At 44.0% G+C, this 66,463-nt stretch overlaps 1 long non-coding RNA gene, 9 other non-coding genes and 1 pseudogene across 11 annotated transcripts; 1 reads left to right on the forward strand and 10 right to left on the reverse strand.

Annotated features, from left to right (window-relative positions):
• Positions 1–6,294: 6,294 nt before the first annotated feature.
• Positions 6,295–6,413, reverse strand: LOC130378114 (5S ribosomal RNA). The gene has a single exon (XR_008894507.1). It is a non-coding gene; the product is annotated as a 5S ribosomal RNA (ribosomal RNA).
• A 1,625-nt stretch (positions 6,414–8,038) lies between these two features.
• On the reverse strand, positions 8,039–8,229 carry LOC130378101 (U2 spliceosomal RNA). The gene has a single exon (XR_008894495.1). It is a non-coding gene; the product is annotated as a U2 spliceosomal RNA (small nuclear RNA).
• A 5,412-nt stretch (positions 8,230–13,641) lies between these two features.
• On the reverse strand, positions 13,642–13,806 carry LOC130378085 (U1 spliceosomal RNA). The gene has a single exon (XR_008894482.1). It is a non-coding gene; the product is annotated as a U1 spliceosomal RNA (small nuclear RNA).
• A 143-nt stretch (positions 13,807–13,949) lies between these two features.
• Positions 13,950–16,865, forward strand: LOC130378074 (uncharacterized). 2 transcript variants are annotated; one of them, XR_008894471.1, is made up of 2 exons: positions 13,950–15,023; positions 15,511–16,865. It is a non-coding gene; the product is annotated as an uncharacterized LOC130378074 (long non-coding RNA). The 2 variants fall into 2 exon arrangements; XR_008894470.1 differs by having other exon boundaries at positions 13,950–14,836.
• Positions 14,151–14,341, reverse strand: LOC130378106 (U2 spliceosomal RNA). Its single transcript, XR_008894500.1, has one exon. It is a non-coding gene; the product is annotated as a U2 spliceosomal RNA (small nuclear RNA).
• A 1,898-nt stretch (positions 16,866–18,763) lies between the features above and the next one.
• Positions 18,764–18,905, reverse strand: LOC130378098 (U1 spliceosomal RNA; annotated as a pseudogene).
• Positions 18,906–23,939: 5,034 nt separating this feature from the next.
• On the reverse strand, positions 23,940–24,130 carry LOC130378112 (U2 spliceosomal RNA). Its single transcript, XR_008894505.1, has one exon. It is a non-coding gene; the product is annotated as a U2 spliceosomal RNA (small nuclear RNA).
• A 14,265-nt stretch (positions 24,131–38,395) lies between these two features.
• Positions 38,396–38,560, reverse strand: LOC130378086 (U1 spliceosomal RNA). Its single transcript, XR_008894483.1, has one exon. It is a non-coding gene; the product is annotated as a U1 spliceosomal RNA (small nuclear RNA).
• A 937-nt stretch (positions 38,561–39,497) lies between these two features.
• Positions 39,498–39,688, reverse strand: LOC130378115 (U2 spliceosomal RNA). Its single transcript, XR_008894508.1, has one exon. It is a non-coding gene; the product is annotated as a U2 spliceosomal RNA (small nuclear RNA).
• A 3,923-nt stretch (positions 39,689–43,611) lies between these two features.
• Positions 43,612–43,776, reverse strand: LOC130378087 (U1 spliceosomal RNA). The gene has a single exon (XR_008894484.1). It is a non-coding gene; the product is annotated as a U1 spliceosomal RNA (small nuclear RNA).
• Positions 43,777–48,062: 4,286 nt separating this feature from the next.
• LOC130378090 (U1 spliceosomal RNA) lies at positions 48,063–48,227 on the reverse strand. Its single transcript, XR_008894487.1, has one exon. It is a non-coding gene; the product is annotated as a U1 spliceosomal RNA (small nuclear RNA).
• Between the last annotated feature and the right edge of the window lie 18,236 nt (positions 48,228–66,463).

Genomic DNA, 66,463 nt, shown 5'->3' on the forward strand with positions numbered 1-66,463 from the left:
AAAATTGAATGCGCATCCCCTGACTCACCTGTTCTCATCCTCGGGGATTTTAATGCCTGTAGACTAAATAAAATACTTCCTACTTACCAACAATATGTTACATGCACTACCAGAGGCGATAAAACAATTGACCTCTGTTATGGTAATGTAAAGAACGCATACAAGGCATTTAGAAAACTTCCTCTTAGTCCTGCGGACCATAACGTTGTCCATCTTATCCCCGCTTATCGCACAAAGCTTCAAAGGGAGGGTGTTATAAAGAAGCAGGTGAAAAAGTGGGATTCTGCTGCAATTGACACTCTTCAGGCCTGCTTCGAGTGCACTGAGTGGGAGGTGCTAACGCAGGGTAACAGCCTAGAGGAGGCTACTGATGTGGTAACTGACTACATAACTTTCTGTGAGGCAATGGTTGTCCCTACTAAGACTGTTAAGGTTTTTTCTAACAACAAGCCTTGGATTACAAAAGCCCTGAAATCAACACTGAATGAAAAGAAAATTGCATTCTTCTCTGGAAATAAAATTGAGTCTAAACTCATTAAAAAAAACTGAATAAACAATTAAAAGCAGCAAAGATGGAATACAGGAAGAGAGTTGAGAAACTCTTTCTGGAGGGTAATCCAAGAGATGCATGGCAAGGTGTCAAAACCCTAGCTGGCCTCCCCATTAACAACTCAGCTCTTCCCACCACCGGGGCAATAGACTGCATTGACATGGCAGAGAACCTTAACCAGTTGTACTGCAGGTTTGAGAAATTGGACCAAACACAGGAGAGGGAGAAGCTAATGGAGGAGCTCACTGCTAGGATACCGGGCTATGTAAATCGGGAGCTGCAGCAGGCGGAGGTTGAGCTGGTGTTGAGAAGGATGAAGCCAAATAAAGCACCAGGGCCAGACCAGATCTGTGGCCGCTTGCTGAAGGCCTGCAGCAACCAGCTTGCTGGTGTCTACTGCCACCTTTTTGACCGCTCACTGGCGGAACGCTCTATCCCCTCAGTCTGGAAGACTTCCATCATATGCCCTGTGCCCAAAAAGAGTAAACCAACCTGTGATAATGACTATCGACCTGTGGCCTTACCATCCCTGGTCATGAAAGGCTTTGAGAGGCTAATTCTCACACAATTACAGGCAGAGGTCAGTAAGTATGCTGACCCGCTTCAGTTTGCGTAAAAACGTCACAGAGGGGTAGACGACGCCACACTAACGCTGCTGCGCAGAGCTTACACCCACCTTGAGAAGCCCAAGTCATTTCTGCGGCTGGTGTTCAGACTTCTCAAGTGCCTTTAACACTGTGCAACCCCATCTAATGGGAAAAAAACTAAGCCAGATGGATGTCAATCCCCACCTCATACTCTGGGTCCTCTCATTCCTGACAGACAGACACCAGAGAGTGAGAGTTAACGGCCACCTTAGCTCATCCAGAAGGATCTCTACAGGTGCTCCACAGGGCTCTGTCATCTCACCAGTTCTTTATACACTCTACACCAGGGGTGCCCAACCTTTTTTGACCCAAGATCTACTTTTCAAGTAGCCAACCTCCCGAGAAAAGGAGTTTAGCAACCTCCCGAGAAAAGGGTTGTATCGTGAACCTACGTACTTCAGTGGGGGTTTCATTCCGTCTGCGCACGGCACCTTCTCAACAATATTCAATAATCTTCCTCCCACTCAGGGTGAAAATGGTAGGTCTTAGCTCGTTTCCCCTCAGCCATGCCAACGTTTAGGAGTGCGTAACTACTGTTGACGGCTTTCAAATGCTGTTGACAGCGCATGCGCTACCGCGCGTATATGTCCCGCACAAATTATTATTAATTTTATCTTATTTTATTAAAAAATATATATATATATATTTTACAAATACTGATATCATCCACTCCAAGTGCCAGCAACGTCTCTTTTTCCTTCGTAAACTCCGCAAACTCCAGGTCCACCAATCCGTTCTGACAGCATTCTACAGATATTTCATTGAATCCATAATCACCTTTAACATCACCTCCTGGTTCGGAGCACTGTCCAACATCCATAGGAACCCACTAAACAGAATCATCAAACTGAGCAGCAAAATAATTGGACAACAGCAGGAATCCCTCATCAATATATACAACAAAAGGACTAAGCAGAAATCAACACAAATCACCCTTGACATCCCACACACTCTACACAGCCAGTATTCCCTCTTACCCTCAGGCCGCAGATACAGAGCCCCTACAGTAAGGACAAACAGAGCCCTGTCAAGTTTTGTCCAGGCATCCATAAGACTCTTGAATGGTTTAACCCCTCCTTGAACTGTATCCTCTTGTTTTAATACCTGGAATCTTTTTAAATGATTTATTTATTCATCCTCCACTATGGAGGTAATAATACTATTTATTTATTAGGCTTAGGCAAGGATTTTTATTTTTATTTTCTGCAGGGCTGACGGTGTATGTTTGCGAGTGTGTGCGTGTTTTTCTTTTGTTTATTGTATGTACTGTTGGGTATGGACACACCCTGCTGCTCCTCCACATCTGAAGTTCCTAACGGAAAAATAAAGTAATTTGAATTGAATTGGAACAATTCCTGTTGAAAACGAGAGATTCATAAGCCAGAGGATTGCAGGCCCCACCGTGGGAAGAAGTTCCTTGAGAACCCTGGAAGGGAGAGGATCCAACATACAGGTTGTTGGCTTTGATGCCTTTATCACCCTTTCAAGTTCCACCAAAGGAATTGCCTTGAACTCCAGGAGAGTTGCGTCAGAGTTCCCCATCCTGCCCCACAGAATGTGTAGGACAAGCCGCGCGGCAAGCATCAATTTCCTCTCTAATTGATTGAATCTTACTCTCAAAGAAATCCATGAATTCACCTGCCACGATCGAGGAGCCCACTGTCTGAGTCTGTTTCTGAGTGAGACTCCTCACCGTGTCAAAAAATAAACTTGGGATTGTTTCTATTCAAGTTGATGATACTGGAAAAGTAGGCGTTCCTGGCATTAGTCAGCGCACCCATAACAGTCTGCTCACCCCAGGTGAGCAGACTGTTATGCCATGCAAGATGAAAGACCTCAAGTTTAGTCGAGCGCCATTGGCGTTCAAGGAGTGCGCGTTTCTGCATTAAACCAGGGGGCTGGTTTTTTCAATGTTCGTTTTTTAGTTACGTTCGGAGCAACTGAATCAATGGCAACAGACAAGGCAATGTTGAGGTCATCAGTAAGGCACTCCACAGAACCACTATAGTTACAAAGAGGTGCAAGTGAACCAGATAACTTATCTGCCATAGCTGTAATGGTTGCAGGTGTGATGCGGCGACAGCTGAAAGTAGCTTGCTGATCGTCGCAGGGGCAGGATACCACCACCTGGAAAGTGAGCAAAAAGTGGTCTGATAAAGCTGAGGTGTAGGAAGAGACCACTAGCTGTGAAATGTCTACACCGTGGGTCAGAACGAGATCCAGCGTGTTTCCACCGATGTGGGTTGGGTGCTGGACGAGCTGTTTGAAGCCAAGTGTATCTGTAATGGACAGAAAAGCCCTTGCGAGGGCATCAGATGGGTTATTCACATGAATGTTGAAATCCCCAATAAGCAAAATATTGTCTGAGTATGTAGCCAGATCAGTTGCAAAGTCAGAAAACTCATCAACAAAAACTGAATACGGTCCTGGGGGACGGTATACTACAGCTAAAACGAAAGAGTCTGGAACTCGTTTCGCTTCTCGGGGAGCTGAAGTGCAGAGCGCTAGCACCTCAAAGGATCTGAAAATATATCTATTCTTTGGCTTTAAATTAAGCTTAGAATTAGATATCAGGGCTACTCCACCACCTTTCTTAACTTCTCTAGATACTTGGGTGCTAACGTAATGGGGTGGAGTAGCTTCGTTTAGGGCTAGAAACTCATCTGGCTTTAAACAGGTTTCACAAAGGCACAGTATGTCGATCTTTTTATCAATAATTAGATCATGGACCAAGAGCGGTTTAGATGAAAGCGACCTTATGTTCATGAACCCTATTCTGAGTGCTTCCATTTTATTATTTTCAGAGGGAGTCTGGTTAACACTCAGCTCTGAGGCGATCAGTGGGATCGCCAGAGTTCGACATACTGGTCGCGGCCCTCGCCTGCGGGTTTTACACCTTGAGACAGTGTGAGGCCGCCCCACCGTACATATAGGTACAGCGTTAATTTCAGAGGGAGTCTGGTTAACACTCAGCTCTGAAACAATTGGTGCAATAGATACTGGTTCAGCTAACCCATCTGCTGTTCCAGACTCTGCAACGTAAACTATCATGTGGCTAGCAGGTTTGCTAAACTCCTGCAGCCCAGCGTGCTGTGAGTGGATGAGTCACGCCTGACTAAGACATCTGTCTATGTTTTTTGACATAATTGAGGAGCCTAACCCAGTAGGGTGTAGGCCGTCTCTCATGAGCACACCAGGGCGACCCCACAGGGAGGGCCAGTTATCTATGAAACCAAAGCCCTGCTCTGAACTATATCGCGACAGCCAGCGATTTAGAGACAATAATCTACTATAACGCTCATCATTACCCTTATCGGGTAGAGGGCCAGAGAGAATTAATCGATGCCGACACATCTTTCTGGCGAAGTCACAAAGCCTAGCATTGTTGCTTTTTGTGACCTCAGTTTGTCTTGTCCTAGCATTGTTGGTGCCGACATGAACTACAATGTTGTCGAAACTAGTGTCGGTGTTTGGTGCATCTAATCTAACTCTGTATGTGGTCTGACCGCATGTCAGCACCCTAAGATTAGCTTCAAGCCCCACAGAGAGGTACAGCCACAGGGGGGAGCAGTAAACCAACGAGAGCCCCAGTCTGGAGGGGGCTCAACAGGACCTCTGAGTCCACTTCAACGCTACTGCTGCCACAGCTGCTGCTGCTGTCCTGAGTGCTGTGGACACTCGTCCCAGGACGAGGCCTCCCGGGATGAGGTGTAGAAGGTCTGCCATGAACAGAAAGGATGTTTCCATGTGCTTGTTGTGCTTTACCTAACAGTGCCTTTGTTTGGCTTTCGTTGTATACAGATTGTTGTATTGATGCGTTACATATCTTAAGTATTTATTTAAAGATTGTGTACTAATATAACAGAGACAGTTCATTCAATCTGACTTGTTGATTGATTGTTGTACCTATCACCAAAAAGGAAGCGAAGGGTGGTGTTTTAGGGACTTTTTTGATCACATTCATATATTAGTATTAACCTAGTAATGTTCAAAATGTTAATAGTTATTTTACATTCAAATTTTCATTATTATTGTTTGCTTCACATAAACAAAACATACAACTCAATTTATTTTGTTTGTCACAATTCTACTGGACAATCTTGAGTAAAATGGCATGTCATTAAAATATAGTTGTATCAATTGAAAATAATTATGTGCGATTGCTAAATTAAAAAATGTGGTAGTATGTCTGTATATATGGTAGTAGCCAAGAGTAAAGCCAGTAAATGCCTACTATTGTTGTAGAGATTCCATTAATGAAAAAAAGAGAAAAAAAAAAAATAGATTATAATTTCAATGGAGTTTTTATTTATCTGCTTTTGTGTGCAAATGTAAGCAGTTTACCAAAACTACGCCTCAAAACTAGGAATAAAACCACATGATATTGGGAGCAGAGTTATTTTTTAATTGAAGGTCAGACAGGGAACATCTTTAACATCTTTAACATCTTTAACATCAGGATCCAACTGCCGAAAATCTGTTGTATGTTCACCGGGATGGGACGGAAGTAGTGGACACCTTACAGGACTCGGGACCAAAGCAAAATATGCTTTCATTTGCATATCTCTGAACACGCTTTCAAAATCGTTAAACACATTCATCACAAGACGTGTCCACAGAAACTGTTTTATTGAGGGAAAGACAATCCCCAGCGCCCTTGTCTTGTGGAAACATACGGAGAACTGGGAGAGATAATGTAAACCCAATAAAACTGCAAACGTAGACTATGACCTTAATCCAAAATCAATGTTCTAAAAGCTAATGTCACCTTGTGTTTTACAGACCGTGTGCTTACACAGACGATATTGTACACTTACAGGTATCGAAAAACCCCAAATCCCCTCATGACTTTTCATGATCTTTTGAAGAAACGTAGCGTTGAAAAACCTGGGATGGACAACAGTGGACCGCCGTCATTGCAGCTCTCTGCTGCTCACTGCTAGCAGCGTCACTACACTCTCCACATGTTTCACAAATAGAGTTTGGAGAGACGTTGTCAGTGTCTGTATGTTGCTTAAATTCTCCAAAACAGTGGGCGCTAAAGATCAAAGCATGGCAGACCATTGCATGCAATGAGCTCGAGTTGAAAAATAATAATGCTTACAGCACCTGGTATTCCCAGGCGGTCACCCAACCAAGTACTAACCAGGCCCGACCCTGCTTTGCTTCCGAGATCAGACGAGATCGGGCGTACTCAGGATGGTATGGCCGTAAGCAATTATTAGCATACCATATTACCATATTAGCATTTATACAGGAGGAGCACGTAAGGAGTGAGAGCGCTGCCGTGGCCTGAGACGGGACTTGTACAGAAACAATGATTAGATCCATAATGAATGAATGAATACGTTATTCCAGACTCAGAGTTACATATTTGAACGCAATGCATTACACTGCTTGGGCGTCATCGTTTGCGTGATCTTTTGAAGAAACGTAGCGTTGCAAAACCTGGGATGGACTGCAGTGGACCGCCGTCATTGCAGCTCTCTGCTGCTCCCTGCTAGTGTGGTAGAAATTAACCTTACATTTTATGTTAAACTATGATTATTATTAGGCCTACATATCATATAGATACTTTAATAGTGGAAAATAGCTGATCATCTCTGCCCTAGATGTTATGTGCCATGTGGCGCCAGTGAGTGGGTCCAGTCCATTCCCACCTGATGTGCCATGTGGCACCAATGAGTGGGTCAAGTCTATTCCCATCTGATGTACTCTCTGAAGACAATGCTTACATTCACACGTGTGCATCATCTCTGTTTGTATAAGGATAATATATGTTCTAAGGTCACATTGGGATCCAGAAGACATGAGAATATGCTGACATCCACACAGTATGACCCAGAAAAACATGCTATCCACATCAATATTTGATGAAAGTCCAACTTTGTATTGTGTAAGGATTGGGGATATAAGGAGCTTCACTACACTGTCCACATGTTTCACAAATAGAGTTTTGAGAGACGTTGTCAGTGTCTGTATGTTGCTTAAATTCTCCAAAACAGTGGGCGCTAAAGATCAACGCACGGCAGGCCATTGCAGCCAATGAGGTTGAGTTGAAAAAGAAAAAAGCTGTTACGTATTTTAAGAATCTAAGCTACCCACACATAGACCCAATGAAGCAGGACCAAACATATAAGCCGTAAATACTATACATAGCCACAAGGGGAGCAAGACCTTATTGAAGGCTGCTCCACCACAGAAGGCATCACCTTTAGTTAGGCACCTTTAGTTATCATTGAAATGACTTCAATTCTCAAATGATTTAATGTATCGGCACACGAGGCAAAAATCACATTTTGGGTTGGGTTGTCATAATTTCATTCACCACTAGATGTCCCTAGCGTACTCATTTGAAGCTTCGAGCACGAACCACTTTGGTGGTTCATCTGGCTTTGAGGCTTTGAGGCTTTGACGTTTCATGAGGCATCATCTCGGCACCACTACTGCCATGTGATGTGCTCATCAGGCTAGGGTAGGAGTTAGCTATATTTGTAATGTACATGTGATGTACTCAGCAGGTTATTTTTCCCAACAGTTCCCGTGGAGAACGGTTGCAAAGCATTCGGAGATGTCTAGACTTTAATAAACACTGTAGACCACCGGTCACACGATGACAGGCGAATCTGAAATCAGCGAGATGGAAGCATAACGAAAGGAAACCTGGAGATCCGAGTTATCGACACGCCACAGAAAGAATCCTTTTTTCTTTCTTAAACAACAGAATATCGTTGGAATAATTGTAAACAGTGCGTTTATGAATTGTAAATGACACTTTATTGTCTACAGGCGGACGGGTGTACTCTCAGGAGGAGTTTAGTTTTGTTTTTCACAGTGAGAGAGGGGGTGCACCGGTCCTGGAGGTACTGCAATACCAGGTCGATGCGTGGAGTGGACGGGGCAAGCCCCTTTTCCATCTCCCAGTTCCAAAAATCAATTTAATATATGGTCCCCGGGTAGGGGACGTATCAGATATTAAACTGATAAGAACAGATACTACACTTGATCTTAGCCAAAAGGCCGAGAAGCGATGCCCACACAAGCTCAGACCAAGAGGCGAGGTTCCCAGACACGTCGCTCCACGTGGCGGTTTAACAGACAACGACGAAACAAAAAAGAATGACCAAGCACCCTGTGTGCGTGTTTGTGTGTATGTGAAAGCTGAAGAAATAAACCGAGGTCGCTACATCTCTTTGCTGCTGCCTGCTGGCAGTCTCACTAGGCCGTCTGCATGTTTCACAAATAGAGTTTGGAGCAGTGGAGGCTTCTATAAGACTAAAGGTGAAGCAGTGCTTCACCAAAAAAATGTTAAAAAATAAATAAACCAACAATACTATCGAATACTGCCAAAATGGTGGTGCCCACGATTTCCCCGCCCCAACAACGTCAACACCCGGAACTCTATTGCAGCCATTGCAGCCAATGAGCTCGAGTTGAAAAAGAAAATAGCTTACAGCACGTGGTTTCACTCAGGTAAATTGTATCCCCTTCACCGTTTGCTAGTTGATAATTAGACCTTTTTTTAAGGTTTGTATTAAGCTGTTTCGATTTTGTAGAAAGAGAAAAGATTTCGACCGTGTCATAACACGGTCGTTGTGTATAAAGGGAAGACGTAGAGGTTACGTTTTTAGCTGCTGGGTAGACTTCAGTCAACCTATCGCCGTTTTGTCTGCGAGCAACCATATTACTCGTGGGATGTCTCCTTTTAATCGTGGTAATCTAAGCTTTCCAACGGTGTATGGCATGACTATATGTACCCAGGGGTCGTTGAAATAATAAGCTGATTAATGTGTGTTTTGTAACGATAGCTAGGCGCGGCTAACGACACTGTTTACAATGAGTAAGGGCATACGTCGCATACCTGCAAACTTGTTGCTTTTCGGCGACAATCAACGTTTTCTTGGACAATTTGATGTGGATATGTGTTGATTTGGGTAAATGTGACTGTTTAGACAACAGCTGATGCGAGAGTAAGTGTAACATAAAGCAATTTGGCGACCGTGTTAATCTCTTGTTGCATGGGATGCGCTGCATACCTGGTAAACAGTAGCTAATTTCTAACAACATAGATAACAATCTGGCGAGCGTGTTGTCCTAGGCTAATACACCAACAGCACATTTCTGTATAATAAAGGGCTACATATTGTCAATCTAAATGATCTGCTTGTTGTACTCATTTATTCATGTTTTACTGTACCAGATGGAACATGGAGGAGCCTACACATCGGTGCACCGTGTGCGACAAGACATTCAGTGAAAGGTCCAACCTGGTGAGTCATCTGAAGATCCATGCCATCGCCAGGGAGACCTTTACCTGTGATGTCTGCGGAAAGAGCTTGGCCACTAAACCATCGCTGGTCAGCCATCAACAGCTACACCTGTACCCCAACATCATTTTGTACCGGCAAGGAGAGGCCAGGCTGTACTGTACAGAGGCAGCAAGGTCTGTGGCAGAGGCCCGCAGCAGCACTGTTGTTGACCCTAAATGGCTGGATCTCAAGACAGCAGAGGCGGCTGCCAAGAGGTCGGGGGCTGAGCTGTGGAAAGGTCAGCTGGTCCTCACGTTCGGGTAGTACGCCGGTCAGACCTTCAGGTGGCTTGTGGAGAATGATGTCGGCTGGCTGGTGTGGCTGCTGTTCCAGTACTGCCAGCAGGGAGAGCAGAACGAGCTGCTGAAGTGGCAGAAGGAGCGACTGCTCCTTCGGCCACAAGGTGACTCCTCACCTGAAAGTGCTGTCGGACGCACCGTTCCCGGAGGCTCCTGCGCTGCCAACATCAACCCTCCACCAGACCGGCCTCAGGTCCAGTACCGGCTCATCCAACACGAGGCTGGAAAGAGACGTGGTGAGAAGCGGAGGTAAGTTGTCATAAGCACTTTGTTTCACCTGTTGGCTGTGGAAAGCAAATAGCACACACGTCATATCAATACTGATCACATGTGTATTTTATGTTTCCAGATTATTTGTTGATGAGCCACAGCCTGTGACTCCCGCGAACCGACCCGTTCAGCCCACTGGGTTGTCGTCCTCCACCCGGCCGAAGCCTGCTGCCGAAGCCTGCTCACCTCCAGCCGAGGCCACCCGCTGCGTTGACCTACGGCCCACCCCCTGTGTCGGCAGCACCCATACTGCAGGTCTTCCCCGCACAGCCACAGGCCCCCTCCGTCCTGTTTCGTGGGACATCCTGCAGCCAGAGCTTTGTCCCTCCTGCACCAACAGTGAAGGCATTCATGCCTAACAAGTCCTCAAGGCCATGTGGGGCTTGCCACATGCCAAACTGTGGTGGACAGTGGAAGAGGTACAACCATTTCAAGGACAAAGTGGCTGGAAGCATGCAGAAAATGTTTTCCTACTGTCCATCCACTAGGAAGTCCACTACCCCTGGCTTCGACAATGTGGTGTATGACAACTTTGAACTCTTTAAGAGTGTCGTGGATGCAGAGTTGGAAAGGAGGACTGTGTGTGTGTGTGTGTGTGTGTGTGTGTGTGTGTGTGTGTGTGTGTGTGTGTGTGTGTGTGTGTGTGTGTGTGTGTGTGTGTGTGTGTGTGTGTGTGTGTGTGTGTGAGGGCTGGGCGATATATCGATATTTAAAATATATCGATATTTTTTCAAACGCGATATGAAACGAGACCATATCGTCAATATCGATATAATTTAATTTGCGTTGAAATTACAGCACATTTGTTCCAAATAACACCAGTTTCGAACCGCGCCTGCCGCCTGCTATTTCGTTACTCTGCTTATGTCTCTCCCGCTCTGCCTCCGGCTCACACACACAGCCTCTGCCTGCCCCCCCCGTCACTTTTTGAAACATGAGCCGTGTTCGAAATCGTTCACTATTTATTGGGTATTTTAAGTGCACTATATTGTGCATGAAATTAACCACTGAGAATTCGAACACCACTACAAAATGGCGAGCACCCTATATAGTGCACTATATCCGTGATAGGGAAAGATTTCGAACACAGCTATGGAGTCCGCCTGCGCATGCAGCTTGCAGCTCCGAGGAGCTTGTTTGCAAGCGAAAGACCAACAGCTCCATAGTATGAAAATGGTTTGGATATAAGTTGTCTGACGAATTACAAAATCACGTAATTTGTGGAGAGTGCTTAAAAACTGTCGCAACCAAAGGGGTGCAATTCTGTCCATTATATTCCGGAGGTGCACACAGCTTTTGGCCGTGATATTATATATTATAATGTTCTCAAATACGAGGTGGAGGCAGTGTCTAGTCCACGGTTTATTCAACCAAGCTCCTCCCCTTACTCTGCCTGGCCCGCCCAGAGACGTTGGCCCGCCAATGAGACACGACCGTGCGAGCGCCACATGTGTGTGTGTGTGTGTGTGTGTGTGTGTGTGTGAACACACACACTGTAACGCGAGTGTTTCTTGTCGGTTCTTTGACGTCTCTTGTATTTCCACAACGAGACTGTATTGGGGGTTATCTGAGCCATGGTTGAGAAGGAATTGGGGGAAAGGAACTTTGGCTTTGACTCGCTGAAGTACATGAACTGCGACATGCCTCCCGTGTGTTCTAGAATATTTACAGAACACGGCTAAAGGCTATGCGCCTCGCCATTGCGATACATCCACTGTAAACAGCGCATGGTACCGTGGCTGCACGGCAGAATTTCTGGAACGTCTTTGAATACTGTGTTAGTTGCCCACTAATACCTATATTAAAGAATACATAAAATAGCATGTCATGTCCGCCCCCCCCCACGCAGTCGTTACGGTTCATAATATTTCGGAGGCGCACAAAGCTTTTGGCCGTGATGTTATATATTATAATGTTCTCTAATACGAGGCGGAGGCAGTGTCTAGTCCACGGTTTATTCAACCATCAAACTGTATTCAATTCCGAACGGTAGAAATAGTAATATCAAATCTGCGCACGGAGCGCGCCGCACCCCCCCGCCTTCGACAAATATCGATATATATCTTATATCGATATTCTGCTTGAAGATATCGAGATATGACTTTTGGTCCATATCGCCCAGCCCTAGTGTGTGTGTGTGTGTGTGTGTGTGAATAACTTACCTCTGTGATGCCACTGTTCCTGTGCCATCTGTAAGAGAGAGAAAGAGGCTTGTTTGTGTGTGTTTGTCTCTGTCTTTGTGTGGGTTATGAAAGTGCTTCAGCAAGCACTATCTATTTATTTATATCGTTAAAAAAAATGCAAAAAAACTTTGTAGTATCCATTCTGGTCTATTTTCAATATCAAGGCCAATCTTTTTAACCTTAATCAGTTCCAATCTAACACAATCAGTTTACATACCCTTTAGTGGTTGTTCATGTTCAGATAATCTGTGTTTTTGTCATGCATGTTGTTTGTCTTTGTCAGCTTCATGTGTTTGTGATGTTTGTATGTATTTGTCTGCTTCAGTTTTAACAAAAGTTTGCTAAAGAAAACACAAAAAAACACAAAAGGGAGGAACAGCTTGAGCCTTTATTTGTTGATTGGTCACCTGAGTCTTTGGATAATCATGTTCATTATTGCACTTTAGCCTGTACAAGCCAATTGTTGAGTTGTATCTTGAATACAAGTGTGTGTTCTTCAATTGTTGAGATTTTTGCATTATTATTAATGTTATTTATATGTGCCTTTCCTTTTGATGTGTGCATGTCTGTCAGCTCCATGTATAACTAAATGTTTGCAAATGGTAGTACATGTTTGTCTCTCGTCTCATGCTCTCGTGTTCTCGCCTGTAGATCTGTACCTTGTTGTGGTGGGCGAGCTTTTAATTAAACAGATCTTGTTTACTTGTGTTTTATATGCATTGCCTTTTCAATGAAACCCATTCGGGGTGAAAAATAAAAGTTGTAAAAGAATTTGAGTCTCTGTGTGCTTGGCTTTCACAAGGGGTGGGGTAGTGGAAAGAAAAAACACACCAAAGAAATTAGAAGTCCTTGTGTCTTCGCTCCCGCAACCAGAGGTGTGAATACACCCCCACTTTGCTGGCTGCACTCCCTGTGTGGTCAAAATAATGAATTCTGTGAATGGCTCTGTCATCCAGACAAAGTGAGTGCACTGAATACATTCTTATTATTTTTCTTAATTCAGCCCAAAAATGTAACAATTAAACACTTTTCCACTTGATAATATGAATCTCATCAGCTACATCAACTCAAAGTATGAAAATAATAAACAAAACATTCAGCAGACTAGCGGATTTTGATAATCTAGGCCTTGCACATAATATTTCTGGAAATAAGGATCCATAATGAATGAAAGGAATGAATGAATGAATGAATGAATGAATGAATGAATGAATGCGTTATTCCAGACTCAGAGTTCCATATTTGAACGCAATGCATTACACTGCTTGGGCGTCATCGTTTGCGTGATCTTTTGAAGAAACGTAGCGATGCAAAACATGGTATGGACTGCAATATAGCACTATGAAGCCATTCATAGCTATTATTTCTTTAGAACAACATGATCAGGGGAGAGCGCGAACGCAGTCCCCCACTACCAGAAATTATGCAATCGAGATTCCCACATTTGGGGAATTCGCACGGGTCAGCAACAGCCTCAGTGCAATGGCTGAGCCTCGCTATGGGTGAACCACCTTCTTGATCATGGTATCTCCCTTGCCAGGTAAGTATGAGTTGAACACGTTCAGGTGGGCTGAACGATGCCCACGCGTGTTCCCGTGGAGAACGGTTGCAAAGCATTCGGCGATGTCTAGACTTTAATAAACACTGTAGACCACCGGTCACACGATGACAGGTGAATCTGAAATCAGCGAGATGGAAGCTTAACGAAAGGAAACCTGGAGATCCGAGTTATCGACACGCCACAGAAAGAATCCTTTTTTCTTTCTTAAACAACAGAATATCGTTGGAATAATTGTAAACAGTGCGTTTATGAATTGTAAATGACACTTTATTGTCTACAGGCGGACGGGTGTACTCTCAGGAGGAGTTTAGTTTTGTTTTTCACAGTGAGAGAGGGGTGCACCGGTCCTGGAGGTACTGCAATACCAGGTCGATGCGTGGAGTGGACGGGGCAAGCCCCTTTTCCATCTCCCAGTTCCAAAAATCAATTTAATATATGGTCCCCGGGTAGGGGACGTATCAGATATTAAACTGATAAGAACAGATACTACACTTGATCTTAGCCAAAAGGCCGAGAAGCGATGCCTACACACGCTCAGACCAAGAGGCGACGTTCCCAGACACGTCGCTCCACGTGGCGGTTTAACAGACAACGAAAAAAAAACAAAAGAATGACCAAGCACCCTGTGTGCGTGTTTGTGTGTATGTGAAAGCTGAAGAAATAAACCGAGGTCGCTACATCTCTTTGCTGCTGCCTGCTGGCAGTCTCACTAGGCCGTCTGCATGTTTCACAAATAGAGTTTGGAGCAGTGGAGGCTTCTATAAGACTACAGGTGAAGCAGTGCTTCACCAAAAAAATGTTAAAAAATAAATAAACCAACAATACTATCGAATACTGCCAAAATGGTGGTGCCCACGATTTCCCCGCCCCAACAACGTCAACACCCGGAACTCTATTGCAGCCATTGCAGCCAATGAGCTCGAGTTGAAAAAGAAAATAGCTTACAGCACGTGGTTTCACTCAGGTAAATTGTATCCCCTTCACCGTTTGCTAGTTGATAATTAGACCTTTTTTAAGGTTTGTATTAAGCTGTTTCGATTTTGTAGAAAGAGAAAATATTTCGACCGTGTCATAACACGGTCGTTGTGTATAAAGGGAAGACGTAGAGGTTACGTTTTTAGCTGCTGGGTAGACTTCAGTCAACCTATCGCCGTTTTGTCTGCGAGCAACTATATTACTCGTGGGTGGTCTTCTTTTAATCGTGGTAATCTAAGCTTTCCAACGGTGTATGGCATGACTATATGTACCCAGGGGTCGTTGAAATAATAAGCTGATTAATGTGTGTTTTGTAACGATAGCTAGGCGCGGCTAACGACACTGTTTACAATGAGTAAGGGCATACGTCGCATACCTGCAAACTTGTTGCTTTTCGGCGACAATCAACGTTTTCTTGGACAATTTGATGTGGATATGTGTTGATTTGGGTAAATGTGACTGTTTAGACAACAGCTGATGCGAGAGTAAGTGTAACATAAAGCAATTTGGCGACCGTGTTAATCTCTTGTTGCATGGGATGCGCTGCATACCTGGTAAACAGTAGCTGATTTCTAACAACATAGATAACAATCTGGCGAGCGTGTTGTCCCTAGGCTAATACACCAACAGCACATTTCTGTATAATAAAGGGCTACATATTGTCACTCTAAATGATCTGCTTGTTGTACTCATTTATTCATGTTTTACTGTACCAGATGGAACATGGAGGAGCCTACACATCAGTGCACCGTGTGCGACAAGACATTCAGTGAAAAGTCCAACCTGGTGAGTCATCTGAAGATCCATGCCATCGCCAGGGAGACCTTTACCTGTGATGTCTGCGGAAAGAGCTTGGCCACTAAACCATCGCTGGTCAGCCATCAACAGCTACACCAGTACCCCAACATCATTTTGTACCGGCAAGGAGAGGCCAGGCTGTACTGTACAGAGGCAGCAAGGTCTGTGGCAGAGGCCCGCAGCAGCACTGTTGTTGACCCTAAATGGCTGGATCTCAAGACAGCAGAGGCGGCTGCCAAGAGGTCGGGGGCTGAGCTGTGGAAAGGTCAGCTGGTCCTCACGTTCGGGTAGTACGCCGGTCAGACCTTCAGGTGGCTTGTGGAGAATGATGTCGGCTGGCTGGTGTGGCTGCTGCTCCAGTACTGCCAGCAGGGAGAGCAGAACGAGCTGCTGAAGTGGCAGAAGGAGCGACTGCTCCTTCGGCCACAAGGTGACTCCTCACCTGAAAGTGCTGTCGGACGCACCGTTCCCGGAGGCTCCTGCGCTGCCAACATCCCTCCCTCCGCCAGACCGGCCTCAGGTCCAGTACCGGCTCATCCATCACGAGGCTGGAAAGAGACGTGGTGAGAAGCGGAGGTAAGTTGTCATAAGCACTTTGTTTCACCTGTTGGCTGTGGAAAGCAAATAGCACACACGTCATATCAATACTGATCACATGTGTATTTTATGTTTCCAGATTATTTGTTGCTGAGCCACAGCCTGTGACTCCCGCGAACCGACCCGTTCAGCCCACTGGGTTGTCGTCCTCCACCCGGCCGAAGCCTGCTGCGCTCACCCCCATTCTGCCGAGGCCTTCTGCGCCCACCCACCTCCAGCCGAGGCCACCCGCTGCGTTGACCTACGGCCCACCCCCTGTGTCGGCAGCACCCATACTGCAGGTCTTCCCCGCACAGCCACAGGCCCCCTCCGTCCTGTTTCGTGGGACATCCTGCAGCCAGTGCTTTGTCCCTCCTGCACCAACAGTGAAGGCATTCATGCCTAACAAGTCCTCAAGGCCATGTGGGGCTTGCCACATGCCAAACTGTGGTGGACAGTGGAAGAGGTACAACCCTTTCAAGGACAAAGTGGCTGGAAGCATGCAGAAAATGTTTTCCTACTGTCCATCCACTAGGAAGTCCACTACCCCTGGCTTCGACAATGTGGTGTATGACAACTTTGAACTCTTTAAGAGTGTCGTGGATGCAGAGTTGGAAAGGAGGACTGTGTGTGTGTGTGTGTGTGTGTGTGTGTGTGTGTGTGTGTGTGTGTGTGTGTGTGTGTGTGTGTGTGTGTGTGTGTGTGAATAACTTACCTCTGTGATGCCACTGTTGCCAGCCATATACAAATATCATCAGCATTTACAGTTTCATTGAACATCCTGACGATTACGGTTTTAATGGAATCGTCATTTAGTCTCTCCACTTCAAATGCTGAGAACTGGTCTTTTACCGTGTCGTAGCGTGTCCAAAATTCTTTGAGGGTTGTTGCGGCTGCGAAGCTAACATCGAATCCTTTGTTAAAGGGCAGAGTAAGAATACAATTCAAGTCGTTTCCGGTAAACTTCAGGATTCCTTGGATGTGCTTCCTTGAAAAATCAAGCCGGGACATCTGAATTAAAATTCCATTGATTGACTTAAATTTAAAACGTACACTGTGGTGCCTCCTCATGCCGGAGGGGTTAACCGACATGATGGAGACACCACACTCTTAAAAATTCAAGATGTTAAAAGCAATAAAACAGTGAGTAAACAAGGTAATACAGGCAACAATAAAATGCACTTTACCGTTTAAACAAACTGGACAATGGTCTTCTTGGTAAAGGGTATCAGCAACTGGTATTTGACCCCAACTTACCAAAAAGATGGTGCAATATCCTCCTAACCTGCTATATAATTGCCACTAAATAGGCAATATATAGACAGACAACGGAGGGGATCACTGTCTTAGCCAAAAGGCCGAGAAGCGGGTCAATCTTTTTAACCTTAATCAGTTCCAATCTAACACAATCAGTTTACATACCCTTTAGTGGTTGTTCATGTTCAGATAATCTGTGTTTTTGTCATGCATGTTGTTTGTCTTTGTCAGCTTCATGTGTTTGTGATGTTTGTATGTATTTGTCTGCTTCAGTTTTAACAAAAGTTTGCTAAAGAAAACAAAAAAACACAAAAGGGAGGAACAGCTTGAGCCTTTATTTGTTGATTGGTCACCTGAGTCTTTGGATAATCATGTTCATTATTGCACTTTAGCCTGTACAAGCCAATTGTTGAGTTGTATCTTAAGTACAAGTGTGTGTTCTTCAATTGTTGAGATTTTTGCATTATTATTAATGTTATTTATATGTGCCTTTCCTTTTGATGTGTGCATGTCTGTCAGCTCCATGTTTAATGAAAATGTTTGCAAATGGTAGTACATGTTTGTCTCTCGTCTCATGCTCTCGTGTTCTCGCCTGTAGATCTGTACCTTGTTGTGGTGGGCGAGCTTTTAATTAAACAGATCTTGTTTACTTGTGTTTTATATGCATTGCCTTTTCAATGAAACCCATTCGGGGTGAAAAATAAAAGTTGTAAAAGAATTTGAGTCTCTGTGTGCTTGGCTTTCACAAGGGGTGGGGTAGTGGAAAGAAAAAACACACCAAAGAAATTAGAAGTCCTTGTGTCTTCTCTCCCGCAACCAGAGGTGTGAATACACCCCCACTTTGCTGGCTGCACTCCCTGTGTGGTCAAAATAATGAGTTCTGTGAATGGCTCTGTCATCCAGACAAAGGGAGTGCACTGAATACATTCTTATTATTTTTCTTAATTCAGCCCAAAAATGTAACAATTAAACACTTTTCCACTTGATAATATGAATCTCATCAGCTACATCAACTCAAAGTATGAAAATAATAAACAAAACATTCAGCAGACTAGCGGATTTTGATAATCTAGGCCTTGCACATAATATTTCTGGAAATAAGGATCCATAATGAATGAAAGGAATGAATGAATGAATGAATGAATGAATGAATGAATGAATGAATGAATGCGTTATTCCAGACTCAGAGTTCCATATTTGAACGCAATGCATTACACTGCTTGCGCGTCATCGTTTGCGTGATCTTTTGAAGAAACGTAGCGATGCAAAACATGGTATGGACTGCAATATAGCACGATGAAGCCATTCATAGCTATTATTTCTTTAGAACAACATGATCAGGGGAGAGCGCGAACGCAGTCCCCCACTACCAGAAATTATGCAATCGAGATTCCCACATTTGGGGAATTCGCACGGGTCAGCAACAGCCTCAGTGCAATGGCTGAGCCTCGCTATGGGTGAACCAATTCAATTTCAATTTTTAGGCGTTTATTTAAGTCAGGCACAGAGTTACATTTTACAACATGGTTTCAAGGTCAAAACACATTCAAAGGTTAACAAGCAAATTAGTTACATTTTACAGCAAGGTCAACGCATTCAAATGTTAACACAAAATTCTACATAACTCAGTGTTCTCTATTTTCCAGAGTTCCTTACATACCACAATTCCATATCGTTCCTTGTCCCTCCACACATAATCCTTTACCAAGGTTATGCTCAAATGAACGATTGATTCCGCTGAAAACAAAAGGCTCTTGTACACCATTAGGTTACGACACCTCCATATCGACTCTTTTGTGCAATTAATCAAGGCCCACCATCTTTCCCAGCCCTTACCGTCACCACTCTTTATAACCCCATACAGGACATCTGATTCCGTTGGGACTCTAAACAGGTCACCCAGCCATGGCCCCAATAAGCGCCAAACCCTCCGAGCCACCCCACATGACCACAACAAATGTGAAACATCCTCATCTCCACCACACCCCACCCTGGGACATCTTGCACTCTTAGATGACCCCCGTCTCTTCAGAAAGTCTCGTGTAGGGAGACACCTCTGAACTGCCTGCCAAGCGAGCTCTCTATATGCATTGAACAAAAAAGGCGCATTGACATTTCTCCACACCCTAAGGCAGCTGGTTTCAGCCAGCACGCCAACAGTAACCAGTCTTGACCGTTCGGGGCTCAAACAACTCTCCACGAAGGCTCGGTCTACCCGACCAACATCCCGCCACTTTCCAGACTTTACAAAGGTCACCACCCTTTCATACAGCGGAGGTCTCTTCTCTGCATGAGGTCTTTTTAGGCACGGTCTTAACCCCACTTTCCTTAGGACTTGATGGCCTACCCAGAACATGGCGAAATTTGGCCATAGGCTCCTCCTATTTTCGTTTAGTACTGCCTGCAATATGGGCGTCAGGAATAGAGCCTCCATTTTCTTTGCTAGATCAGGGACATTTTGACCCCCTTTCTGCAATGGTCTATACATTATCTCTCGTCTAATTCTCTCTTGCTGCGCTCCCCACACAAACTGAAAAATGCATCTTCTCAGGGCTGTCATTACATGCTTGGGGGCTGGAATTGTTGCGGCAAGGTAAGTGAGAGAAGCAACAATTTCTGAGTTGATCACCAGTACTTTCCCCGTAAAGGTGAGATTTCTTTGTTCCCATTGGAGCAGTTTACCTTTAATCATTGGTAGTTTTTTCTCCCAATTAATATTTTCCATATTTTGCCCAATCTCTAGTCCAAGAATCTTAATTCTCTCATCCCTTTGGACCAGGCCGTGGTTAAAATTAGGTTCAGGCCAATTAAGATACAAGATTTCACTTTTTGACCTATTGAGTTTGGCACTAGAGGCAGCGGAGAATTGGTCACACCAATATAGCACTTTGAGTATTGACTTATTGTCTGTGCATAATATTGTTAGATCATCCATATACACGGCTAGCTTGGCTTCCTGTCCCCCGCTTCCAGGGACTTGGAGACCATGAATAGAAGGGTCTTCCTTTATAGCCCGAGCCAAGGGCTCCATGGCAAATATAAACAACATAACAGACAATGGGCATCCCTGTCTTACTCCTGAGCAAACTTCAAAGGTGTCAGTGGAGTGACCATTGATAACAACCTTGCTTAAGCAGTCAGTATACAGCAAGTCAATCCAAGCTCTAAGCTGAGGCCCAAAACCAAGTTTAACCAGGACTTTCCTGAGGAAGGTATGGCTAACCTTGTCAAATGCTTTTTCCAAATCTAAGGCGGATATACATAATGGCAGTCTGCGGTCATATGCGTAGAGGTAGGAATCTCTGACTAAGGCAAGACTTTCACTCATGCATCTTCCAGGTATTGCACATGTCTGCTCTTCCCCCACAATCTGCCCAGACACTTGTTGCAGGCGGAAAAAAAGGGCTTTTGCAAGGATCTTTCTGTCTACACCAAGCAAGGTAAGTGGGCGCCAGTTCTTAATGTCTTTTTTGTCTCCTTTTTTGTAAAGCAAGGAGATGATACCTGTTCTTAAGGATAATGGTAGATTATTACTATGCAAACTTTCATTAAACATCTCTAAAAGTGGGTCTTTTAATATATCCCAAAAGGTAACATAAAATTCTTTGGGTAACCCATCAGCTCCTGGGGCCTTATTATCTTGCATGCTCTGTATGGCTTTGGTCAATTCATTTACAGTTAAGTCACTTTCGAGTTCAGAGGCAATACCGACGTTTGGCTTTAAGAAACTCAAGAGGTCTTCCAAGGCGTTTATGTCAGTCACCCCTTCTTTATACAATTCAGTATAAAAGGTATGTATTAAAGCAAGGATGTCTTTAGTTTCTGTTTTTTCTATTCCATCCTCATTCAGAATGGATGACATGGTGTTCCTGGGTCTGGCTAATTTCCTAAAGAAGTATCTGGAACATTTTTCGTTATCTTCCATGTGTTTAGTCATGCTACGCATAAGAAGGCCTTTAGAATCCTCAGCAGTAACAGCCATCATCTCCTTCTTTAGCCTCGCAATCTCTACTGCCACATCAAACCCTGAATGGGCCATCGTATATAAACGCTGTAACTTTGCCTGTTGTTTTTTGTATTTGAAACGCTTTTTCATTGCAATTCTTTTCCCTTCTCGTGTGAAAAAGTTTTTGGTCCGACTTTTTAAGTCTTCCCACCACTCACCGACTGACTGGAATAAAAACTGTAGTGAAATCCATCTTTTTAACTTGTCCTTTAGTCTTTCTACTAATTTTAGATCTTTGAGTAATGAAACATTTAATTTCCAGGGATTTTGGCTTGTATGAGCCTTAACATTGCACCTTATTGTGCAGTCAATTTTTGAATGGTCACTGAAAAAAACTGGGGTAACAGCTGCATCAGAAACTAAAATGTTCTTTGTTGTCAACAGAAAATCAATACGTGAACAAATGGTGCCATTTGACCATGTATAGCCTGGTGTGTTAGGGTTCTTATAGCGAAAGGTATCATTAAGTTTAAAATCCTTGATGAGGTTATTCAACATTTCTGAACTTGAGTCAAGCCTGACCGTAGCAACGGTCATTCTGTCCTTTTTGTCCATAAGACAATTGAAGTCCCCGCCCAGGATCACATCGCTTCCACACACAAGAAGCGGCTGTATTTCTTTAAAAACCTCTAGGCGTTCATTTAGATCAGGTGGACAGTAAACATTGATTATTCTAAATTTTAGCTGGTGCCATTCAACGTCAATGCAAAGCAGTCTTCCACCAATCACTCGTTTGACCCTTTGTATGCAGAAATCTTTACCTTTGAATAAAACCACAACCCCTGACGCTCTGTTCTTGTTGTCCCCTGACCATACAGATTGGCCAAAAGTCCATCTTTGTTCAAATGTCTTGTAATCGTCTCTGTATGGTATATTACATTCTTGGAGTAGAAAGATGTCATGTTTTTCACTATTTAAAAAGGTGAAAGCCGTCAGGCACTTCACAGGGTCATTAAGGCCTCTAGTGTTCAGGGATGAGATGGATAGGACAGGCATCAGGATAGTGAGTGGGGGGGGGGGGGGCAAAAACTATATTTGGTCTTTCCTGATCTTTTTTGGTCGTTTGGGTCTAGCTAGAGGCTCCGGATTGTGGGTTTCCCTGATGTGCGTGACAGCAGTAAAGGCCTCCACCTGCTCGTCTTCGAGAAAGGAGGGTTTTTTTTCAGGGGACGATGACCATTTTGTTCCGGGATACGTGGAAATCGTCAGGAGAGATGGCTCACCTGATGATGAAGAATTAATCTGACGTTTCTTGGAATGTGCTAATTGGTCGGGTGGGCTTTCAAACAATGGTATAGCCGGAGGAGTTTCTAGTGCTTCCAACAGCGGGTTCCCCCTCTCAGCGGGCATTTCGGGATCCGTTATATCAGGAATGTTAGCCAGCAGGAATTCTAACATGTCACCTGCTTCCTGGAGAGTTGGCGGAGATTTCCTTCGCTGGATGCCCTGTTCTGGCCTGGGGGTGGATTCCGCTTGCTGTGCAGGCCGGTGGTCGATCGCTGGGGCAAGGGTGGCGTCGCTATGGGTGAACCACCTTCTTGATCATGTTATCTCCCTTGCCAGGTAAGTATGAGTTGTACACGTTCAGGTGGGCTGAACGATGCCCACGCGTGTTCCCCAGGAGAACGGTTGCAAAGCATTCGGAGATGTCTAGACTTTAATAAACACTGTAGACCACCGGTCACACGATGACAGGCGAATCTGAAATCAGCGTGATGGAAGCATAACGAAAGGAAACCTGGAGGTCCGAGTTATCGACACGCCACAGAAAGAATCCTTTTTTCTTTCTTAAACAACAGAATAGTGGTGGCGAGATGATGCCTCATGAAACGTCAAAGCCTCGCAGCCAGGTGAACCATCAAAGTGGTTCGACCTCGAAGCTTCAAATGAGTACGCTAGGGACAAGGAATGAAATTATGATGAAAGAAAGAGTTTCCTGTGATGATGTGATGTTTGCTTCGTACAACATCAAAACGTTTAAGAATTAAAGTCATTTCAGTGATACGTGTGAGTGTGCCGTTCATAAATATCTCCCGAGCTCATGGTAGAGAACAAATCATTTGACAAAGGTTTTAAGTCATCCCGGGCAAAATAGATTGTCTTATAACTACAGTAGCCTACTAATAATTGTAATAATAGAACTGCATGATGTCTGAGAACGAGTGTGATTAATTACATAGCCATAAAAGTGATCTTGGAACTGGGTAGGGTCTTCTTTTTGTAGAAATGTGCCAATTGTGAACCCATATCGCGGAACAGCCCGAGATGAAGCCTCGAACGTCACGCGCCACGTCATTTCGCCTATGTGATACGGAGCTTCGCTGGGGGAGGAGCCGAGGTACTCGACACACGCCCCGATGCCTCGACGCAAACCATAACATCACTACAACAGAATATCGTTGGAGTAATTGTAAACAGTGCGTTTGTGAATTGTAAATGACACTTTAATGTCTACAGGCGGACGGGTGTACTCTCAGGAGGAGTTTAGTTTTGTTTTTCACAGTGAGAGAGGGGTGCACCGGTCCTGGAGTTACTGCAATACCAGGTCGATGCGTGGAGTGGACGGAGCAAGCCCCTTTTCCATCTCCCAGTTCGAAAAATCAATTTAATATATGGTCCCCGGGTAGGGGACGTATCAGATATTAAACTGATAAGAACAGATACTACACTTGATCTTAGCCAAAAGGCCGAGAAGCGATGCACACAAATGCTCAGACCAAGAGGCTAGCTTCCCAGACACGTCGCTCCACTTGGCGGTTTAACAGACAACGACGAAACAAAAAAAAGACCAAGCAATCTGTGTGCGTGTTTGTGTGTCTGTGAAAGCTGGAGAAATAAACCGAGGTCGCTACATCTCTTTGCTGCTGCCTGCTGGCAGTCTCACTATTCCGTCTGCATGTTTCACAAATAGAGTTTGGAGCAGTGGAGGCTTATATGAGACTACAGGTGAAGCAGTGAGTGAACGAAATGTTGAATGTATTTTCTTTCTTTATTTATTATTTATTATGTTACCTTTTTAAATTAGACCAGTACGTGAGTGCACTGAATTTCGTTGTACTTCTGTCCAATGACAAATAAATATATATCTATAACACCCGGAACTCTATTGCAGCCAATGAGCTCGAGTTGAAAAAGAAAATAGCTTACAGCACGTGGTATTCCCCGGTGAAGCAGTCAACGGAGGATTCACTCAGGTAAATTTTATCCCCTGCATCGTTTGCTAGTTAATAATTAGACTTTTTTTTTTACGGTTTGTATTAAGCTGTTTCGATTTTGTAGAAAGAGAAAAGATTTCGACCGTGTCATAACGTGGTCGTTGTGTATAAAGGGAAGACGTAGAGGTTACGTTTTTAGCTGCTGGGTAGACTTTAATCAACCTATCGCCGTTTTGTCGGTGAGCAACCATATTACCCGTGGGAAGTCTCGTTTTAATCGTGGCAATCTAAGCTTTCCAACGGTGTATGGCATTACTATATTCACCCAAGGGTTGTTGAAATAATAAGCTGATTAATGTGTGTTTTGTGACGATAGCTAGGCGCGGCTAACGACACTGTTTACAATAGTAAGGGCTACGTCGCATACCTGCAAACTTGTTGCTTTTCGGCGACAATCAACGTTTTCTTGGTCAATTTGATGTGGATATGTGTTAATATGGGTAAATGTGACTGTTGAGACAACAGCTGATGCGAGAGTAATTGTAACATGAAGCAATTTGGCGACCGTGTTAATCTCTTGACAATCTGGCGAGCTTGTTGTCCTAGGCTAATACACCAACAGCAGATTTCTGTATAATAAAGGGCTACATATTGTCAATCTAAATGATCTGCTTTTAGTTTTACTCATTTATTCATGTTTTACAGTACCAGATGGAACATGCCTACACATCAGTGCACCGTGTGCGACAAGATATTCGGTGAAAAGTCCAACCTGGCGAGTCATCTGAAGATCCATGCAGACGCCAGGGAGACCTTTACCTGTGATGTCTGCGGGAAGAGCTTGGCCACTAAACCATCGCTGGTCAGCCATCAACAGCTACACCAGTACCCCAACATCATTTTGTACCGGCTAGGAGAGGCCAGGCTGTACTGTACAGAGGCAGCAAGGTCTGTGGCAGAGGCCCGCAGCAGCACTGTTGTTGACCCTAAATGGCTGGATCTCAAGACAGCAGAGACCTTTGGAAAGGTCAGCTGGTCATCACGTTCGGGAAGCACGCCGGTCAGACCTTCAGGTGGCTTGTGGAGAATGATGTCGGCTGGCTGGTGTGGCTGCTGTTCCAGTACTGCCAGCAGGGAGAGCAGAACGAGCTGCTGAAGTGGCAGAAGGAGCGACTGCTCCGCCAGACCGGCCTCAGGTCCAGTACCGGCACATCCATCACCAGGCTGGAAAGAGACGTGGTGAGAAGCGGAGCTAAGTTGTCATAAGCACTTTGTTTCACCTGTTGGCTGTGGAAAGCAAATAGCACACACGTCATATCAATACTGATTACATGTGTATTTTATATTTCCAGATTATTTGTTGATGAGCCTGTGACTCCAGCGAACCGGCCCGTTCAGCCCACTGGGTTTGTCGTCCTCCACCCGGCTGAAGCCTGCTGCGCTCACCCCCATTCTGCCGAGGCCTCCTGCGCCCACCCACCTCCAGCCGAGGCCACCTGCTGCGTTGACCTACGGCCCACCCCCTGTGTCGGCAGCACCCATACTGCTGGTCCTCCCCGCACAGCCACAGGCCCCCTCCGTCCTGCTTCGTGGGCCATCCTGCAGCCAGAGCCTTGTCCCTCCTGCACCAACAGTGAAGACATTCATGCCTAACAAGTCCTCAAGGCCATGTGGGGCTTGCCACATGCCAAACTGTGGTGGACAGTGGAAGAGGTACAACCCTTTCAAGGACAAAGTGGCTGGAAGCATGCAGAAAATGTTTTCCTACTGTCCATCCACTAGGAAGTCCACTACCCCTGGCTTTTACAATGTGGTGTATGACAACTTTGAACACTTTAAGAGTGTCGTGGATGCAGAGTTGGACAGGAGGACTGTGTAAATACCTGGAAATGCGTGTGTGTATGTGTGTGTGTGTGTGTGTGTGTGTGTGTGTGTGTGTGTGTGTGTGTGTGTGTGTGTGTGAATAACTTACCTCTGTGATGCCACTGTTCCCGTGCCATCTGTAAGAGAGAGAAAGAGGCTTGTTTGTGTGTGTTTGTCTTTGTCTTTGTGTGTGTTTTTTAAAGTGCTTCATTAAGCACTATCTATTTATTTATATCGTTAAAAAAAAAGGCACTTTGCAGATTTACTTGAAGTTCTTTTGTTCGCTTTTTATTTATTATTATTTATATTGCTGTTAAAATTAACTTTGTAGTATCCATTCTGCTCTATGTTCAATATCGAGGCCAATCTTTTAAACCATAATCAGTTCCAATCTAACACAATCAGTTTACATACCCTTTAGTGGTTGTTCATGTTCAGATAATCTGTGTTTTTGTCATGCATGTTGTTTGTCTTTGTCAGCTTCATGTCTTTGTGATGTTTGTATGTATTTGTCTGCTTCAGTTTTAACAAAAGTTTGCTCAAGAAAACACAAAAGGGAGGAACAGCTTGAGCCTTTATTTGTTGATTGGTCACCCGAGTCTATGGATAATCATGTTCATTATTGCACTTTAGCCTGTACAAGCCAATTGTTGATTTGTATCTTAAGTACGTGTGTGTGTGTGTGTGTGTGTGTGTGTGTGTGTGTGTGTGTGTGTGTGTGTGTGTGTGTGTGTGTGTGTGTGTGTGTGTGTGTGTGTGTTCTTTAATTGTTGAGTGTTTTTTATTATTATTAATGTTATTTATATGTGCCTGTCCTTGTGATGTGTGTATGTCTGTCAGCTCCATGTTTAACTAAATGTTTGCAAATGGTAGTACATGTTTGTCTCTCGTCTCACACTCTAAAAAATGTGACCATTGGTTACTTAAAAAAATTATGGCAACAAAGTGACACGTAAAACAATTGAATAGATTTTAATTGCTACAATTTTAATTAATAAGTATTGAATAAATTAACTATATTCAAACTAAATAAGTTAGTAAATTGTGGTAACAAAAAATGTGTTGGATTTAGTAATAACTTGCCAAATACATAGCAATATAGCACAAAAATATTTAGTAAATCTAAATTAATTTCCATCTACATTTACTATATATTTGGTGTAGATGTATCTACATTTACTATATATTTGGTGTAAATTGATCTACATTTACTATATATTTGGTGTAAATCGATCTACATTTACTATATATTTGGTGTACATTGATCTACATTTACTATATATTTGGTGTAAATCGATCTACATTTACTATATATTTGGTGTACATTGATCTACATTTACTATATATTTAGTGTAAATTGATTTACATTTACTATATATTTAGTGTAAATTGATTTACATTTACTATATATTTGGTGTTAATTGATCTACATTTACTATATTTTTGGTTAAAATTGATTTATATTCACTGAATATCTGGTGGAAATCTTTTTATATTTACTGAATAAAAAATATGTTGACTCATATTTGAGCACATTTCTACTCAATTCAACACATTTACACTGCTATAGTTACTGATCCATACCTGAACCAAATGTTTTAATTCCACTATCAATTGGCATCACAGGAATAGAAATCTATTCAATAGTATTAATTGTCACTTTGTTGCCATCATTTTTCTATGCATAATCCACTCAATATCATGCAGTTACTAAAGAAGGGGTCAAAAGATACACAGATACACATGTATAACCATAAAAGCATGTTAACATTTATTTCTGGAACTTTGTCTGAACATGTTTATCTAACATTTTTCAGGTGCAATAAATACATTTTTTTTAAAGAGGGGTTATTTGGAAAAAGGCAGAAATTTAACAAACTGCAGGGTGTATTTTTACATGCGCCAAACGAAATGATCAGGGCCAATATCTTTTACAAACAGCTTCAATTTGCATTCCTTTACAGTGAACAAAGATTAAGAACAACGGCCTTTGCCAACTCTAAGTAAAAAACATGCCACTCCCCTGAAATGAGTATGGTTATTTGGATTTTTCAGAACAATCAACTGCAGCACAGAAAATCAGGCATTGAACAGAGCCTTCAGTCCGCATCTCAAGCTTAAACTAGCAGCTTATTTTTGAGGCTGTTCAATTTTGGGGACAGCTTCGAACTATCCAGCTCTAGAAAGAGCTTCTGGAAGGCCTCAAATGTGTACCTAAGCTCCTTGGGATAGGCCAGATTCACTGCGTATGCTAAGGCAACGAGCATGGAGCAAGCCCTTGGCATGTTACTGAGAGCGCTCAGAACTTTGACACCATCCACCACGATACCAACGTCGGGATCTTCCGATGTACTAGTCTTCAAAGTGTAGATTCTCATCTTTTGTAGAGCCAGGTCCTGTGACACAACGTCTTCATCAGCATCCTGAAATAGCAAACACATTACAGCAAAATATTAATGACCAAATTGAACATCTCCTAAAATGCTTCAAACCCTTTGACAATTAAAAGGCAAGACTGTCCGTCTATTTTGCCATTTGTCACATTGTTATCCAAGATTAGTTAAAAAAGGATCCAACCAGCTTATTAACAAATGATATAGCACTGTGAGCTCATTCTTGAAGCTTAAAGTCATCCTAAGCAACTTATTTTAGAGGGCACTGTTTTGTGAGTTCTCAGGAAGAATAGAAAGAGATAGGGAGTTTTAAGTAAAACCTATTTCTGCAGTAGTAATTTAAAATTGCCAAAGTGTATTGACATGTTGTATTTACAGCATGTACTTTTACTTACATCATACTCTTTTAAGAGTTCATCTGTCGATTCCCCAAGGTACACCATCAAACATCGAATGACAACATCTCTGGTCACGTGGATGCTTCGATTGCTTGGAGCCTGAAATGAAAAAATAAGCAGGATTCAACTTCATGGTGCAAAAATCACTCTGACCTTAACTTGTTAAAGCTGCATTTTCTAACATTAAATAATTGTTAAAATAGTCCCTCTGAACTGCTATGTCAGGGACCAGCCTAATGAAAAGTTTTTTGTAATTAATAATGTTTCCTGGAACCGGAACTGATTCTGGAAAGTCCTGTATCCCAGTAAATTGTCCCAGTAGAGAAGTAGTGCTTAGTAAATAAACTCTGATATTGTACAGTTTAACTGCCTCTTTTTTCCGGGACGGTAGTTAAAATCCACTCCGGTGTCTCTCTGAGTGAATAAGCTAATACCTGCTTCCTACGGGCATTGCCCCAGTGTGATTGAATAAAATACTAACTGAAGGATACCTTGAGTAGGATAGCATGCAACCTCAATCCCATGGTTCCTCCCTTGGACTGGAAGAGGCTCAGAAGCTTGGGAGTGTATTCATCCAGCTTGGACATGAACTTGGATTCAAGGTTCACCGTTGTGATTCTGTGAAACTCATCCTGAATCTAGAAGACAAACAATGAAACCAGTATTAAAGCCTAAAATATTATAATAACCCTAACCCTAACCCTAACTCTTTAACTCACTTGAGATGCCTCAAATAAAGCGGGCCACCTGGCTTTGATGTCCTCGATGCTGGGTGATAGGTTGACAATTTCGTTTCTTCTGTGTGCAAATGTTTGGGCCATTTTTTCTTTTATCAATGTGTTGTTGTCTCTTTTCCTTACTTCAGTAAGCAACTGAAGCCTCTCTTGTTCCTGGCTTTTTTCATCCTCTCCTGCTGGGTAAGGGGGAAGATAGTTCACTTCTGCCTTTCTAGGCTTTTTTACACTTTTTGCAGGCTTCTGGTCTGCAGGGCTCTTGCGTTTCAATGCATTGCACATCACCTCAGGTACACCATAGCCTCGGAGTTTAGTGCGATAATTTGCCATCTTGTATTTGATGCTTTGTTGCCAGCCATAGTAACCTGCGAAGGAGCCGGGTTCTTTGAGACATGGATATTGGTTTACAAGTGCCTCAGCAACTAAACTTATCTGTGCACTTGATGGATAGGCTGCATATGCATAAATAGTTTCGGCCAGCTTCTCAAGAATATCTGCCTTAACTTTTGAGCAAGTCAGAAGTGTTCCATTCTTCTTGTAGTCTTCAGAGGCTCTTTCAAGGTATATCTTAGTTTCATATGCAAATGGTGGAATGGGGAACTGCTTTGGCCATGGCTGATATCGTTCTGTGGTACTTTGCTTAGGCAGAATAATGGTGTCCTGTGAAGAAGACGTTCCGGTAGATGATTCTGCATTTGATGCACATGACTCTGCATATGAGGCAGATTCATAATCAGTTGACTTTTGACTCAAGGGACTGCCCAAGCTTTCATCAAGCGGAAGGAAGGTAAGAATAATTGGGTCAGCCTGAACAACCTTTATCGTGTCTTTGTGTTTAATTTGGTCGCTTGCATGAAGAGTAAAGTAATCTTCAAATTCAGAGTCCAAATACTGAAGACTGAACTCGTCTGCAATTCCAAAGGTGTCCTTCACAACAGTTTGCAGCTCCTCTACAGTGGGGGGAATTCCTAATGGAAGGACCAGCTTCTCAATTCGGTCTTTTAGTAATACTCTGAGCTTTGCTTCCATCTTTGCCAACCTGGCAAGAATGGGAAGAAATAGACAAAAGTTAAATATAATAACAAGCATAGTCTTATAGATGAGAATAGATATACAAGGAATAAAGAAGAGTCTAGAGTTCCACCAGAATAAATTTAGTAAAAAAGAAAGAGTAAAAAAAGTGTGTATTGGTAATAAAAAAAATAATAATAATTTACAAATTATTATTACTCATTACAAATTGTTGTAATCTTTGAAGATAAAAGTTAAAAACTTGTTCTTTCAATTAAATTAAAAGTTTTATCAGCAGAATGCCAAGTAAATAAAGGAAATCTAACTGGCAATTTAGTTGTGTTGCCATGTTTATTGTGATTTAAAAGAATAAAAATGGGAAAGTCTATACGACAGGCAGAAACATAAGATAAAATAAACCGATTAACAAAATTCATTTGAATTACCTAAAATTAGCAACATATGTGATGTTTGAGTACAACCAGGCGTTTTTTCTCCCACACTGTATGCAGCCAAGGGGTACACATCATCAAGCTTCTGCTGCTCCAAAACAGCCATTTTCCCAGTGTCTTCCAGTTGAAAGGATCTTAGATGGTCTTCATACCACGCAGCAAGTAACTTTACAATAAAATGTACACAGCTATCCAAAATGGCTATCTGAATAATCTCAGCAAAGTCTGGTAGTCCACCAGTAGAGCCATGTGTCAAGATCATCCCTACACTGTACCTTGTTCCATAGTATGTGACAGTGTTAGTTAACTGCACAGTAGAAAGTGGGGACGTTTCTCTTAAAGCTCCCTGTATGTCTGAATGCAGCACTTCTAAAGGCAATTCAGATATTTTTGTTACACACAATGCCTGTTTTCCAACATCCGTGTGCAAGTGGTATGCCATAAACAACTGATGTCTAGTAGAAAGGGTCAACAAAACATTTTTGAAATTCTTAGAGTGCCTCACAATTTGCTTAAAAAAGCTGTGTTTCGCTTCAAAGCGCATTGTCCAAACACCAACCAGAGGCCCATATTCTTCAATCAATGCAGGGTAATGTTCCAAAAAGTGATGTTTGGGTATCAATTTTTGTTCTGGAAATAGTGCAAGGAATCTGTCACGATGTTCAGATATTTTAAAGTCAAGGTAAGCAATAGTTTCAACTGTGTGCACAGGTGCAACGGCCAACTCAACTATGTCTTTTAATGTCATGAGAACCTGCCAGGCAGAATCACTTTCAGGTACCCGTGAACCAACAATGAGAGGCAGCAACCGTATTAGGGCCCAATTTTCATGGGCATTTCAGCCTATAGTTCTGCGCTTAACATAGCTTATAGGGATAGCTTGAGGACTGTTAGCTTTGTCTGTGCCTTTGTAGGGAAAACTTGCGATTAACTCGTTCAGTACAGCCAAACTAAAGTACTTCTTCTTGATAAAAATTAGGAAACACAACGCAAGTTCCCTTGGGACGATGCCTTCAAACAGGTCGTGCAAAATATCCGGTGGATACCCACAGACAAAGTGAAAGTGTTTCAATTTGTCAGTCAGTGGACATGAACGCTTTACGCCAAAACAATGTGTTAAATTTGGAGTTTCTCGCAAAGTTTGTAGATGCAAACTATGGTCCTTCTTTGTCCGAGGTGGAAACACTCCAGTCCGCACTTCGCGTGTCTGGTACTCTGAAGAATGTCCAAGGCAAAATCTACAGATGTACGGCCCTGTGAAACTTTCAACCAATCCACTGATCGAATGTGCACCAAGGTTATCAGCTACAACACAGTGTACCGTTCCTTTAATATTTTTTCCAACACTAGAAATGAAAATCCCTTCCTGTTCAAGAATGGCAAGATCTTTCAAGAGTGGTTCCAAAACTGCTTTGTAGTCAAACTGTTTGACATCAACCGCTTTGCAAAGTAAAGCTAAATGTACTGATGTTAATGTAGATTGCAACCTGGATGGCACATTTGCCAAAAGCCAATAAAAAGCTGTTATTTTGTGTTTTTTTCTCGAAGTTCCAAGTGGGTTGCACACCTCAAAATCGTCAACATAAAGGATTATAGAGAGTCTTGTTTCTCCCCCGGAATAGAAGTCATTTAGTTTGAAAGTTTTACCATCAAAAATTGACTTAATATAGTTAGTACTGTTTGAATGTCCGGTTAGGATTCCGTCTGCAATGTCCCTATTCTTCAAGAGTGCCTGCAAAGTCTTGAGTACAGGCACATATTGAAAAGTCTTGTTCTTTTGAGAATCAAGAATATATTCAACAGGATCAACACACTGGAAATGCTCCTTAAACCACCTTCTTCTCTTAAAAGCAGAACCAAGTGGACCACTTGCCCCAAGCGCTGTACTAAGGGGATGCAGCTTACACAACTGTTCTGCCAAGTCAGTTATGATGGCCTGGTCAACAATGCATTCATCAGACTTTAATGTTGAATCAAGGATGTTTCTAACAACTGCAACAGATGCTGAAGATGAGATGAAGTGGAGGTCTTCCACTAAGGCATCAATGCAACTCACTGAGGCGTTATATATGCTTTCTAGCTTCAGCAATAGTAAGCCAATCCTTTGAAGAACTAAGAATGCCACACTTTCCTGATCAACATTTGAACTAGTGCCCTCATCATCACTGGCCTCTGGTAAATCAGAATGGTCAACAGTTTGATTATGTTGACTATCATACACGTCTGGCTTAAAATCACTCAAAGAATAGGATATGTGTCTTCTGCTTTTGTGTTTCAAATAAGTATTGTATATATTGGTCCTAAAGTTGCAGCCTTCAAATACACAACAGACAGTTTCATGGCTCTTCAGATGAATTCCAATATGCTGAAAGTAGTCCTTCTCGGTATAACAACAAACATCACAAACTAAACACTTGAAAGCAGAGCTAATTCCTGGCTGTAAACTTTGAGCTGCGTGGTATCTTGACAAATGTGTGCGAAGGGCAGTCTGCGTTTTAAATGTGCAAGGGCAACCGGCATGTAGACATGGCTGGGATTGCCCACGACCGAAGGTTGCGTGTTGTAGTCTGTAATGCTTTAGGAGATTCCCCTTAGCGGCAAACACAGACTTGCAGATCTTACACTGCCATCCCATAGGAGAAAACCTAAGGTCATAAGAAAGAAGTAGCCTACATCAGTAATAGATCTAACAATTAAATAATGAAATGTGCTTTGCCCTTTTTTTAGTATTTGTTGTTTAACATTTAAACAACTCAATTATGGACGTAATCCATAAGTGAGCCTCAAGTTTAATTGATAGACATTTGATAAAATGAATTTAGACTAAAATCCTTTTTTCCACTGGTACATTATTATAAGAAGACAATTTGATTAATTAGTGTAAACGTGATAAAATGAATGTAAATAGTAAGTAACCATAGGTTATGGAAAAGTACGTACAAACCATGTCAGTTTAGCTTAATTACATGTCTATGAGAAGCATAATCAGTATTTCAATATTTTCTACTGCTTTAATTTCAGATTCAGGTTGGAACTACAGGTTCTGATCATCAGTGAAAAAACTTTTGCAAATCTGCTTTTATGCCAGCCAACGTTTATGCAAAATAGCAATAATCACATTTTCTATTGCAAACAAACAGTGTTTGAACATTTAGGCTACATATGTTCTGGATGTGAAATGATTACAGCACGTTGTGTTATGCATGTTAGTGCGATAATACATACCTATTGACAAGTGTCAGTCAATGATTCTTCATGCACCTGGAATGAAATTCATATTTTCTTTAATTCGATTGGATGAATTAGAATTTTGACACTCGCACAACAGCAATCAATTAAAGTAACTAAATAAAACGCAAAGTCTGCACCTTCCCGTGCAAAAAAGATAGAAAAGTTTGCATATTTCAGACAATCAAAGTAGGAAACTTGTAACTCGGCCTATAGGAACCCAAAGTGGCACAACAGTCTTGTTCCAGTTTTGTTTACTTAGTGTCTGTGATAAACCATCAAACACTACTCATTATAATTGATAATTTGTTAAATATATCCCAGGCCAATAACTTATTAAAAAAAAACTTCACCTTAAATTGCACTGCTCTGATCTTCAGATGTGCGAGAAGCAGAGATGGAGAGCATACTTTATTAAGTTTAACTTTTTACTGATTTTGGGGGCAGCAGGCATTTCCCCGTCTTCTTCCTCTCCCAACCGGCCACACTGTCGTTCTGTCTTGTTGGATGTTACATAGTAGTTGATAGTTTATTATGTGTGATAGTAAGGGTGGACTGCCAGTTTTGTTTACGGTGTTTTTTCTTGCTTTACTTAGATAGGGAGGTAAGATTTGTAGTTTGTTTTCTTAGGGCTATTTTCTTACCTTTTAGATAGGATTGTTTTATTTGTTATTTTGGCCTTGGTCCGCCCTGAAGTTTATATTATATATTTATAGGTTTATTTAATAATGTGTATAAATAAATCTTTCCTTCACTCAAATTGTGATTTGGGTTGTGGCTATTTGGGAGTTGGGGAAGACGGGGGCTAATTCATGTTAGGCCCTAGGCACCCCCGAGACCTAAAACAAAATGGAAACGTCCTTTCTGGCTGATCTCTATTATAAATAAATATGAAGACATATTGTTAATGAACGTTAAGAATTGGGGGGGGGGGGGGGGGGGGGGTTAAGTTTGACGATACAGTTTAACTGTATCGTCAACCTACGTACTTCAGTGGGGGTTTCACTCCGTCTGCTCACGGCACCTTCTCAACGAGCAGATGTGCGCCTGCAGCCAGAGGGGGCGCCAAAATACCTATTCCCCACACAATGTTATGTAGTACTTCATTGATAACCGCTACGCAGCGCGATTTTTTTTTAACTGCTCGTGGCGCCCCCCACAAATATGCCGCCCCGGGCGGCCGCCTGGTTCGCCCGTACCTAAAACCATGATTGTATTCTGACCCTGGACACGGCTGTTTCTGTCTTGTTGAATATGCACCAAACACAAAACTATTTCCAATAAAAAAAATAAGGCCAAATTGATCAAACAGAACGAGCTAACAGACAAACATTGTTTTGAAATGTAACGAAATCCATGGCCTAAATAAAATATTAATAGAGACAATGACAGTAAACCGGGCAAAATGGCTTACCTCTGAAAGCAAGAATCCTTTGGTCTCTGAGATTAGCTCCTTGCTAGCCAGCTAGCCAACGTGGTTGTTGCGTGATCCAGGGCATGGGTGAGCGAGAGGGAAGGGCGAGGAAGGAAAATTAGTATAAGTAGATCATTTGACGTGTCTTAAAAGAGCATTAAATAGCATATAACAGGAAAATAATTAAAAAGCTCAACATAATTGTCGCATTGAGCAGACCACTTTGTCCTTTTGGTCGAGGCAAACCGGCCTCTGCATTGTAGGCTACGACGGAGTATTAGGGCCACACGTGAAGAAAAAAAATATTTTTGCTGTGACGAGATTAAAATCGACACGTCGACTTTAAAGTCATCATGCCGACATTAAACTCGAAATGTCGAGAATAAAGTTGAAATGTCATGTCGACTTTAATCTCGACGTGTCGACTTTAAACTCGAAATGTCGAGAATAAAGTTGAAACATCATATCGACTTTAATCTCGACGTGTCCATTTTCCGTTCCTCTGTCAGCACGCAGACGCTCCGGGCATCCTCCCAAGCGTGCAGCGGATGACACGAAGTAGTGGATGGAGGCCTACTCCACAAACAATGACCCCAGGGTTATTGCCGACTACTTCGTGTCATCCGCTGCACGCTTGGGAGGATGCCCGGAGCATCTGCGTGCTGAGAGAGGAACGAAAAATGGACACGTCGAGATTAAAGTCGATATGATGTTTCAACTTTATTCTCGACATTTCGAGTTTAATGTCGACATGTCTTTAAAGTCGACGCGTCGATTTTAATCTCGTCACGGCAAAAATATATTTTTTCTTCACGTGTGGCCCTAATACTCCGTCGTAGTACTGACTTCGAATCACAGCAACAAAGCTTAATTTTGACGTTACAGCAGAGTAAGGTTGACATTATTGGTAACAAACGCGAAACAATGTTCACATGCTACTGCATCTTGGTTTAACAGTATCTGTTAACGAATATAATGAAAAGTTATTTACCTTCTGGGAAGTGGCAGTCCCAGAAATGTGCTGACTGCATGTGCTGACAGACGTCCATGTGGCGCAAAATGCCCGCTCGGCGGAAGTGTAAGGTTATAAGAGCCAAAGACCAGTGCTGATAAAATATAATTAAATACTACCAAGGGGATCACAGCAGATTTTTTACGGACATAAATAGTAAAATACAATTACCTAATAAAAAACATTAAATTGATTGAATTCAGCTAAATGTGTATCCAAACTGCTTTAAGTCTTTTTTATTATGTAAAGGTTGCTACTGTTTATTTATCAAATATGAATTAACCCTTTTCCCTTTTTTTTACTGTGTAAAATGATTAAAACCAAAGATCTCTGAATGGGTCAAATTTATAGATTTTATGGAACTTTGATCTTCCTCATAAAATACAATTAAATACTACTAAGGGAATTACAGCTGATTTTACTCCATCAAAAAATAGTAAAAAACAATTAATAAAAACACAAAAGGTATTGAAAACCACTCAATGTGATTCAAAACTTCACAAAGTCTTTTTTATTACATAAAGGTTGCTATATTTTATCGATTGAATATTAATTAACACCAGTCCCAGTTTTTACAGTGCATGCTCTCGTGTTCTCGCCTGTAGATCTGTACCTAGTCGTGGTGGGCGAGCTTTTAACTAAAATGATCTTGTTTATTTGTGTTTATATGGATTGCCTTTTCAATGAAACACATTCTGGTTGAAAAATAAAAGTTGTAAAAGTATTTTGGAGTCTCAGTGTGCTTGGGTTTCAGAAGGGGTGGGGTATTGGAAAGAAAAAACACACCAAAGAAATTAGAAGTCCTTGTGTCTTCACTCCCGCAACCAGAGGTGTGAATACACCCCCACTGTGATGGCTGCACTCCCAGTGTGGTCAAAACAATGAGTTCTGTGAATGGCTCTTATTATTTTTCTTAATTCAGCCCAAAAATGTAACAATTTAACACTTTTCCACTTGATTGTATGAATCTCATCAGCTACATCCACTCAAAGTATGAAAATAATAAACAAAACATCCAGCAGACTAGTGGATTTTGATAATCTAGGCCTTGCACATGACATTTGTGAAAATAAAACCACCCACCATTGGACACCAGATGGAGCCGTCCGTTTTGATCCTCGATCCTTTTGGATCGATCCCAGTGTTGAGGGATAGGGACTTTGGGGGGTCATGAGCCATTCCCAGGCGGTCACCCATCCAAGTACTAACCAGGCCAGACCCTGCTTAGCCTCCGAGATCAGACGAGATCGGGCGTGCTCAGGGTGGTATCATTCATAGCTATTATTTCTTTAGAACAACATGATCAGGGGAGAGCGCGAACGCAGTCCCCCACTACCAGAAATTATGCAATCGAGATTCCCACATTTGGGGAATTCGCACGGGTCAGCAACAGCCTCAGTGCAATGGCTGAGCCTCGCTATGGGTGAACCACCTTCTTGATCATGGTATCTCCCTTGCCAGGTAAGTATGAGTTGTACACGTTCAGGTGGGCTGAACGATGCCCACGCGTGTTCCCCAGGAGAACGGTTGCAAAGCATTCGGAGATGTCTAGACTTTAATAAACACTGTAGACCACCGGTCACACGATGACAGGCGAATCTGAAATCAGCGTGATGGAAGCATAACGAAAGGAAACCTGGAGGTCCGAGTTATCGACACGCCACAGAAAGAGTCCTTTTTTCTTTCTTAAACAACAGAATAGTGGTGGCGAGATGATGCCTCATGAAACGTCAAAGCCTCGCAGCCAGGTGAACCATCAAAGTGGTTCGACCTCGAAGCTTCAAATGAGTACGCTAGGGACAAGGAATGAAATTATGATGAAAGAAAGAGTTTCCTGTGATGATGTGATGTTTGCTTCGTACAACATCAAAACGTTTAAGAATTAAAGTCATTTCAGTGATACGTGTGAGTGTGCCTTTCATAAATATCTCCCGAGCTCATGGTAGAGAACAAATCATTTGACAAAGGTTTTAAGTCATCCCGGGCAAAATAGATTGTCTTATAACTACAGTAGCCTACTAATAATTGTAATAATAGAACTGCATGATGTCTGAGAACGAGTGTGATTAATTACATAGCCATAAAAGTGATCTTGGAACTGGGTAGGGTCTTCTTTTTGTAGAAATGTGCCAATTGTGAACCCATATCGCGGAACAGCCCGAGATGAAGCCTCGAACGTCACGCGCCACGTCATTTCGCCTATGTGATACGGAGCTTCGCTGGGGGAGGAGCCGAGGTACTCGACACACGCCCCGATGCCTCGACGCAAACCATAACATCACTACAACAGAATATCGTTGGAGTAATTGTAAACAGTGCGTTTGTGAATTGTAAATGACACTTTATTGACTACAGGCGGACGGGTGTACTCTCAGGAGGAGTTTAGTTTTGTTTTTCACAGCGAGAGAGGGGTGCACCGGTCCTGGAGTTACTGCAATACCAGGTCGATGCGTGGAGTGGACGGAGCAAGCCCCTTTTCCATCTCCCAGTTCGAAAAATCAATTTAATACATGGTCCCCGGGTAGGGGACGTATCAGATATTAAACTGATAAGAACAGATACTACACTTGATCTTAGCCAAAAGGCCGAGAAGCGATGCACACACATGCTCAGACCAAGAGGCTAGCTTCCCAGACACGTCGCTCCACTTGGCGGTTTAACAGACAACGACGAAACAAAAAAAAGACCAAGCAATCTGTGTGCGTGTTTGTGTGTCTGTGAAAGCTGGAGAAATAAACCGAGGTCGCTACATCTCTTTGCTGCTGCCTGCTGGCAGTCTCACTATTCCGTCTGCATGTTTCACAAATAGAGTTTGGAGCAGTGGAGGCTTATATGAGACTACAGGTGAAGCAGTGAGTGAACGAAATGTTGAATGTATTTTCTTTCTTTATTTATTATTTATTATGTTACCTTTTTAAATTAGACCAGTATGTGAGTGCACTGAATTTCGTTTTACTTCTGTCCAATGACAAATAAATATATATCTATAACACCCGGAACTCTATTGCAGCCAATGACCTCGAGTTGAAAAAGAAAATAGCTTACAGCACGTGGTATTCCCCGGTGAAGCAGTCAACGGAGGATTCACTCAGGTAAATTTTATCCCCTGCATCGTTTGCTAGTTAATAATTAGACATTTTTTTTTACGGTTTGTATTAAGCTGTTTCGATTTTGTAGAAAGAGAAAAGATTTCGACCGTGTCATAACGTGGTCGTTGTGTATAAAGGGAAGACGTAGAGGTTACGTTTTTAGCTGCTGGGTAGACTTTAGTCAACCTATCGCCGTTTTGTCGGTGAGCAACCATATTACCCGTGGGAAGTCTCGTTTTAATCGTGGCAATCTAAGCTTTCCAACGGTGTATGGCATTACTATATTCACCCAAGGGTTGTTGAAATAATAAGCTGATTAATGTGTGTTTTGTGACGATAGCTAGGCGCGGCTAACGACACTGTTTACAATAGTAAGGGCTACGTCGCATACCTGCAAACTTGTTGCTTTTCGGCGACAATCAACGTTTTCTTGGTCAATTTGATGTGGATATGTGTTAATATGGGTAAATGGGACTGTTGAGACAACAGCTGATGCGAGAGTAATTGTAACATGAAGCAATTTGGCGACCGTGTTAATCTCTTGACAATCTGGCGAGCTTGTTGTCCTAGGCTAATACACCAACAGCAGATTTCTGTATAATAAAGGGCTACATATTGTCAATCTAAATGATCTGCTTTTAGTTTTACTCATTTATTCATGTTTTACAGTACCAGATGGAACATGCCTACACATCAGTGCACCGTGTGCGACAAGACATTCGGTGAAAAGTCCAACCTGGCGAGTCATCTGAAGATCCATGCAGACGCCAGGGAGACCTTTACCTGTGATGTCTGCGGGAAGAGCTTGGCCACTAAACCATCGCTGGTCAGCCATCAACAGCTACACCAGTACCCCAACATCATTTTGTACCGGCTAGGAGAGGCCAGGCTGTACTGTACAGAGGCAGCAAGGTCTGTGGCAGAGGCCCGCAGCAGCACTGTTGTTGACCCTAAATGGCTGGATCTCAAGACAGCAGAGACCTTTGGAAAGGTCAGCTGGTCATCACGTTCGGGAAGCACGCCGGTCAGACCTTCAGGTGGCTTGTGGAGAATGATGTCGGCTGGCTGGTGTGGCTGCTGTTCCAGTACTGCCAGCAGGGAGAGCATAACGAGCTGCTGAAGTGGCAGAAGGAGCGACTGCTCCGCCAGACCGGCCTCAGGTCCAGTACCGGCACATCCATCACCAGGCTGGAAAGAGACGTGGTGAGAAGCGGAGCTAAGTTGTCATAAGCACTTTGTTTCACCTGTTGGCTGTGGAAAGCAAATAGCACACACGTCATATCAATACTGATCACATGTGTATTTTATATTTCCAGATTATTTGTTGATGAGCCTGTGACTCCAGCGAACCGGCCCGTTCAGCCCACTGGGTTTGTCGTCCTCCACCCGGCTGAAGCCTGCTGCGCTCACCCCCATTCTGCCGAGGCCTCCTGCGCCCACCCACCTCCAGCCGAGGCCACCTGCTGCGTTGACCTACGGCCCACCCCCTGTGTCGGCAGCACCCATACTGCTGGTCCTCCCCGCACAGCCACAGGCCCCCTCCGTCCTGTTTCGTGGGCCATCCTGCAGCCAGAGCCTTGTCCCTCCTGCACCAACAGTGAAGACATTCATGCCTAACAAGTCCTCAAGGCCATGTGGGGCTTGCCACATGCCAAACTGTGGTGGACAGTGGAAGAGGTACAACCCTTTCAAGGACAAAGTGGCTGGAAGCATTCAGAAAATGTTTTCCTACTGTCCATCCACTAGGAAGTCCACTACCCCTGGCTTTTACAATGTGGTGTATGACAACTTTGAACACTTTAAGAGTGTCGTGGATGCAGAGTTGGACAGGAGGACTGTGTAAATACCTGGAAATGCGTGTGTGTGTGTGTGTGTGTGTGTGAATAACTTACCTCTGTGATGCCACTGTTCCTGTGCCATCTGTAAGAGAGAGAAAGAGGCTTGTTTGTGTGTGTTTGTCTTTGTCTTTGTGTGTGTTTTTTAAAGTGCTTCATTAAGCACTATCTATTTATTTATATCGTTAAAAAAAAAGGCACTTTGCAGATTTACTTGAAGTTCTTTTGTTCGCTTTTTATTTATTATTATTTATATTGCTGTTAAAATTAACTTTGTAGTATCCATTCTGCTCTATGTTCAATATCGAGGCCAATCTTTTAAACCATAATCAGTTCCAATCTAACACAATCAGTTTACATACCCTTTAGTGGTTGTTCATGTTCAGATAATCTGTGTTTTTGTCATGCATGTTGTTTGTCTTTGTCAGCTTCATGTCTTTGTGATGTTTGTATGTATTTGTCTGCTTCAGTTTTAACAAAAGTTTGCTCAAGAAAACACAAAAGGGAGGAACAGCTTGAGCCTTTATTTGTTGATTGGTCACCCGAGTCTATGGATAATCATGTTCATTATTGCACTTTAGCCTGTACAAGCCAATTGTTGATTTGTATCTTAAGTACAAGTGTGTGTGTGTGTGTGTGTGTGTGTGTGTGTGTGTGTGTGTGTGTGTGTGTGTGTGTGTGTGTGTGTGTGTGTGTGTGTGTGTGTGTGTGTGTGTGTGTGTGTGTGTGTGTGTGTTCTTTAATTGTTGAGTGTTTTTTATTATTATTAATGTTATTTATATGTGCCTGTCCTTGTGATGTGTGTATGTCTGTCAGCTCCATGTTTAACTAAATGTTTGCAAATGGTAGTACATGTTTGTCTCTCGTCTCATGCTCTCGTGTTCTCGCCTGTAGATCTGTACCTAGTCGTGGTGGGCGAGCTTTTAACTAAAATGATCTTGTTTATTTGTGTTTATATGGATTGCCTTTTCAATGAAACACATTCTGGTTGAAAAATAAAAGTTGTAAAAGTATTTTGGAGTCTCAGTGTGCTTGGGTTTCAGAAGGGGTGGGGTATTGGAAAGAAAAAACACACCAAAGAAATTAGAAGTCCTTGTGTCTTCACTCCCGCAACCAGAGGTGTGAATACACCCCCACTGTGATGGCTGCACTCCCTGTGTGGTCAAAACAATGAGTTCTGTGAATGGCTCTTATTATTTTTCTTAATTCAGCCCAAAAATGTAACAATTTAACACTTTTCCACTTGATTGTATGAATCTCATCAGCTACATCCACTCAAAGTATGAAAATAATAAACAAAACATCCAGCAGACTAGTGGATTTTGATAATCTAGGCCTTGCACATGACATTTCTGAAAATAAAACCACCCACCAGTGGCCACCAGATGGAGCCGTCCGTTTTGATCCTCGATCCTTTTGGATCGATCCCAGTGTTGAGGGATAGGGACTTTGGGGGGTCATGAGCCATTCCCAGGCGGTCACCCATCCAAGTAGTACTAACCAGGCCGGACCCTGCTTAGCCTCCGAGATCAGACGAGATCGGGCGTGCTCAGGGTGGTATCATTCATAGCTATTATTTCTTTAGAACAACATGATCAGGGGAGAGCGCGAACGCAGTCCCCCACTACCAGAAATTATGCAATCGAGATTCCCACATTTGGGGAATTCGCACGGGTCAGCAACAGCCTCAGTGCAATGGCTGAGCCTCGCTATGGGTGAACCACCTTCTTGATCATGGTATCTCCCTTGCCAGGTAAGTATGAGTTGTACACGTTCAGGTGGGCTGAACGATGCCCACGCGTGTTCCCCAGGAGAACGGTTGCAAAGCATTCGGAGATGTCTAGACTTTAATAAACACTGTAGACCACCGGTCACACGATGACAGGCGAATCTGAAATCAGCGTGATGGAAGCATAACGAAAGGAAACCTGGAGGTCCGAGTTATCGACACGCCACAGAAAGAATCCTTTTTTCTTTCTTAAACAACAGAATAGTGGTGGCGAGATGATGCCTCATGAAACGTCAAAGCCTCGCAGCCAGGTGAACCATCAAAGTGGTTCGACCTCGAAGCTTCAAATGAGTACGCTAGGGACAAGGAATGAAATTATGATGAAAGAAAGAGTTTCCTGTGATGATGTGATGTTTGCTTCGTACAACATCAAAACGTTTAAGAATTAAAGTCATTTCAGTGATACGTGTGAGTGTGCCGTTCATAAATATCTCCCGAGCTCATGGTAGAGAACAAATCATTTGACAAAGGTTTTAAGTCATCCCGGGCAAAATAGATTGTCTTATAACTACAGTAGCCTACTAATAATTGTAATAATAGAACTGCATGATGTCTGAGAACGAGTGTGATTAATTACATAGCCATAAAAGTGATCTTGGAACTGGGTAGGGTCTTCTTTTTGTAGAAATGTGCCAATTGTGAACCCATATTTATTATTTATTATGTTACCTTTTTAAATTAGACCAGTACGTGAGTGCACTGAATTTCGTTGTACTTCTGTCCAATGACAAATAAATATATATCTATAACACCCGGAACTCTATTGCAGCCAATGAGCTCGAGTTGAAAAAGAAAATAGCTTACAGCACGTGGTATTCCCCGGTGAAGCAGTCAACGGAGGATTCACTCAGGTAAATTTTATCCCCTGCATCGTTTGCTAGTTAATAATTAGACATTTTTTTTTACGGTTTGTATTAAGCTGTTTCGATTTTGTAGAAAGAGAAAAGATTTCGACCGTGTCATAACGTGGTCGTTGTGTATAAAGGGAAGACGTAGAGGTTACGTTTTTAGCTGCTGGGTAGACTTTAGTCAACCTATCGCCGTTTTGTCGGTGAGCAACCATATTACCCGTGGGAAGTCTCGTTTTAATCGTGGCAATCTAAGCTTTCCAACGGTGTATGGCATTACTATATTCACCCAAGGGTTGTTGAAATAATAAGCTGATTAATGTGTGTTTTGTGACGATAGCTAGGCGCGGCTAACGACACTGTTTACAATAGTAAGGGCTACGTCGCATACCTGCAAACTTGTTGCTTTTCGGCGACAATCAACGTTTTCTTGGTCAATTTGATGTGGATATGTGTTAATATGGGTAAATGTGACTGTTGAGACAACAGCTGATGCGAGAGTAATTGTAACATGAAGCAATTTGGCGACCGTGTTAATCTCTTGACAATCTGGCGAGCTTGTTGTCCTAGGCTAATACACCAACAGCAGATTTCTGTATAATAAAGGGCTACATATTGTCAATCTAAATGATCTGCTTTTAGTTTTACTCATTTATTCATGTTTTACAGTACCAGATGGAACATGCCTACACATCAGTGCACCGTGTGCGACAAGACATTCGGTGAAAAGTCCAACCTGGCGAGTCATCTGAAGATCCATGCAGACGCCAGGGAGACCTTTACCTGTGATGTCTGCGGGAAGAGCTTGGCCACTAAACCATCGCTGGTCAGCCATCAACAGCTACACCAGTACCCCAACATCATTTTGTACCGGCTAGGAGAGGCCAGGCTGTACTGTACAGAGGCAGCAAGGTCTGTGGCAGAGGCCCGCAGCAGCACTGTTGTTGACCCTAAATGGCTGGATCTCAAGACAGCAGAGACCTTTGGAAAGGTCAGCTGGTCATCACGTTCGGGAAGCACGCCGGTCAGACCTTCAGGTGGCTTGTGGAGAATGATGTCGGCTGGCTGGTGTGGCTGCTGTTCCAGTACTGCCAGCAGGGAGAGCAGAACGAGCTGCTGAAGTGGCAGAAGGAGCGACTGCTCCGCCAGACCGGCCTCAGGTCCAGTACCGGCACATCCATCACCAGGCTGGAAAGAGACGTGGTGAGAAGCGGAGCTAAGTTGTCATAAGCACTTTGTTTCACCTGTTGGCTGTGGAAAGCAAATAGCACACACGTCATATCAATACTGATCACATGTGTATTTTATATTTCCAGATTATTTGTTGATGAGCCTGTGACTCCAGCGAACCGGCCCGTTCAGCCCACTGGGTTGTCGTCCTCCACCCGGCTGAAGCCTGCTGCGCTCACCCCCATTCTGCCGAGGCCTCCTGCGCCCACCCACCTCCAGCCGAGGCCACCTGCTGCGTTGACCTACGGCCCACCCCCTGTGTCGGCAGCACCCATACTGCTGGTCCTCCCCGCACAGCCACAGGCCCCCTCCGTCCTGTTTCGTGGGCCATCCTGCAGCCAGAGCCTTGTCCCTCCTGCACCAACAGTGAAGACATTCATGCCTAACAAGTCCTCAAGGCCATGTGGGGCTTGCCACATGCCAAACTGTGGTGGACAGTGGAAGAGGTACAACCCTTTCAAGGACAAAGTGGCTGGAAGCATGCAGAAAATGTTTTCCTACTGTCCATCCACTAGGAAGTCCACTACCCCTGGCTTTTACAATGTGGTGTATGACAACTTTGAACACTTTAAGAGTGTCGTGGATGCAGAGTTGGACAGGAGGACTGTGTAAATACCTGGAAATGCGTGTGTGTGTGTGTGTGTGTGTGTGTGAATAACTTACCTCTGTGATGCCACTGTTCCTGTGCCATCTGTAAGAGAGAGAAAGAGGCTTGTTTGTGTGTGTTTGTCTTTGTCTTTGTGTGTGTTTTTTAAAGTGCTTCATTAAGCACTATCTATTTATTTATATCGTTAAAAAAAAAGGCACTTTGCAGATTTACTTGAAGTTCTTTTGTTCGCTTTTTATTTATTATTATTTATATTGCTGTTAAAATTAACTTTGTAGTATCCATTCTGCTCTATGTTCAATATCGAGGCCAATCTTTTAAACCATAATCAGTTCCAATCTAACACAATCAGTTTACATACCCTTTAGTGGTTGTTCATGTTCAGATAATCTGTGTTTTTGTCATGCATGTTTGTCTTTGTCAGCTTCATGTCTTTGTGATGTTTGTATGTATTTGTCTGCTTCAGTTTTAACAAAAGTTTGCTTAAGAAATCACAAAAGGGAGGAACAGCTTGAGCCTTTATTTGTTGATTGGTCACCCGAGTCTATGGATAATCATGTTCATTATTGCACTTTAGCCTGTACAAGCCAATTGTTGATTTGTATCTTAAGTACAAGTGTGTGTGTGTGTGTGTGTGTGTGTGTGTGTGTGTGTGTGTGTGTGTGTGTGTGTGTGTGTGTGTGTGTGTGTGTGTGTGTGTGTGTGTGTGTGTGTGTGTTCTTTAATTGTTGAGTGTTTTTTATTATTATTAATGTTATTTATATGTGCCTGTCCTTGTGATGTGTGTATGTCTGTCAGCTCCATGTTTAACTAAATGTTTGCAAATGGTAGTACATGTTTGTCTCTCGTCTCATGCTCTCGTGTTCTCGCCTGTAGATCTGTACCTAGTCGTGGTGGGCGAGCTTTTAACTAAAATGATCTTGTTTATTTGTGTTTATATGGATTGCCTTTTCAATGAAACACATTCTGGTTGAAAAATAAAAGTTGTAAAAGTATTTTGGAGTCTCAGTGTGCTTGGGTTTCAGAAGGGTTGGGGTATTGGAAAGAAAAAACACACCAAAGAAATTAGAAGTCCTTGTGTCTTCACTCCCGCAACCAGAGGTGTGAATACACCCCCACTGTGATGGCTGCACTCCCTGTGTGGTCAAAACAATGAGTTCTGTGAATGGCTCTTATTATTTTTCTTAATTCAGCCCAAAAATGTAACAATTTAACACTTTTCCACTTTTCCATGAATCTCATCAGCTACATCCACTCAAAGTATGAAAATAATAAACAAAACATCCAGCAGACTAGTGGATTTTGATAATCTAGGCCTTGCACATGACATTTCTGAAAATAAAACCACCCACCATAGGCCACCAGATGGAGCCGTCCGTTTTGATCCTCGATCCTTTTGGATCGATCCCAGTGTTGAGGGATAGGGACTTTGGGGGGTCATGAGCCATTCCCAGGCGGTCACCCATCCAAGTACTAACCAGGCCGGACCCTGCTTAGCCTCCGAGATCAGACGAGATCGGGCGTGCTCAGGGTGGTATCATTCATAGCTAGTATTTCTTTAGAACAACATGATCAGGGGAGAGCGCGAACGCAGTCCCCCACTACCAGAAATTATGCAATCGAGATTACCACATTTGGGGAATTCGCACGGGTCAGCAACAGCCTCAGTGCAATGGCTGAGCCTCGCTATGGGTGAACCACCTTCTTGATCATGGTATCTCCCTTGCCAGGTAAGTATGAGTTGTACACGTTCAGGTGGGCTGAACGATGCCCACGCGTGTTCCCCAGGAGAACGGTTGCAAAGCATTCGGAGATGTCTAGACTTTAATAAACACTGTAGACCACCGGTCACACGATGACAGGCGAATCTGAAATCAGCGTGATGGAAGCATAACGAAAGGAAACCTGGAGGTCCGAGTTATCGACACGCCACAGAAAGAATCCTTTTTTCTTTCTTAAACAACAGAATAGTGGTGGCGAGATGATGCCTCATGAAACGTCAAAGCCTCGCAGCCAGGTGAACCATCAAAGTGGTTCGACCTCGAAGCTTCAAATGAGTACGCTAGGGACAAGGAATGAAATTATGATGAAAGAAAGAGTTTCCTGTGATGATGTGATGTTTGCTTCGTACAACATCAAAACGTTTAAGAATTAAAGTCATTTCAGTGATACGTGTGAGTGTGCCGTTCATAAATATCTCCCGAGCTCATGGTAGAGAACAAATCATTTGACAAAGGTTTTAAGTCATCCCGGGCAAAATAGATTGTCTTATAACTACAGTAGCCTACTAATAATTGTAATAATAGAACTGCATGATGTCTGAGAACGAGTGTGATTAATTACATAGCCATAAAAGTGATCTTGGAACTGGGTAGGGTCTTCTTTTTGTAGAAATGTGCCAATTGTGAACCCATATTTATTATTTATTATGTTACCTTTTTAAATTAGACCAGTACGTGAGTGCACTGAATTTCGTTGTACTTCTGTCCAATGACAAATAAATATATATCTATAACACCCGGAACTCTATTGCAGCCAATGAGCTCGAGTTGAAAAAGAAAATAGCTTACAGCACGTGGTATTCCCCGGTGAAGCAGTCAACGGAGGATTCACTCAGGTAAATTTTATCCCCTGCATCGTTTGCTAGTTAATAATTAGACATTTTTTTTTACGGTTTGTATTAAGCTGTTTCGATTTTGTAGAAAGAGAAAAGATTTCGACCGTGTCATAACGTGGTCGTTGTGTATAAAGGGAAGACGTAGAGGTTACGTTTTTAGCTGCTGGGTAGACTTTAGTCAACCTATCGCCGTTTTGTCGGTGAGCAACCATATTACCCGTGGGAAGTCTCGTTTTAATCGTGGCAATCTAAGCTTTCCAACGGTGTATGGCATTACTATATTCACCCAAGGGTTGTTGAAATAATAAGCTGATTAATGTGTGTTTTGTGACGATAGCTAGGCGCGGCTAACGACACTGTTTACAATAGTAAGGGCTACGTCGCATACCTGCAAACTTGTTGCTTTTCGGCGACAATCAACGTTTTCTTGGTCAATTTGATGTGGATATGTGTTAATATGGGTAAATGTGACTGTTGAGACAACAGCTGATGCGAGAGTAATTGTAACATGAAGCAATTTGGCGACCGTGTTAATCTCTTGACAATCTGGCGAGCTTGTTGTCCTAGGCTAATACACCAACAGCAGATTTCTGTATAATAAAGGGCTACATATTGTCAATCTAAATGATCTGCTTTTAGTTTTACTCATTTATTCATGTTTTACAGTACCAGATGGAACATGCCTACACATCAGTGCACCGTGTGCGACAAGACATTCGGTGAAAAGTCCAACCTGGCGAGTCATCTGAAGATCCATGCAGACGCCAGGGAGACCTTTACCTGTGATGTCTGCGGGAAGAGCTTGGCCACTAAACCATCGCTGGTCAGCCATCAACAGCTACACCAGTACCCCAACATCATTTTGTACCGGCTAGGAGAGGCCAGGCTGTACTGTACAGAGGCAGATTAATTAAGAAAGTCATGTAACTTTGTTCACATTTAGTCTACTCTGCTAAATATATATGTAAGGGATAATGCCCGACGAGGTGTCCATTATCAGGAATAAATGGACGACGTGGAGGCGTGAACCGTCCGACGCGAAGTGGAGGCGTGAACCGTCCAACGCGAAGCGGAGGACGGTTGCCTCCGCGAAGTCCATTAATTCCTGATAATGGACACCTCGAAGGGCATTATCCCGCTTATACCACGGTCACTTACCAAAGGTGACCAAATTAAGACCATTCATTTATATTTTCATGCGTTTTACAATCTGAATGTAAAGTTTTCCACAAAACATACATTTGTTTCCCTGGTTATGCCTGAGGGTCCGACTAATACCCGGAACCACCATTACACGCCCGTTGGGTTCTCATGCAATGGAAACGTTGTTCACTCCTCCAGTAATTAGGACGGACCATAGCTACGACTTTAGAACGGGAGGTAGCGGGAGGTATTATAGTCCGCTGAGCTTTGTTTTGTTTCCCGTTGCTATGGTTACTACTATTTTAGAGACGATACGCCAGCTAGCGCATTAATTGAGAACGGTAAACAGACAATTTGACGGAACTAATTGTCTAGGTGTCCGTATATCAGGAGTTAATGCACACCCTGCATCCAATCAGAATCGAGTATTCCCGCAGACCGTGGTATAAGTAGGGATAATGCATAGAACGCCGGTCATTATCGGGAAAATAAGCCCCACCAGGGCGAACAGTACACCGACGCGCAGCGAAGGTGTCTTGCTTCGCCCTGAAGGGTCTTATTTTCGATATTGACCGGCGACGTTCTATACATTAGCCCGCTTATTACAAGGCTCCTGCCAAAACGAAAAAATAACTTCACATGCGGTATGATTTCTAGATGTCACGTCCGCTCGCGACACTGGACTTGCGAGGCATCGACGCGGACTTCCATTCACATAGCCAAAAACAAAACAATAGATCTATGGCTAGATCAAAACATCAAGACATACAATTCTAAAAAGAACAGATGAAGCAGCTACCCTTTTTTCCTTGGCGGTTTGCCTACAGAGCAGCGCACCTGCATTTAATATATCCGTGAATTGTAACAATTTCTCAGAATCAAAGGTGAAAGTAAAAACGGGTGGCCTAAAGCTGTCATATTGCTCACAGACAAGTTTAAGTAGAAACGGGTGGCCAAAAGCTGTCATATTGTTAGTTATCACAGACAATTTTTAACAATAAATGTTCTTAAGGGACATTAGGGAGAACGCTCCCGGACAGAACCTTAGTTTGGAGGTCGTGCTTAGTGACACGACAAATACTTCCAATTGAAATACATGGGTTTGAAATTTGTGCTTTTTGACACAAACATTTTGAAAATACGTGTCCCTGATCACGTTTCAATAGATTAAATAACGTGACAGTGTCACGTATTTTCGTGAGACCGGGTTGCGTGGTCCGGGTGAGTCAGAGGAGCGTGGTTCTGGAGGGCGCTGGGGGCAGAGGGCCGTGGTCTGGGTGAGTCAGAGGAGCGTGGTTCTGGAGGGCGCTGGGGGCAGAGGGCCGTGGTCTGGGTGAGTCAGAGGAGCGTGGTTCTGGAGGGCGCTGGGGGCAGAGGGCCGTGGTCTGGGTGAGTCAGAGGAGCGTGGTTCTGGAGGGCGCTGGGGGCAGAGGGCCGTGGTCTGGGTGAGTCAGAGGAGCGTGGTTCTGGAGGGCGCTGGGGGCAGAGGGCCGTGGTCTGGGTGAGTCAGAGGAGCGTGGTTCTGGAGGGCGCTGGGGGCAGAGGGCCGTGGTCTGGGTGAGTCAGAGGAGCGTGGTTCTGGAGGGCGCTGGGGGCAGAGGGCCGTGGTCTGGGTGAGTCAGAGGAGCGTGGTTCTGGAGGGCGCTGGGGGCAGAGGGCCGTGGTCTGGGTGAGTCAGAGGAGCGTGGTTCTGGAGGGCGCTGGGGGCAGAGGGCCGTGGTCTGGGTGAGTCAGAGGAGCGTGGTTCTGGAGGGCGCTGGGGGCAGAGGGCCGGGACTGATATGGTTTAATATGAGAGGGAGGATTAAACCCACTGCTAGCTGGAGGAGGACGGAAACAATACAGCATGAATGAGAGGTAGTAGGTCGGGAGGTAGACACACACACACACACACACACACACACACACACACACACACACACACACACACACACACACACACACACAAACCTGTCTCTGGACGTGGAGGAGCTGACGGGCGAGGTCACGACAGAGCCTCCATCGTGACCGTGAGGAAGCGTGACTTCTTCAGGTCCACCTTTTATGAGAGGGACAGCCTGTGTGGGGGGTTGGGCACGCACACACACACACACACACACACACACACACACACACACACACACACACACACACACACACACACACACACACACACACACACACACACACACACACACACACACACACACACACAGACACACTCTTTCCTTTGCTGTGAGGCCTTAGGTGTGGGAGCGTTCCCCGCTCTGGGAGGGTTGAAGCTGGGGCCGCCAGAGAAGGCCGGAGTAGCTCTCTGCCGCTCCAGGAGCCTCGATGGAGAGGGGTCATTAAGCTGGAGGGGGTCTCTCTCTCTCTGTGTGTTTGTAGTCTCTCGATGGAGAGGGGTCATTTAGCTGGAGGGGGTCTCTCTCTCTCTCTGTGTGTTTGTAGTCTCTCGATGGAGAGGGGTCATTTAGCTGGAGGGGGTCTCTCTCTCTCTCTGTGTTTGTAGTCTCTCGATGGAGAGGGGTCATTTAGCTGGAGGGGGTCTCTCTCTCTCTCTGTGTGTTTGTAGTCTCTCGATGGAGAGGGGTCATTTAGCTGGAGGGGGTCTCTCTCTCTCTCTGTGTGTTTGTAGTCTCTCGATGGAGGGGGGTCATTTAGCTGGAGGGGGTCTCTCTCTCTCTCTGTGTGTTTGTAGTCTCTCGATGGAGAGGGGTCATTTAGCTGGAGGGGGTCTCTCTCTCTCTCTCTCTCTGTGTGTTTGTAGTCTCTCGATGGAGAGGGGTCATTTAGCTGGAGGGGGTCTCTCTCTCTCTCTGTGTGTTTGTAGTCTCTCGATGGAGGGGGGTCATTTAGCTGGAGGGGGTCTCTCTCTCTCTCTGTGTGTTTGTAGTCTCTCGATGGAGAGGGGTCATTTAGCTGGAGGGGGTCTCTCTCTCTCTCTGTGTGTTTGTAGTCTCTCGATGGAGAGGGGTCATTTAGCTGGAGGGGGTCTCTCTCTCTCTCTGTGTGTTTGTAGTCTCTCGATGGAGAGGGGTCATTTAGCTGGAGGGGGTCTCTCTCTCTCTCTGTGTGTTTGTAGTCTCTCGATGGAGAGGGGTCATTTAGCTGGAGGGGGTCTCTCTCTCTCTCTGTGTGTTTGTAGTCTCTCGATGGAGAGGGGTCATTTAGCTGGAGGGGGTCTCTCTCTCTCTCTGTGTGTTTGTAGTCTCTCGATGGAGAGGGGTCATTTAGCTGGAGGGTCTCTCTCTCTCTCTCTGTGTGTTTGTAGTCTCTCGATGGAGAGGGGTCATTTAGCTGGAGGGGGTCTCTCTCTCTCTCTCTTTGTGTGTTTGTAGTCTCTCGATGGAGAGGGGTCATTTAGCTGGAGGGGGTCTCTCTCTCTCTCTGTGTGTTTGTAGTCTCTCGATGGAGGGGGGTAATTTAGCTGGAGGGGGTCTCTCTCTCTCTCTGTGTGTTTGTAGTCTCTCGATGGAGGGGGGTCATTTAGCTGGAGGGGGTCTCTCTCTCTGTGTGTTTGTAGTCTCTCGATGGAGAGGGGTCATTTAGCTGGAGGGGGTCTCTCTCTCTCTCTCTGTGTTTGTAGTCTCTCGATGGAGGGGGGTCATTTAGCTGGAGGGGGTCTCTCTCTCTCTCTGTGTGTGTTTGTAGTCTCTCGATGGAGAGGGGTCATTTAGCTGGAGGGGGTCTCTCTCTCTCTCGGTGTGTTTGTAGTCTCTCGATGGAGAGGGGTCATTTAGCTGGAGGGGGTCTCTCTCTCTCTCTCTCTGTGTGTTTGTAGTCTCTCGATGGAGAGGGGTCATTTAGCTGGAGGGGGTCTCTCTCTCTCTTTGTGTGTTTGTAGTCTTCAGTGTGTAAAATGTAACCACACTTCAACACACTTAAATGCTGAACACACAGATGTTGGGGTACTCACCAACCGGTCGAAGCAACCGGGAGAAGCTGGATTAGGGTAGAGGGCCAGAACAAACCCTTGTCACACCAAAAACCAGGTTGAATAAGGGTATGCTAACTGGTATTTCAAGAGCAGTTAGAGAAAGTATTTAATAGGTTTAAAACAAAAGGCAAAAAGGCCCAAGCCAACCAGGCGAAAATAAAAATAAGAAACAAATTGGAAACCAGCTCCGTCTGTTTGATTAACCAATGGGTAAACTCTAAATCCCTCACCAGGGTATGAGCCAATCGGGAGAGGAGGAGGGGCAGGAGGGATGGGAAGTTACCAGGAGTGGGAGTGGCTCAACAGGTAACCAATCAAAACAAGAAGCCATGGGGACGGGCGGAGGGGATGCATTTATAATGAAGCATGAAGTCATAGGTTATAGCTGGGCTCTGGCAAGGTTAGGTTAGAGGAGGTGCTCAAACCTATATACCAACTAGTGGCACAAGGAGAGAGAAGGGCACGGGCACAAGCAGGTATAATACAACATTAACTTTAGCTAAAATAAATGCCCAAGTGAAGGAGTTCAAGTACCTCGGGGTCTTGTTCGCGAGTGAGGGTACTATGGAGCGTGAGATTGGCCGGAGAATCGGAGCAGCGGGGGCGGTATTGCGTTCGCTTTACCGCACCGTTGTAACGAAAAGAGAGCTGAGCCGCAAGGCAAAGCTCTCGATCTACCGGTCGATCTTCGTTCCTATCCTCACCTATGGTCATGAGGGTTGGGTGATGACCGAAAGGACGAGATCGCGGGTACAAGCGGCCGAGATGAGTTTTCTCAGAAGGGTGGCTGGCGTCTCCCTTAGGGATAGGGTGAGAAGCTCAGCCATCCGTGAGGAACTCGGATTAGAGCCGCTGCTCCTTTACTTAGAAAGGAGTCAGCTGAGGTGGTTCGGGCATCTGGTAAGGATGCCCACTGGGCGCCTTCCTTGGGAGGTGTTTCAGGCACGTCCAGTGGGGAGGAGACCTCGGGGAAGACCCAGGACTAGGTGGAGAGATTATATCTCAACACTGGCCTGGGAACGCCTCGGGATCCCCCCGTCAGAGCTGGTCAATGTGGCCCGGGAAAGGGAAGTCTGGGGCCCCCTGCTTGAGCTGCTCCCCCCGCGACCCGACCCCGGATAAGCGGATGACGATGAGGATGAGGAGGAAAATAAATGCAAAAAAACCAAAATAAAAGTATGAGAGCGGTGGGGGGGCTGAGGTGGTTAACAGGGAGTGTAGTGTGGTGATGGAGGATGAAGTCAGTCGCCTGCCGTAGCCTGGTGGGCCCGCCTGAGGGCTCTGTCATAAGCCTCATTGTTGAAAGGCCCTAAACCAGTGCTGAGATCTAGTAGGATCCCAGCATAGTGTTCTTCCTCACAAGATATGTAACCAGCCATGAATGTCGAATCATGGATCAAATGTCAGAAAAAGACCGAACGGGATCTTTTCCAGCGGGGAACAGAAGCTGCTTGTGGAGGTCTATGAGGAGTACAAGGATATAATAACTCAAAAAGGGACCACCGTAACCATTCATAGATACAGGGAGGCTATCTGGCAAAAAATCGCAGATCGGTTGAATGCATATTTTAATTGAATATGGACAATGGATGCATAAATAGGGAGCTGGTCTCGAGGTAGCGGGTCGGACTTGCACCCGGTCGTCTGGGGTTCAATCCCCACGCAATTAGTAAATTAGGAAGGATACTGGAGAAATCAAAGTACTTTTCATGCCATTTATTTTCCATTTCTTTGAATATTCAAAATTGACTGACCCAGTGCTTAATTTGTAAAGTGGGAGGTCCCGGAACGCAGAGGGGGGGTGGATCCGACTTAGTACGGGGGTTACAGGTAATGGAACAAAAACAAATACACTGCCTACTGGGGTTCACCGACACTTTCAAATTACGTTAAATCTTAATAAACAAAAATAAATTCATGGGACTTGTTCTGTAAATTAACATATGCATATTATTATTTTTATTTTAAACATGTTTCTATTTTTTTATTTTTTTATGAGAGGTACCGGTTCTGCCCAAATAAGTACCGGAACACAGGGAGGGCAAACTTAAGAGGTGCCGGATCTTGTACCGGCAGGATCCGGCTCAAATCAACCACTGGCTGCCTGCCTGAATAGAATTTCTTTACATTTACATTTACATTTACATTTGCAGTCGCTTTTATCCAAAGCGACTTACAATAAGTACATTTGTCATAAGAAGTGCAACAATATATCGCTGTCGGTACAGAAAGAATGTTCATAGAACCAAGTGCAAGTACAACAATCGCTAGGCTAACCAATTCCCTGTGTTACAGCAATGATAGCAGCTACTGCAGTTGCTACACAGATAAGTACTATAATAAAATACAACACAATACAATACAATGTACAATGGTGGCCAGAAGGGGGAGGGTGGCTATGCAGAGTCGAGGTGGACTCTGAACAGGTGAGTCTTGAGTCTTTTTCGGAAGATAGTGAGCGACTCTGCGGTCCTGAGGGCGGCAGGGAGCTCGTTCCACCACAGAGGTCCCAAAACCGAGAAAATTTGTGACTTTGCTGAACGGCTTTTGGTAGCTCTTAGCGATGGTGGTTCCAGACGTCCAGCTGAGGTAGTTGAGCGGAGGGATCGAGCTGGGGTGTGTGGCTTTACCAATGCTTGGAGGTAGGCAGGGGCAGTTCCATCAACTGCGTTGTATGCCAGTACCATCGTTTTAAATTTGATGCAAGCTACTACAGGTAGCCAGTGGAGGTCCCGGAAGAGGGGGTCACATGGGAGAACTTCGGTAGGTTGAACACGAGGCGCGCTGCCGCATTCTGGATGCGCTGCAAAGGTTTAATTGCAGAGGCAGGAAGTCCAGCCAGGAGTGAGTTGCAGTAGTCGATAATTTATGTGGCTGACAATTAATATTAACATTAATATTAATATTAACATTACTTTGGGTTTTTGCAAGTTTTATTTTGGTTCTAGGGATATTGTAAGACATATTTAGTATGTAAAAAGTCAATTGTTAGGCCTAATTTCTCTGATGTAAAGAAAATTACAAAAGTAGGTCAACACCAAGAATTCAACGACGTACTCAGGACTTGAACTCGAAACATCCCCTCTACAGGGCAAATGCTAGACCACTCACTCAACTGCTGGTTCATAAATTTGATAGAAAACATAGATTTGTATAAAAATGTGTTGAAAAAATATCCACGATAACAATAGATAGCAATTCATTTTATTATTTTATTTGCATCATTTAATCTTGGACCTTTAGTGAAAACTCTCTCTCTCTCTCTCTTCTCTTCTTCTCTCTTCTCTCTTCTCTCTTCTCTCTTCTCTTTCTCTCTCTCGGTTCCTCAAGTACTTCCCCTTCCAACAGTTCGGTGGGATGTTTTTGTGTGTGTGTCCGTGCGCGCGCACGCTGCCCGTTTCCCCAGAATACATGTGACATGCGCTGAGAGGGGCGGTTCAGCTAAGTTACTTCATCATCTGAACCGTCCGTCGCAGCGAGGAGCCTTTCTTTTTTATAACGGGATGTAGGTGTGGGAGGTAGCGTGCGTCTGTTGTGTGCGTGGTAGTGTGGCTGTGTGGTGTTGGTGCGATTGGTGTAGGTAGGCCTCCAGCTGACGGTGACGGTGGTGGTCCCGTGGTGGGTAGCCGGAGAGGGTGGTGGTCCCGTGGTGGGTAGAGGCGACGGCAGGACGGTCCCTGGTAACTGCTGACGGTGACACAGCCAACGGGCCCATAGAAACACACTTCTATTGGAAAGGATGAAAAGTACATCAGAGTAAATAAAAGGGGGGATCTGAGGACCCCGCCCGCACACACACGCATAGGAGTATATATATATAAATATATATATATATATATATATATATATATATAAACACATGTGTTCTGTTACATGTATGTTTTCTCCTGTGTAATTCAGTCTTCAGTGTAATTCAGTCTATTGATGGTCCTGTGATGCCATCTACTGGCGAACTTTGGTATTTTTCTGGAACACGTTCTGATATGCATTCCTTGCACTCCATTACACTACATTCACTTGATCGGAAAGCATGGTACTCACACTCGTCTTCATAATTGCGTCTCCTCTGGTTTCAAGTTGGCCTTTGTAAGCATCGTTGGTACGTTATCTGTATTGATATGTTAAGGGGGTTTGATGTATAATAAGATTAAGGAAACTTTGTAAACAAATTAGATGGATGGATATTCTTACGTTAGCAAGCTAACTTAGTAGCTAAGCTAATTTTACAGCATTCTGTCATTCTCATACTGAAATGCTGTACTTCCATTCCTCAGTTTTACCCTACTTCACCTCACCATAAAGAGTGAACTGCAACTTCTTGTCTGCGTGGTTTGATGGAGAGGAGTTTATACCATCTGTCAACCCTGGCAAGGTGCTGGGGGTAGAGGGCAAAACAAGAGACACACACACACACACACACACACACACACACACACACACACACACACACACACACACACACACACACACACACACACACACACACACACACACACACACACACACACACACGCATCCAGACCCATCCATACACATCCTCTCATTAATAGTGAATCATGCGCATTTATACAAAATATAGGAATAAAAGGAGCACACTGCAATCTCAGTAGAAGTCATGGGTGAAAAATAAAGGAACCCCAAAATTGCACACACACATATACATATATATATATAAAAAACATGGTAAAAGCATAAAACATGGTAAAATCATGCAAGAAGTATTAAAAACACACAGGGTAAAGATAAGTGCTGGCAGATAAGTGCAAAATAGTTGAAATTAATTAATAAATAGGAATATAAATAAAGATAAATAAGACATAGTAAAACCATTCACACATCCATATACCATCCTTTAACATAAAAGAAGCCTCCAATGAATAAGCCTTAACCCCCGTCCCCGGAGCCCAATGGACGCTGTCCTGGGTCGTCTGGAATTGAAGGAGAGACCGTTGTTTAAGGTGACCGCATCGGGGGTCCACCTCCTCTATGCTGTCTCTCACAAAGCTGCTGAAGGCCTCAGTGCAGTGGAGCTGGTGAACGGATAGCTCGACTGAAACAGAGAGGAGAGGAATGACGAAACGGGCCTGAGGGACTTTAGCTCTGGCTGTTCCAACGAGTCGTCGGATGTCTTTGATAACGGTAACGGCTGTTTGTTCCCCAAGACCGTTGTTTATCTCATCTCAGAGCCAGAGTCTGGCTGGAGTATACGTTTTATAAGGCGTTTGGGGATGTAGATGCTTTTAAACAGCGCCGGTGTTACAATAATATTATTTGCTTTGTTGAAAATGATGAGTTGCACTTTGCACAGGATTTTGTTGGATAAACCAACATTTTTTAAAGACTGAACAAATAGCACATTTCCTGATGTATTGTACTCTCGGTTGATTGTAAAAAAAGGTGTTTTTGAAAAATCTAAATCAAATCTCTCTCTTTCTCTGTGTTTACGAATTGCAAACTGTAATTCGTCGGGCTGTGGCTGTGGTCACATGATGGAGGAGGAGACCGGAGGGGAGGAGGTCCTGGCCGACCCCCCCCCCCCCCCCCTCCTGGGGGCGCCCCTCTCCGTCCAGGAGTGCTTCGCCCTGCAGGGTACGGGGCTTTGAGTGTCTCTGCGTCCGCCCCCTACATGAGAGGGGTCAATGCTATTGCTTATTAGCCACCGGCTAAAGGGCTGATTATGGTTCCACATCGACGCAACGATGAACCCGCAGACGCTTCCAGGCAGTCGTGAACCTGCTTCGGTTCTGCGGCGGCTTTTAGTGAGCGGACCAATCACAGCCCTCGCTGCTGCGTCGCCTCGACGGAGGGTTAACGTATCGGGGAGGCGCGCGTCAGGCCCTTGCTGTGGACGCAAGGAGGGTCCGCGAGGACGTGAGGGGTCCGTAGACTAGGGCTGTGCAATTAATCGAATTTCGATCGCGATATCGATTTTGGGGTCAAACGATCTCCAAACTCGTATTATCGAGTTGAAACGATTAATTTGACATTTTCCGTTTTACAGTAGGCCTAGAGAGTTTATGAAAGTTTATGAAAGAGACGCGCATGCGAAAGCATTCAACGCGGCGAGAGGGAGTACAATCCTACAGGCGTGCTGCATCAGGAAGTATGCCGTTGGCAGGAGGCGGGACATGCCAGTTAACCGCCAATCAGCAGCATCGACTGTTGACAGACATGTTGGAGTAGACCTACCGTGTGGAATATTAAAGTTTCAGTAACGTTACAGTTTGATGAACGATAACAAGCTCCTATAGCAGACTTTAACTAAGAGTTCTTTAAGGCAGAACTGCCAAGTACATCTTGTATATGTATTTCTGTTAACAACAATATGATTTTTATTAGCCATCCAGTGATGTTGCTAGGTACGCGTCCTGCGTCCCTGACACATTAAAATCTGAAAGGACGCACTAAACTCACTATCCATGCGTCCCGGGGACGCATCTCATTTTCCCCATGAAAAACGATACATTGTGAACATTAAACAACTCGTGTTTAATCACAGTAACTGGCCAAAGAAACCTTCTTGTGAGCAGATCGGACAAGCGCTGTTTCAACCCTCTGCGCATCTACTCGGCGCAGACGTGATCCCCTGTACAAAGTATCGCGACATGCTAATTTAGCGGCTACCAAAACAACTAGCTCGTCACCGCTGATTTCATTTCAACAATTAAAAATACGAACTTCATAGTAAATAAACCCACGTTTCCACTGCTCGATGCTGTGCTCATTCGTGTCGAATGAGCAATCAAACAGGATTTTTTTTGCAATCCTTCTGATTGAATATATGTACATTTATGACAAAATCGTGAGGACTAGGCTTGTGACACACACACACACAAATGTGGCACTCGCGCGGTAATAGCTCATTGGCGCCACCTAGTGATCATTATGTGCAAATGCACAGCCTCTCATTAAAATGACTTAGGGGTCATTTGACCCCTCTCTTGCGGCGCTAGGAGCAAGTAAAAATGGCCCGGCGTTTCTAGTGTTAAACATGAACGGTTGAGTACTCCAGCTCTAACCATATCATACCACCATCAAGGAGTTTAACACTATTAATTTAATTTAAGAAATAGAATAATAATAAAAAAGAAACACATTTTTTAAACTGGGGAGTCGGGACCCATTGAATTTCTCAGGGACCCACCCAACTCGCCACCTGTGGGTCCCGGGGACTCACTACATTGAAAACCTATCAACATCACTGGCCATGTGTTTGTTATGGCTTTGTGACTTTTAACTTTGCTATGGAGAAATGCTGGGACCGTTGTTCTCTAGACATTAAATAGGGAATGTATTATTTCACGTATTTGTAGAACCTATTTAGAATGGCTGAGCCTGACCTTACATAAAAACGGCTGTGAAAGAGACTGCAGGCAAGCACTTCCCCTGCCTCCATGAGGGGGGGAGTGTGAGAGCATGTTTCTATGTCATAATTGATTGTGTCAATAAATGCATGTTTTCAAACTCAAAAATAATCGTTTGAATAATCGAGATATCAATATTGACCAAAATAATCGTGATTATGATTTTTCCCATAATCGAGCAGCCCTACCGTAGACCCTCTTGGGCTGCGTCGACGTGGGACCACGATCAGCCCCTAACAGATCCTTGGTTGGTCCCCCCCCCCAGACCACGGGGCTGGGGTCCCGGTGCGGGGGGGTGGCGGCGGCCGGCCCCAACACCAGCGAGCTCTGCATGTGGTCCGAGTCCCACCACCACCTGGACAGCATCCCCCGGAACCCCCACCACCTGAAGAGGGTCCCGGGCGGCAGCTCAGGTCTGTGCACACACACACACACTACAACATGTTTGCACACACAAACACACACACAAATGCTTGAACAGACACAGATGCACACACAAACACAGACACACAATCACTCACTCACTCACTCACTCACTCTAAAGCCTAGTCTTGACACACACACACACACACATGCACTTACACGCACACACACACACTAAAGCGTACTCTTAAGACACACACACACACACACCACACACACACACACACACACACACACACCACACACACACACACACACACACACACACACCAAACTCACTAAAGCCTACTCTTGACACACACACACACACACACACACACACACACACACACACACACACACACACACACACAAACCGTACTCTTGACACACACACACACACACACACACACACACACATTTCAAATATCTTTATTTGTGTCCGCATTTATAAAATACATTGCAAGGGCACAAATATTTTCAGTTGCTTTTGATGCCCCACATCCCTGAAACAACATGTTGCAGTACTTTAGTCAAACATGCACAGAATAGACAATACACACACATGAGCTTATTCTGCACACAGTCTGTTAACAGACAGAGAAAATCTATGGGTACAGAAAACACCTCCTCCTCCAAATAGCTCGGCTGCCTATAATGGAGGAGATTGAGCAATATGTTGCAAGCTGCTTGGCTTTACATTTGGACAACCTCATAATTTTCAAAGGCCTTTGACCACCAGCCTGTGGACATGACCTAGGCTGCCGAAAATAAAAACGATAAGCTGGCATTTATAGCCTAAATGTAGGATAGCTTGCACTAATGGTTGGTATTTAACCTGTTTAGTGAGGAAAGCTTCCTCTAAACTTAACAAGTTTGTAGAACATCTCAGCAACTGACTACATTAACGGCGGCAGTTACGACGGGTGCGGTTGTTTAAGTTTTTACAAAAACAACATTGGCGTCGAGCGGTGCTTCACCCGTGACCGTGACACACACACACACACACACACACACACACACACACACACACACACACACACACACACACACACACACACACACACACACACACACACACACACACACACACACACAGACACACACACACTAAAGCGTACTCTTGACACACACACACACACACACAACACACACACACACACACACACACACACACACACACACACACACACCACACAACACACACATGCTGTGTGTGTGTGTAGAAGATGATTTCATACATTCCCCCCCCCCTTATGGGATGTTAAAGCGGCCTTTAAACGGAGCCGGAAACTAAAAGGCACTCTCTTTAAATGTCTTAACACACACACAATCATAAACACATGCTCTAACGTACATGCATGCACGCACACACAAAGAAGCACACACATTTGTTGGAATATTTACACTGCAGTTTCTCTGACTGGACTTTGAAAGGATAACATCGTTATGGCATAATCAATGCTGAATGTGTACAATGTCAATGTGTCTATGAGCTCAGATAATATTCATAATGCAGATCCTAATCCACTTTTTAAAGTGTACGAATATTAAGGTGGCACCAAACCAAAACATCTACCCACCCAACCTTTGACCCAAATGTCCACCATCATCCTCCTTAATCAAGTAAAATAAGAATCTTTATATATATATATATATATATATATATATCAGTGGCGGCTGGTGGTTTTTAAAGTGAGGGAGGAAGGACTGCGCGCTTGGTTGCCATTGGCCTGCTTGCACTGTTGGTGTATGGTGGCATAAGAATGTGAGACTCAAGTTGTTTCAGGGTGTTTTGGTGAACTACAAAATAGCAGGAAGGGAGTTATGTGAACAAAATGTATACAAAGCCACCAGTGGCATCACTGTAATTTGAGAAGGAAAGGAATGCAAAGCATATTAGTCAAATCAGGCCTACTATTGATTTGTAAAAGTAAATCAAAAAATCTGGGCCTATCATTGGGCCTATTTTTGCCCTCACTGACCTGAAGTTATTTAGCTATGTTTAATTTCAGTTACATTGCTTGCAATGCTACCAGTAGAGTCATGCATACCTAGCAAACCATGTAGCACTCACAACACTGACGTTGCCATTACTTCTGGTGACCTTGATTTTGGGAAGTGGTCTACCTCTTTCTTTGGTTGCTAACTTAGCACTGTAACTGAATGAATGGAATGCTTTGTTGTAATAAGACGTTAACAATGTCCTCCGTTTCCAATGTTTCCATTGTGCATTTAGGATCTCGCTATCCGCAGATTTCACTTGCTCTGCGTCTCTCAGATTGAGCACCGCGGCAATGCAGACCCGGGTTTGCGTTGCCAGATTGGGCAGATTTCCCGCCCAATGATAATCTTTCCAGCCTAACATGGTTAAAAGTAGCCCATTGGGTGGGAAATCGGACCAATCTGGCAACACTGCTCAACATCCAGGGATCCTGCTTATTGGTTCATAGCGCAGGACGGATAGATTTTTGCGCGAATCAGACCCCTTAAGGTCCCACCCACTCAGAGGAGGATTTTCCTCCTCTCTCGTCCCATTGAAACCCATGTTATCCACCAGCCGCCAGTACTTTCGGGGAAATGAATGGGAGTCAACGGAGGCGAACGGAGGCCGTTCCTCCCTGAAGTAATTGTCAATAGGCGATAGGGGGTGCTAATGTCCCTTTACCCAGGGAAACGAACATTATATATTCAAAGGCAATAAAGTAGTCATATTTAAGGGCATTAATTCATTACAATAGTCTGGGCAATCTACATTTTTTATTCTCAACAATGTTAGGGAGATCTTCCTCCCTCTCCTCAATGGAGAAGCCTCCACTGATATATATATACCAACTAAGAGATGTCCACAGTTCTTACTTTATTTTATTTTTATTGTATTATTTATTTATTTAGCTATTTATTTATTCATAATCTTATCTTATCTTCTATGCTTGTAGGGTTAGCTTGTAGGGTATTTATATTTATATTGTATGGAGCACCTGGAACAACAATTTCCCCCCGGGATCAATAAAGTATTTCTGATTCTGATTCTGAATCTGATATGTATCTATACATATATATATACATATCAGATATATATATATATACATATATATATAAACTGTATATAGATATATATAGAGACCCGGGTCGAGCCCTGGGGTCTCGACCCGCTCACCTGTTCCTGGATTAGTGACTTCCTCACAAATCGACCCCAGAAGGTGAAACTCGGTCCCCACTTCTCCTCCACCCGCACCCTCAGCACAGGCTCTCCACAGGGGTGTGTGCTGAGCCCACTCCTCTACTCTCTGTACAACCTTCGACTGCAGTCCCACCCACCCCAGCAACACCATAGTGAAGTTCGCGGACGACACAACGGTGGTGGGACTGATCTCAGAGGGAGACGAGTCTGCCTTCAGGGATGAGATCCTGAAGTTAACATCGTGGTGTTCAGACAACAACCTGGCATTGGGAACATCACAAAAACTAAGGAGATCATCCTGGACTTCAGGAAAAGCAGAGCAGACCCGGACCTTCCCTCTACATCAACGGTGACTGTGTAGAGAGAGTCCACACCTTCCGCTTCCTGGGCACCATGATCTCTGCTGGCCTCTCCTGGACTGCCAACACGGCGGCGGTCGTCAAGAAGGCTCAGCAGCGGCTTCACTTCCTCAGGGTGCTCAGGAGGAACAACGTGGGAGAGAAGCTGCTGGTGACCTTCTAGCGCTCCACCATCGAGAGTCTTCTGACGTTCTGTATCTCAGTGTGGTTTCACAGTGCACTGAGGCAGAGCGGAAGAAACTCCAGGGAGTGGTAACACCGCACAGAGGATCACTGGCTGCCCCCTCCCCTCCCTGAAGGACATATACATCTCCCGCTGCCTAAGCAGAGCGGAGAGAATCACAAAGGACAGCTCCCACCCTGGCTTTCACCTGTTCGACCTGATGCCCTCTGGCAGGCGCTATAGGTCCATCAGAACCAGGTCTTCACGGTTCAGAGACAGCTTCTTCCCAAAAGCTGTATCCACCCTGAACACACACATGCACTGACCCCCGACTGACTGACCCCCCCTAACCTCCCACTGCTGTATTGTACTTTACTTTATTTTACTTTATTATTTATTTACATTATTTACATTTCTATTTGGTATACTGTTGTTCTTGTTCTATTTATATATTTATTTATTTTCTCGAATGCCCCAATTGGGAAAGCTTACTAAAAATGTTGTTGTACTTGACTCGTGCAATGACAATAAAGGCTTTCTATTCTATTTCTATTCTATTCTATTCTTATGTCAGTGGAGTCGGCTTTCATTTAAACACGAGCGCACACACACACACACATAGCACACACACACACACAACACCACACCACACACACCCACACACACACAAAAGTACATGGTTTAGTATTTTGCTGTCCTCTGCAGCGAGATCTCGTTCTCCTCTCCTCCCAGCATTCTGGCAGGGGTGGAGGGGGGGGGGGGGTTCCAGTAATGAGTTGATCAATCAGCAGTGGAGAGAGTGGTCTCTGGGTAGGTCTGCGCT

This window comes from Gadus chalcogrammus, unplaced genomic scaffold, assembly GCF_026213295.1.
Source record: "Gadus chalcogrammus isolate NIFS_2021 unplaced genomic scaffold, NIFS_Gcha_1.0 GACHA065, whole genome shotgun sequence".
In the NCBI taxonomy this organism is placed as follows: Eukaryota; Metazoa; Chordata; class Actinopteri; order Gadiformes; family Gadidae; genus Gadus; species Gadus chalcogrammus.